Source organism: Polypterus senegalus, chromosome 3 (genome assembly GCF_016835505.1).
Source record: "Polypterus senegalus isolate Bchr_013 chromosome 3, ASM1683550v1, whole genome shotgun sequence".
In the NCBI taxonomy this organism is placed as follows: Eukaryota; Metazoa; Chordata; class Cladistia; order Polypteriformes; family Polypteridae; genus Polypterus; species Polypterus senegalus.
The window spans coordinates 155,310,294-155,367,384 of NC_053156.1; the positions used below are offsets into that span (position 1 = coordinate 155,310,294).

Consider the following 57,091-nt stretch of genomic DNA (forward strand, 5'->3'; position numbering starts at 1 on the left):
AGTGAGAGCAACAATGCTAAAGCAGCTATGGTATTTGGAATACTTTGGCTATTCCCTGGACCATTATATTGTTACAGGTTAATTACAATCAGATTCTTTAAACTAATAAAGAATATGCAGTTAGTTTCAGTGTATATGATAAAGCCGTGTCAGGGATGTGTATCTAAAAAACAAAGGGTAACCGCACAGGAATAGTAGCATTGTTTTCATGCTGGGTGCTGCCAGTTTGCAAAACCGAATGGAGAACTTGCGTACGGCAAGGTTGGAGCTACCATGAAAATGTGCGTGGCTTTACGCCAAGTTTAGGATTTATACATCACGATTTGAGCATGGAAACGCTCGTACGCAACATTTTTGTGTGAAAGTACCATTTATACATGAGGCCCCAGGTGAGGGTAACCCTTGTGGATCAGGTAGATAATTGCATCCTCCACAGCAATCTTTGTCCAACAGGCAAACTTCACTGGATTCAGGTAGTCTACCACAAGAGGACCCATATAGTCCTGGATCAGTCTCTGAAATGTCGTAACCGCCATTGTCCTGTAGTCATTAGGTGAATAGGCACCTGCCTTCTTTGGAACAGGAACACTGGAGAATGTTTTTCACAGCAGTGGCACTTTCTGAAGCCTTAGGGACACATTGAACAGGTGACAGATAACACCACAAAGTCATTCTTTTAGAAGGGTATGTGTGTTTATTACATATATGATATGGTTTCTCAAAATTGTTGTTATATTTTACTCAAGGGAAATAGATAAAAGAGTTTTCATTTTTGCATCACCATAGGAATATCTCTGCTTGTTATAGATACCTTGTGTGATTTACTAGACTCCTCAAAAAATTATTAAGCTGTATAGTTTGGAAGCAAGCACTTCCAATCTAACAAAATTCGGCATTATAAATCTATGATACAGCATGCAATGCCATTTAAATGTAATGTTATCTTGGATGAGATTGAAGTAAATATGCTTTAAGGAGAATAGGTTTTCTGAAATAACATATGGCTATGTTTGTGAATATGATTGACTTAGTTCATAGCTAACTGAGTGGAGTAACTGTGAGATGGAGAAATATTTTAAACAATCTGCAGCTGGCAAAAGAGTGCATTTAGCCTTGTATTCAATCAAAAAATGAATAACTGCAGATAAAAGGTACAATATCCATATAGTAAATATTGATTGATCTATTGAATGCATTAGGATAAACACAATCCTGTAAATGTTACAATATTACATGCTTTAGCACTTTTATTTATTTGTTATCACCAGAATACAGTATATTGGATATTTACTGGAGAATAATGTATTTATTCAGTCATGATAGCCGCTAGTAACGGCTAGTTTTTAACTTGTCCGATAAAAACAAACTGACCTTATTTATCATGTAACGTTGACCTGTTACGAAAAACAAGACAAATATTTAAGAGAAACTTTATACATTCTTGTTATTATATATATATCTGAAACTGTATAGTTCAAATATTTTACTTGCTTCTTCTGAATATTGTAAGCACAATAAACTAGAATTTTTTATTATGTGGAGAAAACTGGGAATGCCTGGAAAAAAACTCACAGGGACAATGTGCATTTGCGCAAACACTGTGATCGGGGCGAGATTCCTACCTAGTCTTCTGTAACTGTGAGGCAGCAATTCTATTCACTGTGCCATTCTAGTGCCAACAAAAACAATATGAAACAAAAAAATAACCTCTAGAGAAAAAAGAAATGTATTTAATAAAAGCAGTTTTCTTTTTTGTAATAACCTCATGTACCTAGAAGGTTGCATGCTGATGTGTTTGTGACAATCCGTTCTGGTAATTGAACAATTGAAAAAAGTCTCTGCAGGAGGCACACATCCCCTGCTGCTCAATTCTCAAAAACAAAACATGAAACAGATTATGTCATTGGAACAAGAACGGTATAAAAGCAGAAATGTTCCAGTGTTGTCTCATAAAATCTCTGTTGCCGTTGCAGTATTAATATTATTACTGTGCTCCTATTTAAATGGCAAACATATGTACCTCATCTCTCGAAAGGTTTTTCTCTCTTGCAAATATATCTTTAATAATAATAACAATACGTTTAAATGATATATCACAATTTATGCAATAAATACAGCTCAAAATGCTCTACAAAAATGTTACACTACCAATTACCTTAATAATATAAATATGCTGCACATAGACAAACTGACTGACTGACTTACTCATTCAGCAACAAACACACTGTTTCCCATTTAGTTAAAAATCGGAAATTTGGCAGGATGGTCCCTCTCGGCCAGTAGATCTCCACTAAGAAGACCATTTCAATATTTAGTAGTAAAATCTCCCCTACAATAGAAAAACGAAATACCCGAAAATCTCAAAAGCGCTTTGACGTGCTGCTCAGTGGTTGCAAAAGCCCAAAGAGAAAGAGTAGCAGCCCCTTCGCAGCCTGTTTGGGGCACGCCAGTGTGTGTAAATAAAGGTCTATAGCAGAGCCGAGAGTGGTGTAGATGAACAGCGCCACTGACCAATAGGGTGGATTGACAAATGAAGAAGAAGAAATGCCTTAGACAAGAAAAAGACATGGCATTGACATGAACCATGGAGATGGAGCCGGGAAGAGGAAGGAAGGAGGAAAGTTCCAAATGTATTTGAATTTTACAAAAATATATTTAATAAATTAGAAGTAAGTGCTTGGCCAGTTCAAAGATTGTGCTTCACGGAAGGTCATTTTGATGTTTTACAAACCTATTACCACTATCAGTCTTGCACAAACTGAAAATTGTTATAAGTGCAAGGCTTAATATACATGAAAACAGAGCTGTGGTAAAATTCTTAGGGCCACTCTTGCTAAATATACCTCAAAACATATTTATTTGAACAGAGAAACTTCTGTTTGGCATGCACATCAAAAAAGATCCATCCATCGTCTAACCCGCTGAATCCGAATACAGGGTCACGGGAGTCTGCTGGAGCCAATCCCAGCCAACACAGGGCACAAGGCAGGAACCAATCCAGGGCAGGGTGCCAACCCACCGCAGGACACACACAAACACACACTTGGTCCAATTTAGAATCGCCAATCCACCTAACCAGCATGTCTTTGGATTGTGGGAGGAAACCCACGCAGAGAACATGCAAACTCCACGCAGGGAGGACCCGGGAAGCGAACCCAGGTCTCCTTACTGCGAGGCAGCAGCGCTACCACTGCGCCACCGTGCCACCCATCAAAAAAGATATTTGCTTTAATTATAATTCATTCATTGATTATGAGTCTAAAAATGAAATTCTCATGGGGTCAATGAATGTTAAATGCTTATATTGTTGTGAATTGAAATGAATGGGTGAACCACCTGGAATATGTTGCAAAAGTGGAATAATCGAATTATAATCTTTTGTAGTGTACTATTTGGGTTACTTCTGGACTCAGAAAATATTCTTAGTGTTTATAAGACATCATTTGATGCAAAAATAATAATTTGATGTCAATTTTTAAAGTACAAGAACAGTGTGTATCACCATTGTGTTAGGTTCCTGGGTGAAGCTGGGTAACACAGCTAGTCTATACATATATACAGCTAGTTTATATACATATATGCATCAAGCTTTCTGCTACCCACATGCACGAGTTGGAGGAAATACACTGACAGCACATACTGCATGTTCAATATATGTAGGTAGTTACAAAAAAAACAGCTTGAGTACCTGTCATGCCCGTGTTAAGGTTTTAATTGATTCAAAAACCAAGATTTTAAAATCCAAGCCTGTAATTACTTTTTCATATTGCTAAGTTATGTTTTTATTTCTATCTTAAAGCCTTAAAAAGTCCATGTTACATAATAAGTAGCTTTCCTGGTATTGCATAAGAAGTCTACTTTTTATTATTTCATTGTTTTACATTAAGAGGATTTTTGTTGCCTTAGTTTTCTTATTGGATCTTTGACACATGATGCTAGAGTCAATGATGAGCTAAAAATAAACACAAAAAAAAAGTATGAAAATAAATACACAAAATACAATACAGTTAAATCAATTTTAAAGTGGTACAGATGATATTTGGTGTTTACAGGGAATATGATTTAAATATATTTATATCAAACATTTTTTAATGTACGGTAATTTTTTTTTCACAAGCTGTAAGGTGAATAGAAAGATTATATACAGTAATAAACTTAAGTGAGCACTGCTTAGTCTGCCTGGCAACAACAGTATTTATATAACTTACTTGGCTTTAAATATGAAAATAAGTTGAACACATTTCTTTGGAAAGCATAGATAGATTTTACTCATTGGAACTCAGAAATCCTTCATGTGTGTGGAAATGAAAGACTCACAAGGCAAGGGAAATCTTCCAGGTCAGCTTAACAAGAAACCTACGACAATAAAGACATTAGAGAGTCCACACCACCTTTATGGAGTCTAAAAGGATGATCTCCTGATTTCTGGCCTGACTAATTTGCTGGAATTATACTGTGTGCAGGACGATATTCCTGTGAAGGAATTAAACAGACAAGTGTTGGAGAGGATGCAATGGTTGTATAATAGCAGGATACTTTTGAGCAGGTAATTCAGGCTTTTCCTGCACATTACAGTAAAGTATTTCCCTGACTACTACTTTACATTATGACACTAAACCACGCTAGTTGGGGAAATATTGTCTCTAAGCTTATTTATTGGAATTTTGGGTTGCATGTGTAATCTCTTACCATTACACCTCCAGTGCTGCCTGACTGACGCTATGTCTCTGGTGAGTTTTGAAGTGCTGTTCTGCTAACCACCATTCATAACTCCACAGGCCAGTCTCATAACAAGCAGATTTAGTTACAGTGAAAGACATGCAAAAGTAACAGGGCAGATAACTTCCCACTCAGGATTGAACCTGAATGCTTCCCTGCCCAGGGCCAAGTCCTTAAAGCATTCTAGATGGAAGGACCACATTTTAAAAGAAGAGACTAAAATGAATGAAAGAATTTTTAAAGAATGTGAGGAAGCAAGCCTTTTTTCAAAGTGAAGGCAAAATGGAGAATTAGCAGAGGAATCAAGGCAGCTTCAAATAGAGCTAATGGGACTAGGCCAAGTGATGTAATTCCAAGTATGGAAGAGACAGTCCCCAACAAAGGTGTGTTGGATTAAGAGTAGCTGCCCCAGTTTGGGCCTCCCCACTCATCAAAAGTGTTTAGCTAACAACAGACAGCAATGACAAGAAAATGTTTAGGCTTTCTGCAAACAGAGTCTGATGAGGGACACCTCGGCGTTAAACAGTTGATCTCATATAGTAATCCAACAGGATATACAGTTAAAACTATTTTAAATGATTTGCACAATAGTGTGTAGTTGTGTTTGCACATAAAATGTGCAAAAATTAGCTTTTCATACTATGCTGTCTTCAAGCCAGTTACATTTTACATATCATTGCCAGTAAAATCCTTGCGATTTTCCATCCATCCATTTTCCAACCCGCTGAATCCGATACAGGGTCACGGGGGTCTGTTGGAGCCAATCCCAGCCAACAGAGGAACCTATCCTGGGCAGGGTGCCAACCCACCGCAGGATACACACAAACACACCAGGGCCAATTTAGAATCACCAATCCACCTAACTTGCATGTCTTTGGACTGTGGGAGGAAACCCACGCAGACACGGGGAGAACATGCAAGCTCCACGCAGGGAGGACCTGAGAAGCGAACCCGGGTCTCCTAACTGCGAGGCAGCAGTGCTACAGCTGCGCCACTGTGCCACCCCCTCGTGATTTTTTACAATGTAATTGTTATAAATATTGTCCACTTGGTGGAGCACCTATTTCATCCTGCACTATCATCTTTGGGGCTATTATATGATTCAACTGCCTCACTTTCAGATCAGACATGAGGACTTTTCGTCTTTTAATCTGGGTTATTTGTTAAAATCTCTGGATATTGAGGTTTCCATTGAAGTGTTTATGTTACTCTAAAGCAAATAACAACCAAACTGTACATGTATAACGTTTGTAATTTTGCCCATTGTACAAACTAATTGAGTCACTTTAAAGTCAATTTCCAAAGGATTCGCCTATTGGCTTTCCATGCCAAGGGTAATTACTAAGATGAGGGCCTTTTTGAATCTTTTGAGGGAAAATTTCCTAACTCATTTTGTTGGACAAAAGTAGGCTATCAGCAAAAAGGCACAAATATTAGATTATCGTTTTCATCCACTTTCTTTTTATTTCAATTAGATTTTGATTGTGCAGTTTTAATTTTAGCTTAGTTTTTGTTTTCCAGTCAGCTTTTTGTTTTGTTTTTATTTTGAAAAAACAAAATGCTTTTTTATTCATTTCTGTTAGAGTTTAGTTTACAAAATGACATTGAGTCCATCAAATTCATATGTTTAGCTAATAAGTAAGTTGTCCCAATATCTCATCAGATGCATTTTAAACGTTGTCAAAGTTTCTGCTTCAGGAACATAGCTAAATAGTTTGTTCCAGATTGACACAAGTCTTGCGTGAAGAAATGCTATTGCATACCATCTCAAATATGCTTTCATTTCCAACAGTGTCCTTGAGTATTTGATTTATTCTAAAACAGATAAGGTGCTACTTATGAGTTTCATCACTAGTAATACAGTAAATATCAATAGTTCAAAATACCTGCTTAAATTTATAGTTACATAGTAAAACAGCAAGGTCAGTTCCATGATAGACTTATTGAATTGGGAGATGCCCAAAAATCACCGGTCCACACATTCAGATGGTTCAATACGGTTAACACACATGGTGCTTTAGTGGTACTCGGACAATTTCTTTTTGTCATGAATGCTACAAAAGACTAAAAGTACATACAGAGAAACACATTTATTAGTTTCAGTGAGTCTCTGGTCAATGTGTTCATGGAAAATAATAATGTCAGCATAGATAGATAGATAGATAGATAGATAGATAGATAGATAGATAGATAGATAGATAGATAGATAGATAGATAGATATACCATTATTTCACCCCAAGGTAAAATGTGACTTTTTACAGTAGACCAAATGAGAAGTCAAGCAAATATTACATATTGCATACTGTAATCTTTTTAGTTAGCCAATAAAACATGTCATTTTGCTTGACTTCTCATTTCATCCGTAATGGCTAACACGGTACAGCACCCCACTACTACAGAAGACCAATTAAATAAATACCTATTATTACATTATGTCAAATACCAAAATGACTAAAAAGAAAGAAAACGTATGAATTGGCTAAAGATTAAAAGAGCAGTCACTGTATGGTATTATAAAGCCATATTGATATAAAGAAGCTCCAGCAGTGTTTCTTCACGCTCTTCTGCTGATTAATTCATTGGCTGAAATTACTAGGACAGAGAGAAGATGTTCATCTTCAGTAAATAAAAAAATATTTCTAGAATTTGAAAACCCTATCACTGGCTCACATTCACATATTTCAACAATGTGAGCAAAAGTAGGTCAAATATTTCATTCTCTGTAACACCAACGGTATGTTAGACTGAATAACAAAGTTGCCTCTCAGAGTCCCAACCCTAATGCTTTTCTTCACAAGACAAACAATGCATCAGCACAATGCATACACCTTGTATTTTTTATTCCATCTTCAATACATTGTCAAGAAATTTACATTTTTTTTAACAAAAAGCATTGCTTTCTTGCTTTTCTGTTATTTATTCACAAAACATAATTTTCCTAAATCTGTCTAATCCAATTTGGTATTATGGAGGCCAGAGCCTATCCTGGAAGCAATCAGTTACAAAGTACGAAAACAGCCTTGGACAGGGGGCAGGTCCATCACAGGGTCCGTTTACGCACAACCTCACACCAAAAAGACAAAAATTCAACTTGGATTCTGCCAAATTAAACAAAAGGTACAGACTTTGCTATTTTGGGGCTTTTATAATATTTAATATTTGTTACAAATTCTCTTTTAAAAGCACTGCATTTTTAAGAGGTACACCTTATTCCTCTTTTTGCTTCCTTTAAAAATCTAAAAGAAATTAAATAGTATCCTATTTTTATTTGTCATTTATAATTAGTAAAAATCACCTTTACATTAATACATTTAAAAATACCTCTAGATGTCTATAAGAGTGATCTAGTAATCTATGCCAAATTAATTTCTTTCTGTAGCCCCGTGGCAATCTGCGGCACCGCTACAACCGGGAGATGTCATCTAGATCTCCAGGGAGGCAGTGCCCTGTGCATATCTGTTCCCCAGGTCCTTCCATTAAGAAGGTGTCTTGGCCAGGTAAGGGCCCTGGCCATCCATCACAGTGCTTAATCTAGCAGTTATTGTCGCCTCTCCATTTTCTGGTGTCCCTTTTCTCGCCACATCTCTGCCAGCTCGAGTTCTCTCACAGCATTACAAAGGACAGCCCATTCTTTACCATGTAGCACAGTTGGCTAAAATTCACACTCTTCTTTCCAAATTTGGAAGTAAGGCTTCATGCTACTCCCTGTCATTGCAGCATGTTTCCTACTGGATAATTGAGTCAAAAACTTTGAATGGATGACCTGAGATTTGTTCAAAAAGTAAATTGTTATTTGCTTTGTGATAGTACTTATAGTGAAGGGTGGTTTTCAAATACAAATTGACCAAAGGTCTGATGTGTGTTATTAATGGGTAGCAGCATCAGCCAAAATATTGTCCTGCACTGTCCTGTGATTAATAAAAATAAATGAAAGCTCATATTCATTTACATTCATTTCACACTAATGTAACAAAACAGTGGATAATAAAATAATAATAACAATAATAAAGGCTGCAAACTCATTGCTTCAATGCAAACTTTGATGAATGACAAAAATACATCTTTTCTTATTTATATACATGTTTATTTTTATTTGAACGCAAAAATGAGATTGGTGGGATCTGTCAATTGTTCTCTTCTCACTGGAGGTTTAACAGCACAGGATGACCCTCCTAAATTCTATGGCAAAGCACTATGATACTGTCACACAGCCAAAAGACATTAGAATGGTTTAAAAGGCGTGGCAGTCACAAAGACAAAGAGAAGAGTATCATGGGAAAAAATCAAAATGCTTTTACAAGTTAAATCACAGACAAAGGACACTTTGAAACATTGACAGAAAAGTCAATGACCATTCTGCACGTTGCTCTAGCTTTGGTCAGTGTGACACCACATATTTGCCTACGCCATACCGGTTTTATCTCTTGTTTTGATTTATGTGTAACCTTTTTAGACTTGACTGACTATAACCTTCCCATTGTATGCTTGATCTTCTGATAGTCATGCATACGTTTGCCTTTATTTATCTTAATCAGTGATGAGGAGAGAGATTAGAGTACGCTGATACAGTGCATTGCGCACCCACCATATGACAAACCAACTCAGGATCCCAGATTAGGACCCGAGTGCAGCCATGCAGTGGTGACACCTCAGCACCACACAAGTTCAGATGGAGTGGAACAGTGTGAGGTTTTTATGGTGGCTGGAGTGCCAATTCTACCACCAACCCCAGGTTTTTCCTGCAGGTTAGACGGCCTACATGCAGGACTGGATGCAGATTAACGCCATACCCAGGATGGAACAATTGCAGGTTAAGGGCCTTGCTCAAGGGCCCAGCGAAGTGGAGTCACTTTTGGTGTTTACGGATTTGAACCAACAACCTTCCTAGGCTAAGAAGCACCACTTAGTCCTATATAATCAGTGAAGACCTACAGCAATATATGGAACATGGTAATAACACAAAACTGACTGCTTAATTACATTTTTATAGGGTTATATTTGTGTTACTTCTGCCTAAAACATTATTTATTGGCTCCAAACTGTGCCTTTTAATGTAACATGATAATCAAATGCCTTAAGTGACAACAGGTCAGTACAGCAGTACAAGATAAATTTATATTGTACTTATTTTCCAATCTGTACTTATTTTCTAATTTTAAAACACCAGAATAGCCCTATAATATGTATCCAGTCATAAATAACATCATACCTTGCAATATACTGTAGTCCCTATTCTGAAGCATCATGAAGAATTTAGAAATTGTAATATTCCAAAGATAAAACTATAATGAACTAATGCAGACATGAACATATTTAAATGATACTTATACTTTGACATCTGATCACCAAGTAGCAGGGAGTCAAGTTTACAGCCTGCAAACTTTAGCACAACTGACTTATTTTATGCCCTTCTGGAAAATTATAAAATCTTTGCAAGCAGCAATAAAAACAAAAATTAAAAACTTAATCCTGAATTTAACTTTAAAAAAAAATGTACATCTTAATAAGGGTTTAAACACAAAAAATATAGCTTAGAAAAGACGCAACTCAAATATTATGGGTAATACAGTAGATTGTATTTTTGAATCAGCTTTGAAAAAGTATTTTGAAAACACCTGTAAGATTTTCAGACAAAATTTTTGTTGACAGGGGTATTAAAACGTTTACAGTACAGTGAATAGAGCTGCTGCTCTACCCCTGTATGACACTCAATCATTCATATCTCATTCCATGTTATGTTCTCGCCTTGTCTTTTGGGCTTATCCCCAGTATTTCAGAATTCTCCTATTGCACATCCTAAAGTTGAACACATTAGGCTAATCCTCCCAAATGAGTAAATATGGGTGTGGCATGAGAGGGTGGCAAAAGGGACTAGCATGCTATCCTTCATTGAGAAAAGTTTTTGGAAGAACCCTCTAGTGATCCTGAAACTGGATTAACTGAGTTTAACTGGGCTTGTTTGGATGGATGGATTTATATTTAGATTGGGTAAAATAAGAAGTGAACAATATTACTGATCAACACTACACAATACAATCTCTTATAATTTTAATTTAAACACCATGAAATATCAAAGCAACCCACAGCATAAATGTCCCAGTAGCATCAAAAAGAAATTTAACAAAAGAAACAAATAACAGCAGTGTACACTAAATACAAAAAGAGGATAGAAAATAAAGCATAAAAATATCCCTGAACAAGCTTCTATCCTTATGTCTTGATCTGTGCTTGATATTTTTGCCATGTCCACTCTACATGTGCCCATACAACACAGGGACACGATGTAGTGTTCACCATGATTATAACATTGGGTTGTCCTGGCAGCATAGGAAATATTTAAAAGTGGACAAACATGTGATGAAAATCACAACTATCAATCAGGATAATTGAAATATGTATTCAGTTGTTTATGGTCATGGAAATTTGTTCAATAGGTTAAATTAAATGAAAACTAACAGATGATATTAGAGCTTCAGCAACATTAAAAACTAGATATCATCATTTTAATGTTTTGTAATGAATGGGAACATACTTAGAAATGTAAAATGCTAATATATTAAATAAGTCATACCTTCATTTACAGGCTCCTTATAAAGTAAATCAGAGGGCAATTAATCTTAATTTTTTATATCATTGTTCAAGAAGGTTTTGGAAACAAGCGAAAAACAACCCTTAATTGTCCTAATTTGGTTATAAATATTAATCTTCATTTGTTTTCTGTCATTCATGATTCATTTAACATATTATCTTTGATCTTTCTTATTGTTTATTTTGTTTAACATTTTAAAAGAAATGTAATGATGTTACCATTTTGGGATGAGTTATCACCAGAGCAACTTTTACTTCACTTCCCAACTGTGATAATTTTGCATACAGCAAAGGGACCTCTTGCTACCATGTGACCACTGAACTTATGAGCCATAAGTCTATCTTTTAGATTAATCAGTTTTTAAATCCAATGTATAGGTTTATGTATATTTTCAAAACGAACAATACTTTGGTGTTGGATGTATGCAGACTTTCTGAACATTCAGTAAAGCTTGGATGTGAATGACCTGAGCAGTATTTTTTTCTGGAAAAAGGCAAAAGTACATTTTGTTAAAAAAACAGATATTATTCATGGGTTTGTAGGAGAAAGGCACCAGCATTGTCAAAAGACAGACATGTTTGCTGACTCAGAAAATAAAGCATATAAAGAATAAAAATGACCAGGAGATGCATGTAATCAGGAAATCAGCTCACGTTAAAACCAAACGTTAAACTGATCTGTTTTCAAAACTGAATATGTTAATCAGTATTCAAAGACTAAAATTTAGTCATAGGATTCTTAAACCTGGAAGTCAATCACAATAATATTTTAATTTGCACACAACACTAGGAGTTGTCCATAATTTCAGATATCCTGGAAATGCCAGTACTGATCTTTATACAATTGCTCCAATGATGTCACATTCCAGGGACTTCTGGGTAGGATTACAATGTAAATGACTGACATATTTGTCCTGAAATTGCTGCTATAAAAAAAAAAAAAGCAAGATGGTATTGTGGCATAACACTAAAATTTTAACTCTTTCTTCTTCTTCTTTCGGCTGCTCCTGTTAGGGGTCGTCACAGCGGATCATCTTCTTCCATATCTTTCTGTCTTCTGCATCTTGCTCTATTACACCCATCACCTGCATGTCCTCTCTCACCACAACTATAAACCTCCTCTTAGGCCTTCATCTTTTCCTCTTCCCTGGCAGCTCTATCCTTAGCATCCTTCTCCCAATATACTCAGTATCTCTCCTCTGCACATGTCCAAACCAATGCAACCTCGTCTCTCTGACTTTGTCTCCCAACATTCCAACTTGAGCTGACCCTCTAATGTACTAATTTCTAATCCTATCCATCCCTCCGCCCAGTGCAAATCTTAGCATCTTTAACTCTGCCACTTCCAGCTCTGTCTCCTGCTTTCTGGTCAATGCCACCGTCTGCAACCCATATAACATAGCTGGTCTCACTACCGTCCTGTAGTCCTTCCCGTTTCACTCTTGCTGATAGCCGTCTGTCACAAATTACTCTTGACACTCTTCTCTACCCACTCCACCTGCCTGCTCTCTCTTTTTCACCTCTCTTCCACAATCACCGTTACTCTGATTCACTATAAAACCAAACGGTAATGTTAAATTCAGAATCCTTTGGTCCCAAAAAAACCCTAATTACATAACGTTGTTACTTTTAATTCACAAAAACTTACAACAAATTAATAAAATCAGCTGATCATCATTTCAGATAGATAGATAGATAGATAGATAGATAGATAGATAGATAGATAGATAGATAGATAGATAGATAGATAGATTGTAGCTAATATACTTTAACATTTTCAACCTACTTAATGCAATTCAGAGTCACGAGTCACAGTGGGTGAAGCCTAACCCAGCAGCATCAGCAGCAAGACAGGAAGCAACCCATGACAGTGTGTGAGACCAAAGTGCTTTGAGCAGTGAAGAAAAGTGCTATATAAATGCAAAGAATCAGACTATTAGTATTAGGGCTCATTGACACACACCCACCCAAACTCCTACTCAGAAACATTTAAAATAACCAAAAAATCAGACAAGAAAGTCTTTAGTATGGGATGTGGAAGGAAAACCAGAATACCCAGTGGAAAACCCACAAAGACACAGGCACAGTGTAAAGGCTCCATACAGAAAAGGAATAGGTACTGGATATATAATACTGCCCCAGCATGATTTATTATTATTCTGTTAAACTTAATATTTATTTATATTGTGGGAAATGTTACTGAAATTAAAGGGAATTGATTTCTTATTTGCTGTAAAACTTAGTTTTAAAAACAAGGGTACTCAAAGAATATAAATCTGTAATTCTGTAAATCACAGAATTTCCTTATTTGAACTTTTAACAAAGCAATCATTTTGCTGAATAATAGCACTGGGCATAAAATTTACTTTTTGTCAAATGAATGAATACAGAAGAATTTTACAGTGTTTTCAACCGTATTCACTATTATGCAAGTATTTTAAGTGACAAGTGATTAAATGTTCTAATTAATGCATATTTACTCTCTGTATACACACTGGGATTGTCTCACCTAAAACATAAAAGTGTAGAAATGTCTTAATGAAACAATTTGCCACACTCTTTGCTGACCACTTCAACACTTCCATGGAAAAAGTTCAGATGAAAATCCAAGAAATTATTTTTTTTTAAGATCTAAGGCATAGATGTTTACACTTTGACATCTGATCACCAAGTAGCAGGGAGCTCATGTGTTACAGCCTGCAAACTTTAGCACAACTGACTTATTTTATGCCCTTCTGGAAAATTATAAAATCTTTGCAAGCAGCAATAAAAACAAAAATTAAAAACTTAATCCTGAATTTAACTTTAAAAAAAAATGTACATCTTAATAAGGGTTTAAACACAAAAAATATAGCTTAGAAAAGACGCAACTCAAATATTATGGGTAATACAGTAGATTGTATTTTTGAATCAGCTTGAAAAAGTATTTTGAAAACACCTGTAAGATTTTCTGTGACAAAATTTTTGTTGACAGGGGTATTAAAACGTTCTAGCAGTACAGTGAATAGAGCTGCTGCTCTCACCCTGTATGACACTCAATCATTCATATCTCATTCCATGTTATGTTCTCGCCTTGTCTTTTTGGGCTTTATCCCCAGCTATTTCAGAATTCCTCCTATTGCACATCCTAAAGTTGAACACATTAGGCTAATCCTCCCATAATGAGTAAATATGGGTGTGTGCATGAGAGGGTGCCGCAAAGGGCTAGCATGCTATCCTTCATTGAGCCAAAAGTTTTTGGAAGAACCCTCTAGTGATCCTGAACTGGATTAACTGAGTTTAACTGGGCTTGTTTGGATGGAAGGATTTCATATTTAGATTGGGTAAAATAAGAAGTGAAATAATTAACTGATCAACACTAACACAATACAATCTCTTATAATTTTAATTTAAACACCATGAAATATCAAAGCAACCCACAGCATAAATGTCCCAGTAGCATCAAAAAGAAATTTAACAAAAGAAACAAATAACAGCAGTGTACACTAAATACAAAAAGAGGATAGAAAATAAAGCATAAAAAATATCCGCTGAACAAGCTTCTATCCTTATGTCTTGATCTGTGCTTGATATTTCTTGCCATGTCCACTCTACATGTGCCCATACAACACAGGGACACGATGTAGTGTTCACCATGTATTATAACATGTGGGTTGTCCTGTGCAGCATAGGGAAATATTTAAAAGTGGACAAACATGTGATGAAAATCACAACTATCCAATCAGGATAATTGAAATATGTATTCAGTTGTGTTATGGTCAATGTGAAATTTGTTCAATAGGTTAAATTAAATGAAAACTAACAGATGATATTAGAGCTTCAGCAACATTAAAAAAACTAGAATATCATCATTTTAATGTTTTGTAATGAATAGAACATACTTCAGAAATGTAAAAATGCTAATATATTAAATAAGTCATACCTTCATTTACAGGCTCCTTATAAAGTAAATCAGAGGGCGAATTAATCTTAATTTTTTTATCTCATTGTTGCAAGAAGGTTTTGGAAACAAGCGAAAAACAACCCTTAATTGTCCTAATTTGGTTATAAATATTAATCTTCATTTGTTTTCTGTCATTCATGATTCATTTAACATATTATCTTTGATCTTTCTTATTGTTTATTTTGTTTAACATTTTAAAAGAAATGTAATGATGTTACCATTTTGGGATGAGTTATCACCAGAGCAACTTTTACTTCACTTCCCAACTGTGATAATTTTGCATACAGCAAAGGGACCTCTTGCTACCATGTGACCACTGAACTTATGAGCCATAAGTCTATCTTTTAGATTAATCAGTTTTTAAATCCAATGTATAGGTTTATGTATATTTTCAAAACGAACAATACTTTGGTGTTGGATGTATGCAGACTTTCTGAACATTCAGTAAAGCTTGGATGTGAATGACCTGAGCAGTATTTTTTTCTGGAAAAAGGCAAAAGTACATTTTGTTAAAAAAACAGATATTATTCATGGGTTTGTAGGAGAAAGGCACCAGCATTGTCAAAAGACAGACATGTTTGCTGACTCAGAAAATAAAGCATATAAAGAATAAAAATGACCAGGAGATGCATGTAATCAGGAAATCAGCTCACGTTAAAACCAAACGTTAAACTGATCTGTTTTCAAAACTGAATATGTTAATCAGTATTCAAAGACTAAAATTTAGTCATAGGATTCTTAAACCTGGAAGTCAATCACAATAATATTTTAATTTGCAGACAACACTAGGAGTTGTCCATAATTTCAGATATCCTGGAAATGCCAGTACTGATCTTTATACAATTGCTCCAATGATGTCACATTCCAGGGACTTCTGGGTAGGATTACAATGTAAATGACTGACATATTTGTCCTGAAATTGCTGCTATAAAAAAAAAAAAAGCAAGATGGTATTGTGGCATAACACTAAAAATTTTAACTCTTTCTTCTTCTTCTTTCGGCTGCTCCTGTTAGGGGTCGTCACAGCGGATCATCTTCTTCCATATCTTTCTGTCTTCTGCATCTTGCTCTATTACACCCATCACCTGCATGTCCTCTCTCACCACAACTATAAACCTCCTCTTAGGCCTTCATCTTTTCCTCTTCCCTGGCAGCTCTATCCTTAGCATCCTTCTCCCAATATACTCAGTATCTCTCCTCTGCACATGTCCAAACCAATGCAACCTCGTCTCTCTGACTTTGTCTCCCAACATTCCAACTTGAGCTGACCCTCTAATGTACTAATTTCTAATCCTATCCATCCTCGTCACGCCCAGTGCAAATCTTAGCATCTTTAACTCTGCCACTTCCAGCTCTGTCTCCTGCTTTCTGGTCAATGCCACCGTCTGCAACCCATATAACATAGCTGGTCTCACTACCGTCCTGTAGTCCTTCCCGTTTCACTCTTGCTGATAGCCGTCTGTCACAAATTACTCTTGACACTCTTCTCTACCCACTCCACCTGCCTGCTCTCTCTTTTTCACCTCTCTTCCACAATCACCGTTACTCTGATTCACTATAAAACCAAACGGTAATGTTAAATTCAGAATCCTTTGGTCCCAAAAAAACCCTAATTACATAACGTTGTTACTTTTAATTCACAAAAACTTACAACAAATTAATAAAATCAGCTGATCATCATTTCAGATAGATAGATAGATAGATAGATAGATAGATAGATAGATAGATAGATAGATAGATAGATAGATAGATAGATAGATAGATAGATAGATAGATAGATAGATAGATAGATACTTTATTAATCCCAAGGGGAAATTCACATACTCCAGTAGCAGCATACTGATTAAGAACAATATTAAATTAAAGAGTGATAAAAACAAAGGTATAACAGACAGACAATAATTTTGCATAATATTAATGTTTACTGCCCCCCCGGGTGGAACTGAAGAGTCACATAGTGTGGGGGAGGAACGATCTCCTCAGTCTGTCAGTGGAGCAGGACAGTGACAGCAGTCTGTCGCTGAAGCTGCTCGTCTGTCTGGAGATGATACTGTTTAGTGGATGCAGTGGATTCTCCATGACTGACAGGAGCCTGCTCAGTGCCTCTCGCTCTGCCACGGATGAAAAACTGTCCAGCTACGTGACTACAATAAACCCTGCCTTCCTCACCAGTTTGTCCAGGCGTGAGGCATCCCTCTTCTTTATGCTGCCTCCCCAGCACACCACCACGTAGAAGAGGGCGCTCGCCACAACTGTCTGATAGAACATCTGCAGCATCTTATTACAGATGTTGAGGGATGCCAGCCTTCTAAGAAAGTATAGTCGGCTCTGTCCTTTCTTACACAGAGCATCAGTATTGGCAGTTCAGCCCAAATTATCATCCACCTGCACTCCCAGGTATTTATAGGTCTGTACCCTCTGCACACAGTCACCTCTGATGATCACGGGGTCCATGATGGACCTGAGCCTCCTAAAATCCACCACCAGCTCCTTGGTTTTGCTGATTTTCAGTTGTAGGTGGTTTGAGTCGCACCATTTAACAAAGTCCTTGATTAGTTTCCTATACTTCTCCTCCTGCCCACTCCTGATGCAGCCCACGATAGCAGTGTCGTCTGCAAACTTTTGCATGTGGCAGGACTCCGAGTTGTATTGGACGTCTGATGTACTGTATTTTGGCTGAACAGGACAGGAGAAAGTACAGTCCTCTGCGGAGCTTCTGTGCTGCTGACCACAATGTCAGACCTGCAGTTCCCGAGACGCACATACTGAGGTCTGTCTGTAAGATAGTCCACGATCCATGCCACCAGGTATGAATCTACTCCCATCTCTGTCAGCTTGTCCCTAAGGAGCAGAGGTTGGATGGTGTTGAAGGCGCTAGAAAAGTCCAGAAACATAATTCTTACAGCACCACTCCCTCTGTCCAAGTGGGAGAGGGATCAGTGTAGCATATAGATGATGGCATCCTCTGCTCCCACTCTCTCCTGGTATGCGAACTGCAGAGGGTCGAGGGCGTGGTGGACCTGTGGCCTCAGGTGCTGAAGCAGCAGCCGCTCCATGATCATTTTATAATTTTGATATTTATAATTTCTTCTTCATTTTAGGGGTGAAGGAGTCTTGGGATCCTACTAAATAACATTCTCCAGTGACAGCATGAACCAATTGCCGTAGTGCAACATCAGAGGCTTCACCTCAGGCGCTAACCTCCAAGGCTCGATTCCCATAAGAGAAAACAAAGATGTGTACACCTGCTGAGCTCCAATTAAGGTGAAACATGTGTTGTGTGTTTTTTCTTATGGACAGCATCATTTTGAGAGTAATTTGTTGTTGCCAGGTAAGATGCCACTAAATGCAGTCACTACAAGAGGCTGAGATGAAACACCAAAAAGGAGAAGAGAGAAACTGATTGCCGAACCCAAAATATTATCTGAAATTGTAGTCAAAAACAAGTCCATATACTTTGTCCTTCACCTACATAGTGTAACATTTTTTTTTTAATCCACAGAAAGTCTGGGATGCACTCAATCATCTCATATAACAGTGATACAATGAAATTATGTGTAACACCACTAATCACCACATTGTAGCAAGAGGGCAATATGGTTACAGTCAGGACATAATAATACAGGGTGGTCCAGATCTAATTATGCAGATCCAGATTGTCTGGATGACTTTCATTTATGCAGGGACAATTCCAGTTCGGCGCGAAAAAGATTCTTCATGTCATCAGTTTGCACACTTCTCAATGGTCTGGGATTTTTGGGTGATTTTCTATGTAATAAACTTAATAAGTTTGAAAATTGCATAATTAGATCTGGACCACACTATACAATAAGGCAATGCTCATTAAGAAAACCACACACAAAATGGTACAGTGATGATATCATCAAACTTAGGAAAAATTAATAACAAAGTTGGAACTTAAATAAAAATGCAAGAATCCTACGTGACTAGTTGCAATATACAAATATAATGAAATATATAACAAACAGTAAGGAGACTATAGAAGACTTTGAACTGCCTTTCCCAAGGTTTCTTCCATTTTTCCCTACAAGGTTTTTACTGGGAGTTTTTCCTTGTCTTCTCAGAGAGTCAAGGCTGGGGGGCTGTCAAGAGGCAGGGCCTGTTAAAGCCCATTGCGGCACTTCCTGTGTGATTTGGGGCTATACAAAAATAAACTGTATTGTATTGTATAGCCTTCTATGAGGAAAACTGCGGTAAGAGTGGTCATATTAATCTTATATTAATATGTTTTTTCTTTGTTTTTGATTTTTTCCTGATTTTATTTTTTTAACAATGTAAAACATTATGATTGAAATCAGATATTGGGGGCATTCAGAAAAACATGCAAATGAAAGGCTGCTCTTTATGGTACTAAATAAGTGAAATTGACCTGCTTGAATCAAAATATTATCTTCACAGTATTTTAGATATGAATATTTGTATCTGGAGGGCTATCTTTTGAATGTACTTGTTAGCTAAAAATTCTTTGTGAATCCCAAAAGGGAATATAAACATCATTCCACATATCCATAGATGAGGTTTTAAATGTTATGCATAATTGCAATTAAACCACTCTCTTTTATGTATTTGTACATCTAAACCTTTACATCTTGGTTGCAAGGTTACATAAACCTCAGAAGAGGAGAATTTAAGTTCTGGCCTCTAGGCCATTTTTATACAGGGCATTCTGAATTAATATTTTCTTTAATTATCATACTACTGTAAAGAATTCATTAATTAGTAGAACTACACCTAAGCCAGTTTTCTTGCCATATCTCTGTTTGTCATCTCAGGTCAACTCAGGTAGTTTTCCTGTTAGTAGTCATTGTATTCTAGCCAGCAAAGTACTGTAAATCAGCTAAATATCTATTGAAAAGAAGGAGCAGGAGCCAGTCTGTTTCATAGTTCTCAAGGCAGCGCTTAAAAGCACACAAAGAGCCAATGGTGGAGTGCACATGACAGAGCATCAAGCCTTCTGCTACCCACTTCCGTGAGTGTGAAGAAATATACAGACAAAACATACTGCAGGTTTAATGTGTATAGATACAGAGAAACAACTGAGTCTGTGTTAATGCTTTTATTAATTAAAAATACAGGATTTTAAATGCAAGTATGAATTTAAAGTGTCTCCTTTAAAATCTTAGAATGTCAACATTATATAATAAAAAATTGTAATGGTGGTTACATAAGGCATCTGCTCTGATTATATTAATTGTATTAAGATAAAAAGACTTTTGTTGCTTTACGTTTCTAATTGGATGTTAGGAAGCATGTTTCATTTGGCAGACTCAATCGTGAGCTAAAAAAAAAAACAAACAAAAAAAAATAAGTATGAAAATAAACACAAAAATTGTACACAGTACAAGTCAGCTTTAAAGTAGTTCAGATGAGATTTGGAATTTACAGAGCAAATGATTTTAAAGTTTTTAATGTGAAATACTCTTCCCAGGCTTTAAAGTGAAAAGAAAAATTAGATACAGCAATAATCTTAAGAGCGGAGCCTTCCGTCACGGGTGTAATGCTTAAGCTGCTTGCCTCAAACAATGCTAACGTAACTTATTTGAGTTTAAATATTTCAGCATGAAAATAGGTTTAATGCATTACATTTGCAAGGAAGGATAGATCAAAAGATTGTCAAAACTCTAATATAAGAGAGGTTCAGAATCCTGAATGTATTAGGAAAAAAAAGACTCACAAAGTAATATTAAATGTTCAGAGTCAGGTCAGCAATAACTCAAAGACAGTAAAGCTGCTAAGAAAGTCCACTCCACCTTAATGCAGCGTAAAAAGTTGGTCTCTCAGTTTCTGATTTGCTGCTTAAGGATGATACTGCTATGGTGTAGTGAAGATCTACTGTTGAATGTTAATGTTTACAAAGTCCAAAATCTAAATGCTTTGTTTTAAATCATTTTGATTAAAACTACAATTGAATCAAGATATAATACTTACTGCAGAGATTTTTTTCACATGCTTTTGGGCATGAACTGCATGGAGCACCTGACGTATACAAGTCGGTATTTATATTTCCTCTGTTAAATTTAAAATAAATAATAGAAGTCCAGGTTAATATTTTAGTTTTTCTTTCCATGTTACATACTATAACTCTTAGTAAAGACTGGCAGTATTTTTGTTGGTAATTATGAATTTATATTTTTAGTTAGTGAATTTATTTCTGATTTAAAACTCATTATTTTCCTAATAATTTAATTTTTGTCTTTTAATTGCATTTTGTTTGACAAAATGTTTGAAATATTACATGAATACATGAAATAATACAAATAATAAGTATAATATATAACTATAAAACATAATAAAGAATACATAATGTCCTCTTTAAAACAGTCAGTAAATGAAAGGCTCTAAAGAGATTACACAAATAGTGTGCAGTTTTGCCAATACCTTAAACAACAGTTTTCATTATAGTCATCATTTTCATCTAAGAATTTCAAACATTAATAGACAACATTTTAAAAATTAGGAAAATACCACTTTTTTTCAAAAGCTTAAAAACCTTACTGACATATACGTTCAAAAAGTTTCCACACTTGTATATTTTTGTAGGAAACAGTGAAGGCAGGAGGAGAAGAAATTGGGCATTAAAAAGCTGGTATGTTACTGGGAAAATTGCATCGCCAATGAAGGTGACTATCTAGAAAAGTGATGTAATTGGTTTTTGAAATTCTTAATAAATACAGTGTAAAAAAATGTGCGGAAACATTTTCAATGCCCCTCATAGAATGCAACACATTGGTTTTTTACAGTTTCTGTTAACAGAACATGTGACACAAGTAAACCCATCCATCCATCCATTTTCCAACCCGCTGAATCCAAACACAGGGTCTGCTGGAGCCAATCCCAGCCAACACAGGGCACAAGGCAGGAACCAATCCTGGGCAGGGTGCCAACCCACCGCAGAACACACAAATAAACCAGGAGGTTCAAGTCAACTAAATCTTTGCATTCATAGTCCTTTCAAACTTCTTAAGCAGGAAGTTAGAAAGTTCTGCTGGCAAAGTCTGGGCATCATAATTCACCACAGGTTAAGTAACATTTGAGCTATGTATCATCTTTATGATGTCCTGAGCAGAAAACTTGGCCAGTCACAAAGTACTCTGGCCATTTTGTAAAACATCTAAAAAACTTCAAGCACTGTTTCTACCGAATCTTTAGTACAGACAAAAATGTGAGTGTACACTGTTTTACTAAAATGTGTTTTCTAAAGCTTTTTTGCTTTATTTTAAGATATTTGTACATCTAAAACTAACTTTTCGTTTCCAAATTTAAATATAATTTCTCCAAACCATGAGAGATGACCTTCCTTATTTGAGACCTATTTTTACAGTCCACAGCTTGTTTGATGTCAAGCACAGGAAACAATGGACATCCTTTGGTATAGCTTGGGAATTCTAGTCAAATCTTCTCAGCTTTCTGCTGATGCAACCTTTATGAGGACAAGTGCTTTAAAATACATAAGGTTTATATTTTTTTCATTTAATTAATTTTTCAAATATGTTAATGTAAAGCATTCTCTACACGATTAAATACTTACACAGGACAGTAATGGCAGACATAAAAATATTTATATGGGGAATTTGGGTAGTAAGCACCAGCACAGCCAACAAATCCGGAACTTGCCCATATCATCTTAAACAAAAAACATTTACTTTTAATACACACACATATTTTAAAGAAGGTGATTACAAAATACTTTTAAATATAAACATATCAATGTGTTCTGGTGCAGTTTTCATGTATATGTGGCTTTTGTATTGTTAGAATTTGCTTTTTCATCATCAACAGAGTGGCTAAAGAACCACACACAAGCATGATCATGCATTTTATTAATGGAGTGCATATTGGCAAGATATTAATGGTTGAATTACAACAAAAACAAACGTATTTTTTTAATTAGAGTACCTCAGAACTTATACTTTTCTATTTTAATTTTTTTATCAAAGTTTAGCCTTGATAAAAGTTCATATTTATTTTATTCCAGATTGACCAACACCAGATAAGTGTGCGTATCATAACACTTACATAACTTACTTCTTCAAAAAAGGAGACCCCTAAAAAATCCTACACTTCATAGCAAAGAATTATTTATTGTCACCATTTGTTTGCCACAAAACAATATTTGATGAAAAACAAGAAATGAGAAAAACTTGTTGATTATTGTGCATTTTTGACTGTCATTAAGTATTTGCACTTTAAGGAACTGCAGTAGTACTTAATCACTAATTGTGGTGTGATACAAAGAAATGGTGTGTTAAGATCTTTTTACACAGCAGCAACTGACTAAAAGATGCAGTATAGGTAGTGTGATAGACGGCTGCACAGTTGGGATGCCTGGGATGTGGAAGAACCGGGAGAGTGCCAATACCTCCCCAGGACACGAGAGGGCTACCGCCCTGGGATGCAGGGGAGCCGCAAGATCACAGCTGGGAGGCTCCACCCTGTTGGGGCACGTGGCCACCGCCAGGAGATGCCCAAACATTCCAGGCAACATGGACTGCAGTACTTCCGCCACAACAGGAAGTGCTGCTAAACCCGAAGACAGGTACACCTGGTGTGCCTTCCGGATGCTCATGCAGCACTTACGCCACACCTGGAAGTACTGCAGGAAGCTCGTCAGGAAGCCCCTGGAGCACATCCGGGTTCTGGATAAAAAGGGCCACCTCACTCCATTCCGGAGCCGGAGTTGGGAGGTAGCGTGACGGAGCTTGACGAGAGAGGAGTGGAGGCAGCGGAGAAAAAAAATAATAAGAACTGCGAAAGATTTGTGCTGTACTGGAAGGAGAAAACACAATAAAAGAGTGTGTTTTGGAAATAGTTGTCTTGGTGTCTGTTTGTGGTCGAGGCCGCTTTTCACAGTAGAACCTATTCTGGCATTGTCGATGGTGCTTTAAACATATTTTAAGACTAAAAATTTCCTGTGTGTTTGTGTAGCAGTGACTGACTAATAGATGAATCTAAGTAGCTCCTATTTTGACATGGTTCCTATTTATCATAGATGGAATCATCATAAACTTCTGATTACTTAATGCAGCCTCCTTGGAAATATGTTTTGGTGTGTGTAGAGCTAAATTAAGTGTAATGTATTCCCCAAGATTTGCACTCATGTTCATTTGTAACACACCATTACATAACATGAAAGTATCTTGAATATTCAGCTAACATTTCTTTCGTTACAAATTTCTAATTTGTGTCCTTTCAATATAAATTTATCCATTAATCTGATGAACCAACTTAATTTAATTCCAGGTTGTAGGGACTGGAGCCCACCAGGCAAAAGATAGGAGCCAACCCAGAAGTGGATGTCGGTCCATGACAGGGTGCAGTCATGTACACCACCACATTGACAATATAGATTTGTCAAGTAACCTAACACAAGTATCTTTGGAATATGGGCACAAAGCCAGAGTATACAGAGAAAAATCTGTGGCAAGCTACACAGATTGCAGCTCAGCCAGGATTTAAACTTGCAATTCTAGAATTGTGAGGCAGAAGGTCTAACCACCATGCCTAAATCACCTAACTGAAATGATCTATTACTGGATTGAAAAGTTTCTTGAATTCTAATCTTCTGACTCGAGAATGATAGATGATATGTACCTGAGTGTAATGCCCAACAAGTTTATCATTTTTTGGGGCTTTCCTGAATTGCACTTTCCCATTGTCTCTCATTTGAAGACGTGAACATATTTTCTCCACAGCTGCCCTCTAATAGGTGAAGAGACAGGATTAGAGAGGAAGATGAGGAAAAACTGTCAAGCTGAAGAATACATAAATTATATTATTAAGCTTATGTTAATAAATATATTTACTTACTGACAATTACAATGCATGAACAAAATAGAAACTTGAAAATAACTTTGTTTTTGGGGCCGGGCAAAAATTTGAAATAGCTAACCTACTGTATATAAAAAAAATGTAATTTATAAAAAGATCTCACATAAAAGTAAAAAACTATCAGTATGGAATTTTGTCCATACAGTACCTCCATGCAAATAGCAGTTTAAGTCATATCGCAGAAAATCACTCAATGGAAGATTTTTCTATACAAAGCAACTGACTGTACTGTACAATAGTGTGGAATCAAGAACATTAACTTTTATAATATTTATTATGTTTTCAAATAAATATAGATTAAAATGAACAGGAAAATGAACAACATAAATAATATTTAATGCAAATTTAAACACATTGGGCGAAATGAAGTAAGAAAGTTACATAGATAAATAGATTTGTATGAGGTGGCTTAATGTCCACGTTGACCTTTACAGATACATAACATTTTACTTGTCCCCAGGGGAAATTAGATCTATCTTGTGTATGTGTGTATATGTGTGTGTTCATTTGTTTCTCCTCATCATCATAAATATGCTCTCGTAAAGCAAAAAAGCTGTCTGCTATCGTCACTTGTAAATTTGCTTGAGTATGTGATTGTGCACTTGTGAGTGCCACCGGATTGTTGTGTACATGTATATTTAACAGAATTATGCATCTTCAAAATTACCTGTGCAAAAATTTTGCCAATCATTAGATTTGGTTCCATGACATGGAGACTGCAAAAATCCTAGTTAAATTAAACAATGTCTGCAGGACAATTTTGATTTCCCATAGACACACACATACAGGCACTTTTCTAAAATCATCTTTTCTCAAAGACTGAACTTGCCATGTCACCCTTCAGAGTCTAATACAGCACCAGGAAGATGCCTTTATACCCTGCAGCGAATACACTGTTGTTTGTCACGTGAAAATGCAGACATTCTGGCTTCTCTATTATATATTGATGAATAATAATATTTTCAAACCTTAATCTCCTTGAAGGTTGTGAAGGCCTAAGCTTGCCCCAGCAGTCCTGGCTACAAAGTAGGAAACATCTTTGAACAAGCTGCAAGTCCATTACAGGGCCCACTGACACACACACACATCCACACTTAAAAAGACATACACTCTTTATGGTTAGAAATGCAAACAAGATAAATTGCTTTGCTGTAAAACATACCCCTGATTGTGCTTTCATTTTGGAGACTAGGAATCCCAAAGCAGTCCGTGGCCTGTTTTTCATGCATTGGCAGCTGCCTCTGTATTCCACTTCTTCAATTATGGAGACAAAAACAATAGAAAAGTCGGGACATAATGGTTGTAGTCTTGTACAATGAATAATTATTACTGTGACCAAACATCAACTTAAAAATTGGAAAAAAAGTCATTCATAAAATACTCTAATGAAAAATATTCAAAATGAAAAAATGTTCCTTATCCATAAGGCAGAATATAATGTTTAATATAATGTTTCATAAAATATAACACAGGCATATAACTTACCATTTCTAGCATGTCTGCTGCATTCGGAAGCACCGATCCTCTCACAGCATTATGCTTGTCAACAATGATCTTCTGCACATTAGGATTTAAAGTCAAAATTTCTGGTGAAAAAAGACACATATTTCTTATAAAAGAATCAATGTAAAATCATTTTAAATTTAATTTTCATTTAGTGCATTGGCTGGAAAAAATACATTTTTAAAGACACATATCAAGAGTGTGATCATGCTACTGCCCTTAGAGGGACTAACTTAAGAGATTCAAGGAAGGTGCATGAACATTTTGGACAAAAATCAGGCAGCCATTGTGTCACAATCACTCCTAACCCATTAACAGCTGTGCTTGGTGTACTACCAGATGGGCTGAAAGTGGAGAAGGACAAACAAACTGTAGTTGCCTTTACTGCACTTCTAGCACATACTGTAGATTTATCTTGATCAGCTGGAAGAATCCCACCCCATCATTCTAAAGTCAGTGGGTAACCAATGTTTTATATTATTTAAAATTGGAAAAAATCTAATTTTCACTAAGAGGATCTCTTCCAAACTTTTTTAAAATAAGGTAGGATCTAATCAATAACATTTTAGAATAAGCTTCCATTTCAGGAAAAAGGATACCCACTTTTCTCACTCCTTTTATAGAGTTTCTGGCTCCTCTCTCTTTCTCTTAGGTGGGTTTGAATGTTGCTTTGATTTGTTAAATTTCACTTGACTGTATGGAATGTTATCTGTTTCCATTTAAAATCAATAAACAAAAAAAGTGTCCATTTGTTTCCTTCATCACTGAGATGTTTTCAATCTTGAAATGGAACTGTGAGTCCGTCCTGAGTCTGCCCACTGGTGTCATGATAAATAGGGTCCCATGACTATAACCTTATATTTTTTTGACCAAGGAGAGTGAATATACCAGTTCACTGAAGAATTAAAAGACTGATATGTCACAGTGGTTGTCAGAAAGAATGTCACTTATGTCCAGAATTACAGTTGTAAGGAAAAATAATATTACAGTAACTATGGACACCAACCCTTTATTTCAACTGTAAAAAGATCAGACTCAACACACTTAAAAAGGTCTGGGGCAGCCACCTGTATATAATCCTTGGCTGCAAAAGATTTTGAAAGGAACAGAGATGTTCACAAGACTGAGTCCAACACAGAACTGAAGCTGAGTTGCAAAGATGGTGGTTTTAAATAGTCAGACCGGAAGTGACATATGGGAACCGGAAGTGACCATCTTCTGACATCAGTGGAGGAGCTGGAACTGGAAGTGATGTCAGTCGAGGCGCTGCAACCAGAAGTGACATCTTCAAGGGTGTGTCAGATAGGTTTATCCCCGGCTGGTCTGGAGATAACAGGAGAAGGTTTAGTGCATTCTGCCACCCCCTGGCCTAGCGTGGAATTACCTTCACTTGGCCCATACAATGTCCTCCTATTTGCATGTGCGTGATACAACATACATATAAAGTGCTATGGTGCATGAAAACATCATACTTACTTGACTGTAATTTCAGAAAGCGTAAAAAACAACATAAAAACACCATCCAACCTCTGCTCCTTAGAGACAAGCAGACTGAGATGGGAGTAGACTCACACCTGGTGGCATGGATTGTGGACTATCTTACAGACAGACCTCAATATGTGCGTCTTGGGAACTGCAGGTCTGACATTGTGTGCAGCAATACAGGGGCGCCGCAGGGGACTGTACTTTCTCCGGTCCTGTTCAATCTATATACATCAGACTTCCAATATGACTTGAAGTCCTGTCACGTGCAAAAGTTCCCTGATGACACTGCTATTGTGGGCTGCATCAGGAGTGGGCAGGAGGAGGAGTACAGGAACCTAATCAAAGACTTTGTTAAATGGTGCGACTCAAACCACTTACATCTTAACACCAGCAAAACCAAGGAACTGGTGTTGGATTTTAGGAGGCCCAGGCCCCTCATGGACCCTGTGATCATCAGAGGTGACTGTGTGCAGAGGGTGCAGACCTATAAATATCTGGGAGTGCAGCTGGATGACAAATTGGACTGCACTGCCAATACTGATGCTCTATGTAAGAAAGGTCAGAGCAGACTATACTTTCTGAGAAGGTTGGCATCCTTCAACATCTGCAGTAAGATGCTGCAGATGTTCTACCAGACGGTTGTGGCGAGTGCCCTCTTCTACGCGGTGGTGTGCTGGGGTGGCAGCATAAAGATGAAAGACGCCTCACGCCTGGACAAACTTGTTAAGAAGGCAGGCTCTATTGTAGGAGTAAAGTTGGACAGTTTAACATCTGTAGCAGAGCGACGGGCACTAAGCAAACTCCTGTCAATCATGAAGAATCCACTACATCCACTGAGCAGTGTCATCTCCAGGCAGAGGAGTAGCTTCAGTGACAGACTTTTGTCACTGTCCTGCTCCACTGACAGACTGAGGAGATCGTTCCTCCCCCACACTATGCGACTCTTCAATTCCACCCGGGGGAGTAAATGCTAACATCATTTTTTTATTTATTTATTTATTACTATTTAATTTAATATTGTTTCTTTGTATCAGTATACTGCTGCTGGATTATGTGAATTTCCCCTTGGGATTATTAAAGTATCTATCTATCTAAAAATGAAAAGAAGAAAATAACAATTAGAATGTTTGATATGAAAAATTGATGAAATAGTATTCATTTGAAGGCAATATTATTTACTGGACTCATTCATATTGAAACAAACTTAAAAAATCAAGACAATGATCTTCTTTGGGGTTTGTTTTGAAGACTTCAGCCTACAAGGAAAAAATTAATTTGTCCAGCTATTTTTCCTAAAATTTGAAGATTAGTTCAGAGATTACTCTAGCAGTATCTGCACAAGCAAAAAAATGAATTTGGACATGATGCTGGTAGTCCCAGGACACATTCATACCCACCCATTTGTGTTTAGGATTGTTGTAGTATAAAAATTCATGTTCATTAAACAAAAGAAATTAACTCAGTTCTGTAGTGCTGCAAATCAGCTGTACTGACCACTATAAAACTGACTGTTCAGTGCCCAAAACGTTCCTCTTCATGGCATTTGTAATTTCAATATGATGTGCACCTTAGTAATTACATTTTCTTTCAACTGATAATCTATGACAAATTTTAAAAGTTATAATATTATTATTTATCAGGTGCCCTTATCCAAGGCAACTTATAACATTTGAGAGATATAACTGATTACATTTCATTTATGATTTTTTAAGTTGGAGCACATGCAGGTGAAGTAACTTGCTCATGGTCACATTGTGTTAGTACCAGGGTTTGAAGTTCAAAGTCTTAACTGCTATGTTACACTGGCCTCATGGTTATGTGCCCCATGCTATTAGACAACAAAATAAACTTGTGTAATACTCTAAGTGTCATTTGTTTTTTGTTTTAAAAAGGCTAAACATTAATTTAAAATGATGTGAATACCTAAATCAAAGTTTGCAAAACAGAGCAAATTCTAGGGAAAAGAGTTTAGAATAAACCAAAATTTCATGGTGTAGTTTTTACTGAAAAGAAATTATAAAGCAGGGTTGCCAAGCCTGGACCATTTCTGGAATTATCATTAAAATATTGGAGGGTGGTTTAGAACCCCTAGTTAATCTAATCTGCATGTAGAAAGTAGAAAGCAGTAGAAAAAAGAAATGTAAACTACCCATGGCGAAAGTTAGGGTAATAGTAACCGGATCGGAATGGAACACTAAAACATGGGTGGGTGACTTACCTGAGACAGATGAGTGCTCAGATAAAGAGTGGGAATGTGAGTGTGAGGAAAAGGAGAGGGGTGAAAGGAAACGAAAACAGCAAGGGTGTTTCCTTCCATTATTCTCCACTGCACCACAATCTCCAGGTAATTCTGAGGTCTGTCCAGTATTTAAAGAACATGCTACACCGATAGATATTTCACCACTGTTAGGAAAGGTAACCAGTGCTGCACTGAAGTCTGATTTTGAACAAAGAGATCAGATAGAAGGCAGAGAAGCTGGTGAGTGTGAATGGCAATTGTTGACTAGAGGACATAAACTGGATAACGGCTTAAGGATACTGAGTAAAGAAAGTGTGGAATTAAAACAAAAAACAATGGAAATTAAGGGAATTCAAGTGTTTGTGTGTGAAAAGTCCGAAAGTACTAGTGCAAGAATGACTGAGTTGGAAAAAAAAGTGCACCAGTTTAGGATTTGGCTGAAATGAACCAAGACAAGCCAAAGAACAAAGGATTGGGAGTGGTGCAGCAGGAAGGTTTACAAGCTCAGCCAGCAAGCCAGGAATGCACAGGGGTGTGAAAGTCCTAACAGCTGTGCTGCGGCCAGCAGTAATTAAAAAGCACACACATTTAGGTTCAGTGATTCAAAACCTGACTGACCAGTTGTTTAAAAAGACAGCCTATGAATCTCCATGCATTAAAATGGAGAAAAGTGAGCTGGTCTTTAGCAAAGATCACAGGTCAGTTTTAGGAGAGATGCTGGATCTGGCACTTGGATTCTAGAGAGGTTTTAGCCCACACTTTCAGGTAGCAGTTACCATACAATAAAAAAGGACACACAGGCAATGAAAAAAAATAGAAGGGTAGTACAAGAAGACAGGAAAGGGAAAATAGTTATTTCTGTTTCAATTTTCTGGCCTTTTGCAATAGTGCTACTTCTATTGTAAGGTTTTAATGGACTTTGGGTTGGTGCAGTTAATAAAAAGTGAAGGCAATTAGCAGAGTAAAATTCAAGCTGGAGATCGGGTTACAATTAGCACATTGGAGCAAAGTGGCACTCGTGCCAAGCTGTTCCTATGAATGCCTGGAAGCAAAGTTTGGATGTTGGCACCAGGTCGACAACCACGAAAATGAAATGGACAGAAACTGCTTTGTCACCTTCCATTTTGCAGACCTGCCTAAGTAGCGGAATGAAAAAAAGAAAGAGGAAAAGACGACAAAGACAACAAGCAAAGACTAAAGACAAAGACATGAAGAAGAACTGAAGAGACAGCTAGAAAAAGACACTTACTGGGGTTTAAGTGAGTAACAAGTCCACAAGTCCTGCAATAGGACTAGTCACAATAGCTATAGTTTAAAAGGAAAGGTTTGTTCATTACTGCAGCAAATTTATATTCCAAGGGGTGGAAACTGAACAAACCAAATGCCAAAATAAGGGGATTAATTTTGTGCTCATAAAGTATACATTCTGGGTATTAATTAATTAAGTGGGATAATTAATATAAGGTATACTGAGCAAACTGGTGAACTTTTCAGGAAAGCAGGTGCAGCTGATACATTTGCAAGACATATGGGTTCCGATGTTTAGGTATAGTCTAACTGGGAAAATACGGAAGCCCTGCTGAGATTGTCAGCTGTGGTACAAGCTCAGGACTAGTGGGCCAATTCTCAACCGAGGTGTTTAGCACAACGAGTGTGCATATGGTGAGCAAACAACTCTAGGGGTGACCTACAGGGGGAATGATGAGAGTTGCATAGCTTTGATGTCTCATGGTGGTGATGCCAGCATATGTAAAGCCTGGCATATATAAAGCCTGTCTGATATGACAACATCACCTTTTCAGTTTAAAACTGTTTTGCAGTTCCTGGGAGAAGTAGCCCATCACTTTTAATTTTTTCCTTCATTTGAACCTGCATGACAGTACAACACATAGTAATAACTGACTTCATGAATTTTAACATTTACTTTATTTTATCAAAATAGTAAAAAGATTAGTTCCCTCTCTTTTAACTGTTGCTTTGTTTTCTTTTAAAATTGCCATACATTTGTTTCTTGCTATTGTAACATTTCAGAGCCTGGGAACAATCATACTATTGTATACTAAGCTATAATGCATTTTGAGAGCATTTATTTATTAACTATTATTCTTTATGTGCTGTAATGGATGGCACACATGGGCTGGCAACCCTGCCTGGTTTGAAATGGCATACCTACCTGACTGGGAGGCCACTGTAATGGAAGGACTGGAGGAGATGTTGTCTGGTAAATATTTTCTCCCCCAGTACACTAAATGGCAGTATCTCTGGGCTTCAGTACCCATTCAGAGGGAATGTTGGCAACTATACTCCTGGAGTACAGCCCTGTTGGGGTTCTATGGGTGCTGCCAGGCAGTACTGCAGGGGTTTACAATTCCGAATGTGTGGGACTTCCCCATGACCTAGAATTACTTCCAATGGACCATATCCTAGCATCAGAAATACCACTGGGTCTGAGATAAAAAGAGCCGCTCTGCCTCACCTTGATGAGTCAGAGTTGGGAGGCGGAAGGTGACACATATTACCGTAGTAGGATGGAAGGAAGAAAAGAATCTTTGATTTTACTTGTGTGTTGTTGCTGGTGCTCATTTGAAAAAGTGTTGGTTACAAATAAAAACCTTTCATTTGAACCTGCTTTTACAAAATATATGTATAGACATATATTTATTTTTCCCAAGCATTTTAATTCCAATGCATTATTGGGGGTAGCTTGAGCCTATCTCAGCACTGTTGGTATAAAACAATACTGGACTTGATATCAACCCATTAAAGGTCATTTAAGTTGTTCAGTTGCATATGTAAATTAATATTGTTGATAAAGATGAAAATGTTCTATTTATAGCCAGACTTCCACATTTCTGCTATGATTATAGGGAGACTCATATTATAAACACAGTCATCAGAGGCACAAAGTGAGCGCAGTATCATTGTGTAGATCATGAGTACACCCTTAAAGACTTAAATATTTCCTCCCCCTGAGTACCTTGCTTGTGTCGTCTATGGAATAAATGATGATATTTTCAGATTTCTGGTATTATATTGTACAGAACACTGGTGAGCACTCATTTTGTTTGTGGCTCCAGCTGTGGAGTCCATTTATTGAGCCTCCACAATTAAAACATATGAAAGGCTAAAATAGGCTCCAGCCTCCCACTGACCTGTTTTGGATTAAGCAGGTTTGAAAATGTTTCTGTGATTTTCTGTGTTGTCTTGCATTTTATTGTCAAAATATGCTTTTTCCATCCCAAAATGTGGGGGAGTGCCAACCTAATGTGATTAATGCAGATGGAAGGCAGGAATCAACCATTAATGACAAGTCAGTTCATTGCAGTTAATATTGCTATACTGAGGCAAAGTACACAGTAAATCAAGGATGATGAAATTGCTACTTACTTAAAATTTGCAGTTTATCATGTGAACTATGGTGCAGTTTACAACTGTTAGCCATTTTGTACGGATTTAAGGCAATCTCTGGACTCCACATCTGTGTGAAATAGAAGCATTCGTGTCAGTATTGCAAAAACTGAACGTCTGGTTACTACTGTTGGTGTGGACGTCACGAAAAAACGGGTAACTGTTTTCATGAATTTTCAGTTTGTTTCCTTTAGTTTCTTTGAATTTTGATTTGATTTTTCCTCTTCCAAAGAGAACATAATAGGCAGCAATGTATTAAGTCTACATTATACCTTCTATTAGGCACTCAGGAGTCAGAAGTGCCATTGCTAGAAAGATGTTTATTACAAAATTAAATAGTCACCATTGCATAATACATGCAAAATCTGCATTTAACAAAATATATTCAAAGTTTAACTTAATTAAATCTATCAAAGCATCTTTGTTTAGATTATTTTTAGTCATCTTTTGTTTGTGTTTAATATAGATGCGCTTTTCTTTTACTGCTTAGCCTTTTCTTCTTCTTCTAGTTTCTTAAGTTAAATAGACAAACAAACTGCAGTCAAAGAACCAAATTTAAATGTCCTTCTGAACTAAACTGAGATAATGGATACACAGTTATACACATTTGAAAAAATGTTTTTAAGCCTATGTTTAGTTAACATTGTACAGATTTTATTTGCTTGACCTCAGCCTGTACCCATATGAAAATTAAACATATTGTGGGATATTGGTAATCAACTAACATATTTTAAAATGCACATTGCACATTAGGATCCACCTCTCCCCCTCATTCATTGGTGAAGGGTCCTGTCTTCATTTCAAAAGCTCAATAACTTTTGAACACATTTCTTGTTTATATATTACTCTTGATTTTCCAGATATTTTTGATATTGTTTGCTATTGTGCAGGATTGGTCTCCATAGACACCCCTTCTATCAGAAACTATTCTCCTTGGAAATATGAGATTAAAAGTTTTTCTTGGCCATTACTGCAAACCACATGGAGTGAGTAACATAAACTATCATGTTTTAATTATTTTAAGATGTTAAACTCAATTGTAAGATCCTTTATGTGGAATTCAGTTTCACTACTGGACTGCAAATATTTGTACAATATAATTTTTTAAACTGGCAGAAATCCACAAATCTGCATGTATGCTCAGCTTTGTGCTCCAGTCAATGCTAATTATTGTCAGTTTACCAGTAACAAAGTTCTCCTCCAATTACAAAAAATATTGATTCAATGCAAGACTCATTTTAAGGCAGAGAAGCTTGTATCTGTTTCTCCCATACATGATAATAACTTTTTCTGAACTTCTCAAACATACTCAGTATTTAACCAATGGAAAACACTCAGGGTTGAGATCTCTGTGTTGAGGTATTTGAATCTCATGAATAATTTACACTTCAAATTTAATCTTCCAGCTACACACATGTTTACATTATACAAAACAGAAACTTTTTAAAAGCTATTTTCTCTGTTTTTCATACCTTACACCCATGTGAAACTATGTAGTCTAGATGAAGATTCAGAACATATCTCTACAATACATAAAAATATTTCAAAGAATTTACCCTTTAATGATACTATAGGACAATGGGAAAGAGATATTTCAATTAAAATCTTAGAAAACGAGTTGAACTTAGTCATTCATGGACTACTTTCTTATTCAATATGTACCAAGCATTCCATAATTCAAATAAAAATATTTGATCAGTCACAAATACTTTGTTTGAAACGGTCTAAAATGAATCCAGGTTGTATATTACAAGGTAAAATATTTTTTCAAGTTCACATAAACATATATTATTTGTAAAAAAAAAAAAAAAAAACATTTAAAAGTGCATGTTAATATGTATTTAGTTATATATCTATACTAATAAACGGCAAAGCCCTCACTGACTCACTCACTCACTCACTAAATGACTGACTGACTGACTCATCACTAATTCTCCAATTTCCCGTGTAGGTAGAAGGCTGAAATTTGGTAGGGTTATTCCTTACAGCTTCCTTACAAAAGTTGGGCAGGTTTCATATCGAAATTCTACACGTAATGGTCATAAATGGAAGCTGTTTTTCTCCATTTACTGTAATGGAGATGAGCTTGAAACCCGTGGGGGCGGAGTTTCGTGTGACATCATCACGCCTTCCACGTAAATACGCAGTACGTAGAAAACCAGGAAGATGCCCAAAAAGCGCTGAAAAAATCATGCATTATATAATTGAGAAGGCAGCGAAACAATAAGAAGCGAGCGAGTGACATATACAACCATATTCATGAGTTCTGCTACTTCGGAAACAAAGCACGATGTAAACCTAAACTTTAAATTAAGTTCATACACAGGTTGCCGCTGGCGTTTGTAATTTAGTGCCTACCCATATAAGGCCGTCCGTCAGCGGCAATCCAATAGCAAACTGCCACGGGTAAATATTCACGGGTGAAGGACTGTGCTTATGCAGAGGAAGATGAGATGGTCAGGGTGGTGTTTGGCACAAACTCAGCGAAACTGCGAGAGAAAGTTTTAAGTGCCGGGACTTCGGTAACATTAGATATAGCCATGGACATAGCATGACATGGCACCAGCACAGCTGGGAAACTTCGATGCATGTACACCGAGCGGCTCACGTGAACTGGCGCAGTGCACAGATAAAAAGCAACAGTTCCAAAGAGCGCTGAACAAAATCCGAATTACACAATTGAAAAGGCAGCAAAAAAATATGAAGCGTCTGATACATACAAGCATATTCATAAATGCAGCTACTGTGCACACGGTGGAAAAAGTCAATGTCCCGCTAAAGGAAGACAGTTTAAAAAAAAAAAACCCGTGCATGCAATGTGTCGGGTCTCAGATAAAGAAGAAGACGAGCTGTTTATTGATGCAGTAAGAAACGAATCGATAAATGAAACCTGTCATCTTTACAACGATTGACAAACACGGAATGTAACTTGAACACAACACATCCTACAAATACGAACCTGATTGAAAGAAATAATGATAATCAAATCCTTGATGACAGCAACACTCAGTAAAACTCACAAAACAATTACTGTATATTGACAGTCATGTTACGTTATTTTTAAAATAACGTGTCGGTACAGGTAGGTACACAAGAATATCGCCTAATATTACAAACAACTACTTCACATGCTGCATAAGACTGTTAAAGATAAATGGCAATGTCTTTCTGTACCTTTCGCTGCTACTCGTCATCCAAATCCGCAATGACGGCTTCGTTGTTGTCCAGTTTACTATCGTCTTCCTCTTCTTCCAGGTTTGCCACAACGCTTTGAATTCTTGCCGCTGACAATTTCTCTCTTCCTTCAAAAGACGACTGATTTTCTTTGAGGCAATGAATTAATGAATCCTCACTGCCGTCAGTAGAATTGGTGATGCCACAATTTTTCAAAGATTCCCGAATCATTTCATTTGAGATTTCCTCCCATGCATCCATGTCACCAGCAGACGTTGTGAAGGTGCACAAATGTCCACCTCGTGGTCAACCCGGCACGAAAATGAAGCAGTTTTAGAAACTGGTATATCCGTATTTCTTATATATGCAATGTGCTGACATGCACATGCATTACACACGTCTATAAAGATACTGACGCCTACAACGTATGCTAGTAGGCAAATATCAAAGACCCGGCTACTGTTAGAGACTGGCTACTATTTGGCTGTGTCCCCTCTGAAGCCTGGCGACAATAAGAGACTCTGCGTTCATTAGAGCATATACGGTATACAATATTTGTTCATAATAAATACATTTTTCTTATGTTGAAAATATTTAACAAAAAATTGGGGTGGTTTATTGGGGGCTGGCACGAATTAATCTCATTTCAATTAATTTCAATGGGGAAAATTTATTTGAGATACGAGCATTTTGACTTACGAGCTTGGTCACGGAATGAATGAAACTTGTATCTCAAGGTACCACTGTACTGTCTATCAGTGCAAATTTTTCAGTGCATAGTTATACATATATTGCAGATGGTATGATGGGGCGGTTGGGTTGGTGGTCCCCATGGAGGTTTGATTGTTCTAAGAATCAATCTCCTATCTGTCTATGGAAAATATCAAAAATTGTTTGTGTGTGTGTCTGGGGGTCCCTTTTCTCTTTACAGTTTTGACCAAAGGGAAAGTGGGAAGGGTTCAAACCATGAAGTGTTGGTACGCAACCACTGACTGTTAGTACTCAAAGGCCTCTTTAACAAAAAGCTGCCAGTATGTCAGGTTTTTACGTTTGATTCTTATACAGATAACATGAGGCTAAAAAAGAGGACATGTTCTTATTTTGCCGGTTTTCTGAAAGAACTAATCCTGTATCACGACTCCTCAGGTTAATATGACTCCTTTGGAGAATAACATACTTTTGCATTACTGCTTCTTGTACATTTCAGTTCTGATTAGAATTTTTCTTTTTTGGCAACTGGTTAGTTTTATTCATTAGGCTTTTTGGGAGTTTTCATTCACTTTTTCTTTGAATCCTGGTAATACTGTATTAGTATCTGAAATTCTTCCTCTGTTAGCTCTTAAAGAAAAATCTGAATTATTTTAATTCAGTTCTTCTCTTGGTGGTGATTTTATAATAACTATATTTAGTTAAATTTATACTGATTATTACTTTGTCTGCTTTCATTAATTAATGTAACTTATTTTCTTATTTGAGCATTTCTATTCATTGATAATTATTGGAATTCATAATTACAATTTTAAAAACACCTTGTTTAAAGATTTTTGGAATTCACTGTCCGTTTACTTCTGACAAAATATAAATCGTAACACAGGGATTTGAATACTAACAAACCTGACATTGAGGCTTATTATGGACTAATAAGTAAATATATACTGTATATATAAGTAAATATATATATCTATATATATATATATATATATATATATATATATATATATATATACATACAGTTGAACCTCGGTTTGCGAGCATAATTCGTTCCGGAAACGTGCTCGCAATCCAAAGCACTCGTATATCAAAGCGAATTTCCCCATAAGAAATAATAGAAACTCAGATGATTCGTTCCACAACCCAAAACTATTCATATAAAAATGATTAATACAAAATATAAAGTAAAATACATAATACAAATTAACCTGCACTTTACCTTTATAAAGAATCATGGCTGGTGTGAGTTTCTAGACTCATGTGGGATTCCACCCAACGGGACAACACGCGGAAGAGCGTCCCAAAGCAATCGCAGTCATACTGCGCTGTAGCAGTTCGCCGTATAAGCGCATCAAAAAAGATCGCAGACATGCTATAAGCGCCTGTCGTCAATGGGTCATACAAGGAATTTTATAAAGATCCCGCTACAATAAATAACAGCGCTGTTGCTGTTTCAAGCTGAATAAAGCTGGTGTTAAACTACTGAGACTCAGCTTCGTGTTTTGGGGAGCAAGATGGGGACTCGCACTTCACAGCGCACACACACAGACGGAGAATAGGAGACGATTGCCAGAGAGGTAGAGACGCGCTGGGCGGGCGAGCGAGATAGATAAGGAGAGAGAGACGCGCTGGGCGAGCAAGATAAGGAGAGAGAGACGTGCTGGGCGAGCGAGCGAGCGAGATAAGGAGAGAGAGAGAGAGACGTGCTGGGCGAGGGAGATGAGAGAGAGAGAGAGAGAGACGCGCTGGGCGGGTGAGCGAGCGAGATAAGGAGAGAGAGAGAAGAACCATCATCTCAGTTGTGATCACATAACGCTCAGCAGACAAAGTATATCCATACTACTCGTATTGCAAGACAGCGCTCGTTTATCAAGTCAAAATTTATTAAAAATTTTTGCTCGTCTTGCAAAACACTCGTAAACCGAGATTCCACTGTATATATATATATATATATATATATATATATATATATATATATACCATATATATTTTTATTTACATATAGCACATGATTGTCCTTATTGTCACTTTTTCTATATGGTGGTTTTATGCCTTCAGTTGGATCAGCCCATCTGTGTTTATATGTTTATGGGTTTAATAGAATTTATTGTCAACAGCACATTTTATTATTGTCATGATTATTCTGTATAATTTCTGGATGGGTTTGTGTTATTGTATTAATTGTTATTCACTTTTATCAATTTTTGATGTTATTGTATTGCCATTTTTCTACAGCTGTCACTATTTTTTGAGTTAGTTTCAGGGTACCAACATGTTGTTTGTTGCAAAACCCTGTTGCTAAACATATGGTTTATAACTTCTAATATGATGATACTTCCCATAGAAAAAATGGTGGAAGATTTGCTAATTTGTCTGAACTTTTGAATCAACAACAATAAGTAACAGAGCTTGTTTTTTCAGTCCACTTTAAAGAATTACCCAAGTTTATCGAGAAGGGAACTTTTGTCGTTTTCTTATTGATCACAGTTGTCATTAACGTATTTCTGGGGAAGCAGTAATTCCTTCCAATTATTCTTTGAACCGTTAACTGTACACATACAAATTTTTTCCAAATCTTTGTTCACTTGTTGAGTTTGCTCTTTACATGGGTGTAATACCCTGATGGTAAATTTAACTGAACACCAACCTTTAAACAAAAATATCTCCAAAATTCCACAAACAAACTGGGATCAGTAATTGGAAACTACAGATCTGTGGAATCCTTTTTACCTAAAATATTCCTTCATAAAAAAAATTAACTAATTCCTGAAATGTGTGGAATTTGTTTGTTGCTGCTTTCAAAAAGTGGTGCACTTTTACTAGAATTTTAGTAGAACTCCTTGAAGGTAAAAGATTAAACTCCTTAGAGCTATCAGTGCATGCTCCCAACCTCTCTCTCTTAGAGATTTCCTTTTAGGATTGGGGCAGGTTGAAAAAAACAAGAAGATAGTTTGAGTGGATCTTAGCAATTAGGCTATTAACTCAAAGATCTTTATCAATAAGGGATGAAAAGTACACAAAAGAACCTTTAGACAAAACTATCTAAAAATCAATAAGCCATCTTAAAGATAATTACATCTGGTTAAACATTTTTCTCCTCTGATTACCTAATTAAAGTTGGGAATTCTGTCCTTGGAAGTTGTGCTACGGACTGGAATAAAGGTTGGGTTGGTTTTCTGCTTGTTGAATTTATGAGAAAGAACTTTAGCCTTAATATTTTTACCTCAAGAATAGCATAAGATTAAAAAAATACAATAACTAAAAAAGAGACCATCACGTCTCATAAGCATTTGACTATATTGCATATTTTAAATATGTGAGAGTACTGTGATCAGCAAAAGTCACAAAAGGATATGTTGCAACCTCTGGAAAATGATGTGACTTCTATAGTGCCAATTGTATGACTAGCATTTCACTATTTCCCACATCATATTTGTGCTCGGTCATCAAGAGGTTCTTTGAAAGGAAGGTACAAGGGTGGTGTTTGTCAGTATAAATAGACAATATAATCTCAACATTAGGACAATCACCAACAAGTCCAAATAATAAAGTAGTGTTTGGATACAGTAAAATGGGTCATAAATAAATTGGGAGATAAATAATTCTTCTAACTGGTTAAATGTTACTTGTGTCTCAGGGGTCTAAACAAATTTTTGTAGGTTTTCTTTGGTAGAGTGGAGATAGGATCAACAAGAGAGGTGGAATTTTTATGAACTATTCATAGTAAACAGAAAACACTGCAAACATTCATACTTATTTTACAGAATTTGACTATTTCCACTCTTAGGTTGCTCATAGTTTTTCCTGATCTATCTCTAAGAAGGACTGACAAGTTTAATGAACCAAGAAAATGACAGAAGTTCCTAAAAAATGCAGTCATGCTGTTTTATAAAATGTGAAATATTTCTATAAATTTAGGCTTCTGAAGTCCAAATACAGTATGTCAAATGGCACTTTAATAGATATGTCTTCCAGGGTCATTGATTGCTGTTTCAGAGTGACTAGGCATTGCTTTTCATTGCATTTCCCTTCAATTTGTCTCCTTGCTTCACAATAAATGCCACAAAGAATACCTCAAGCACCTCGCAACACTATAATGTAAACTAGACCGGCATATGGTGGGTAACATTGGTGACTAAAAACCTCGTTTGGTTCTGTATATTTACTAACTTAAGAATAATAAAACCACCAGAACTTTAGCTTCATATGTTACAAAAAACATAAATACTTGGAGACGAAGTACTTATTTGTCCCAAGTCATGAAAAAATATAAACAGTCTCGTGCTGATTAAAGCAGGTTCAGTAAACTACTCATATTAAAAAAAAAACTGTATGATTTCAACAATGAGGTGAAATAAATGATACCTTTTCTGTTGTTGCAGTTTGTGTCCAGAGTACTACAAAGAAGTAATTAAAAGTTAAAGTCCATATCCTGCAGGTTAAAAAATACAAGTTAGAAATAGTAATGTCTTTATAGGAATATAATGAAAACAAATTAGGTTCATATATGTATAAAATATGTTCTGTGATTTAAAAATAATATTTTCTATTCTATACAAAGCAAAGACAATTTTTTGGCAAGTCTGACACCTGAGCAATTTTTGAAAATATATTGTACATATTGCCACCGTTCCTTCTTATGAACGTATGGATTATTATATAAGGATGTGTAAACGCATATTGGTGTAACATCTATTTACCTAAATTAAACATTTTTTTGATTTATTATAAATCAATAGTAAATTAGTCATCTGCTTTCCTTATAATTTGTACACTTACCAAGCCATTTTAACACTCTTGGCAAAAAAAAGTCTTGATTACGAACTCTGAAGCATCTGGCTCACCAGTGGTGCTTAACAGTATAACACTTTGAAAAACTGTTGTGGGAATTACTACCCCTCATTAAGTAAAAAAAAAATTTAAAGTTCTTTTTTAATTCCAGGAAGAAGGATGTGGGCCACCATCCAGCAATCTTTATTTACCTCTTTTGGGAATCATTGTGTTTTTTATTACCTCAAAAAATGAAATTACTCATTTGAACATGATCAAATAAATTTTATGGGTCATTTTGACCCATTTTGTACAGGTTATTCCTTTCCCCAATAATTTAATCTTATATTTAGACAAAGAGTTGTTCATTCATGCTGCATTTAAGAACACATGCAAGATAAAGTGATCATTTTAAAGCATTCGGCTGTGCTTTACCCTACTCCTACTTTTTCAGCTAGATCTCACATAATTTGTTACATTTCTTTTATGGAGGAAAATTTATCTAATTTGGCAAATTGTGATACTTCATTGTGGCAGTAGCTAGCATGACATGTCACAGTTCTTGGTTTCAGATCTACCTGTGCAAAATCTTCCTTCCTTTGCATATTTTTTTTCTTTTTCTTCCCAGGACTCCAGTGTTACTCCTTTTTTCCACTGGCCATCTTACTGTAACACTGGCATCAGGGGCGCCTGATGTTTCTGATGCCTATGCATGTTTCTCTATTACTATGATATAGTATATACTATATTTGTTTACTGATTTGTGATGGTGCTAGTACAGACCCCAAAGTCCTGTGACCGGTCACTGTTTTCTGCTGGCCGAGCAAACACTTACTTCCATATATAACAATGAACAAATCCCTTTTACCTGAATTACTAAATGTACAACCAAATGAGTAAATGTCTAAAGTTTAAATTTTGAATGAAATGTTAATTAGAGTGCCTATAAAAAAGTATTGACCCCCTTGGAAGTTTTCACATTTTATTGTTATACAACATTGAATCACAGTGAATTTAGTTTGCCTCTTTTGACACTGATCAACAGAAAAAGAGTCTTTAATCTTAAAGTGAAAACAGATCACTTCAAAGTGGTCTATATTAATGACAAGTATACTGTACAACACAGAATAATGAATTGTGTAAGTTTTCACCCTTTCAAATACGTAACTATTAAGTAGATGCACCCTTGGCAGCCATGACAACCTTGAGTCTGTGTGGAGAACTCTCTGTCTACTTTGCATATCCGGACATAACAATATTTTCCCTTTGCTCCTTGCAAATCTGTTCAAATTCTATCAGAATGTGTGGTGATCGTGAGTGAGATGTCTTTATTAAGTCCAGAAACAAATTCTTAGTTGGACTGGGTATTGGATTCTGACAAAGCTACGTATTTCAGGACATTAACATTGTTGGTTAAAAGTCATTCCTCTGTAGCTTTGGCTTTATGATTGTGGTTATTGTCTTGTTGGAATACAAATCTCCTCCCAGTCGCAGGTTTTTTGCAGACTGCATTAAGTTTTTATCCTAGATTTGCCTGTGTTTTACTGCATTCATTTTAACCTCTCCCCTTACATGCCTTCCAGGGCCTACTGCAGAGAACCATCGCCAAAGCATGATGCTGTCACCACTATGCTTCACGACAGGGTGTGTTTTTGGTTAATACCAAATATGGGGTTTTGTCTGATGAACATAAAGCTGAATTTCGGTCTCATAATACCATAGACCTCTCTTCCAGTTGACTTCAGAGACTTCCTTGTGCCTTTTAGACGAGATGTCATGTGCAGTTTTTTCTCTTTGCCACTCTCCCATAAAGCTGTGTCTGATGAAGCACCCAGGCAACAGTTGTTGTATCCGCAGCCTCTCCAGTCTCAGTGAATGTAGCTCTTAACTCTTTCAGATGTGTGGTTTAGGTGGTTGCACATTCTCAACACCAGAGGACTTCTACGGGAAGCTTTATTTTGAGGTTTTTGACAACACACTAATGGCTGTACAGGATAGATTTTCAACAGAAGACATAGAGCTCTTGGAGGGAGAGTATGGTACGCTCTATTGTATTGATTTATTTCCATTAAAAAATGAGAAAGAACTCATAAGGTGATGTTGCATATACATTGTAAATGTAGGGGAGCTCTTACAGCAACAAGTAATTACTCACCTAAAATATTTAATGCAAAATAAACCAGAATATGCAAAAAATATGTTTATTAAAAAATACAAGTGAAGATGACTAAATGGAAAAGGAGAGTACAAAGTATAAGCAGTAAACTGGAGAAAGACACATTTTGTTGTCTTTCTGTGCCAAGCTAAGGTTTGCACCCTGTCAGAATGTCTAGTCTTGCCTACATCCCAGTGTCACACCAAGTACTCCTTTTTCCACCTACCATCTCTCTCTCTTGTTCTCATCTCCATGTATCTGTATTTATCTTGACATGTGTTCCTAAAACTAGTGATCCCTTGACTTATCCACCATCTTCATTTAGGATCTATTAAGCTCTGGCCACATCATGGCTTTGAACCTCATCACAAGGTCCCTTTACACCATGTTCAGGCTTGATTCTGTTATTAGATGTATGTCTAGAAACTCTATAGTGGCCCATGAGACCACTGTGCTGCTGTACTTTAAGTAGGCCTTGAAAAAACAGATCTTCTTGTCATCCGACTGCTTGTCTTAACATGGTCAGTCATTCTGCCCTAGATCTGTGTTTGTGAGAAGGAAATAACTAGCTTCCAGCCAGTCCTTTAAAATTGGAAACACAGTCTCCTTTCTCATGTCCTAGGACTATATACTACCCTTTATCAGCTAGGTGTGGGTTCCATCCTTATATTAACTCTTCCAAGACACTTTTTCATCTACTGGGTGGGCAACAGTAATCTTATAACATCAACCTTCAGTGTTCTTGGTACATAAGAAGGAGGCAATCCAGTCCACCAATCTCATTGTGTTAGCCTGTAACTAGATGCCTAAATATCTCAACCAGATACTTTGTTTAATTGTTGGATCAACTAACCTCTAGCATTCTGTTGCCATTTTCTTAATGCCTCAATTAAATTTTATTTCTCTTGCTTTATGTCTGAGCTTTCCTTGGCCTGTCTCTAGTTCTCTGCTACTCTTTTCTTCCTGGCAATAACCCCTTGCCTGTGGGGCGACTCATCACAATACAGAAGACATTAAACATTAGCGGCACATAATTACATTCTTACCAATACAGTAGATTAAGAAAATGGCTTTTTTCTTATTGCTGTGTCTTCTGTACACTTTTAACTTGTGCAGTACACCAGTTTCTTCTAGCTTCTTTAATATTTGTCTAAACACCGTGCTTCATAATTTATCAAAGTCATCAGGGGCCTCATGTATAACGCCGTGCGTAGAACTCGCACTATAACATGGCATAAGCACAAAAGCTGAAATGTGCTTACGCACAGAAAAATCCAGATGCAGGAATCTGTGCGTACTCCAACTTCCACTTCCTTCCGTTACATAAATCCCGATCAGCGTGAAAACTAACGCCGTGCACGCCGATTATGTAACGCCCCAAATCCTCCCAGAATTACGCCTATTTGAATATGCAAATCAATATAAATCGCCCTTATGCGCAGCATTCTGTGAAAAGACAATGGGAAAAGCACGGGGAAAATATAAGAATTTCAGCGAATACCAAGTGGAGGCAAAGGAAAAAACATACTATTTGTTCAAATAAACCGTGGTATATCGAGTGACTGTTTCCGATGGGAGTGTTAGCTCCGTGGAAATATGTTCTTTTATATTGCGGCGGTTTTAATAACCCTTTAATTAAATATGTATAATAACGGCGATATCCCTCTTTTCGGCGATAGGCGGCGACAAAGTCACAGAAAAGACAGAATATACTTAGCTTGTTTAATGCGGCTTACGTTGCTATAATCAGGGAAGACCAGACACATTGCATTATGACCCACGGAGACTTGGTCATGTAGAAATGGCTTTTTGCTGTCACAACGGAGGCGGTTATTGGAGTCGATGCTTTCACTCCCGCAGGTCTTCAAAGCTTGGACTGTTTCCAGCGTTCCTTATATTGTATTCCCATGACCAAAGCCTCCTGGTCTCATGCCAAACAAGGTAGACAAACTGAGCTAAGAATCAGACCATCAGATCATATAACACTAGGCCTTTTAGGGTGACCACAGCTGTTCCTGTCTGTCTCATGCTTTGGCCAGCGCAGCACTTCTGAAAGGTGACACCCTGTGCTAAAGCTGGCTCAGCTCTGCATGGCATGTTACACAGAAAAAATGAATGAAAAATACATTGAAAGAAATGAATAACAGGTACAGTGACACAATTATTAATATTATAACAACCTTAGTATAACAGACCACCCTTTGTCACTGGATCTGTGACAAAACAATCCCTGAGAATCTTATTCACAAAGCAAAAGGTACTCAATCCCCCTTCACAATGTATACAGCTCCTCAAGAATGCTTGTAACGTCGTGGGGTGTGGTGTCGGTCTAGCTCCTGCTTTACCCGTCTAATACGCAAATGTAAGTAAATATTGGTAATGGTAAAAATGAAAATAATAATAATTAACAGCACAATTGGATGAACAAGTACATTTACCATAGTATTACTTGATGGTGACCACTTAGTGAAAAAGTCCCACCAGTGATGTGTAGATATTTCTTCAATTTCTTCTGCAGAGGTAATTACTTTTGTTTCATCTGTTTTCAATCTTACTAGTAGGTCCCTTGCTTTATGTAACGTTACATTAAAAAGATGTTCATATTGTTTAGCATGCTCTAAAATCGCTTTATATTTAGGTAGTTCTATTTCGTAGGCAAATTGTAAATCAGAGATGGGTTAGCTTCTGCTTCCCAATGTATATCCTCCCATGTAGTTAACATGTAGGTTCTTCCATAATAGTCATCTCGTATATTACTCACATTGGTGCGACAGGATACCCTGGGCCCTCGTAGTAGGTACCATCACTCCAAGTGATGTTATTTACTGTCACTGCACATGCAGAAGTGGTATCAGTTTGAAACACTTCAGTGGAGTTTACTGCTATTTGGCGCCAATAACAGTCCCCAGCTAAAGGATGCAAACAGGGGTGTGGCAATGTACCCACCCTTTGACATACGAACCCTTCTTGCCAGTTATAACAAAAGGCAGGTTCAACAGTATTATTATTTAATCTATCCATTGTCTATCTACTATGGGTGTCCACCATGTTCCTCCTAGTAAAACAGGTAAAACATGAAACGGACACCAAACATTGTCTTCTTCAGCAGTGGTTGCTACCTGAAATACAGCTTGGCATATTGATTCCTCACACATGAAGGACTTAGGCTGCAACCACCAGTCTGCTGGTAATTTTAATTCTTTTCCAATGTTGGGGTTTTAATCCCCAATCTGTCTTAAAATTTAAATACTGCTGTATGGCAATAATCTGTTTTAAATAGCAAGCTGATTCTTCATCTATGGCCCATTGACTTTGTAAACCAGTCCATAAGGACTCATTTAACCACCCATGGTGGGCCTTCCATACTAGCAACTCCTGTATATGCCTGTCTGCCAACTCAGGCCCCCAATGAGCCAAAGTTTGCAAACTATTGGCTTGTTTCACACCAATAGATGATATTTTGTGATATATTGCTGCTATATCAGCAGTATTAAGAGATCCTAAACCTAAACCTCCTATACCTAATCCAGTTCCTATAGCTCCCCACATGTCTCGTTTTGGCCTTCGTTTTATTTCTACCTTATGAGGAGGCCATAGGATTGTATATTTCTACAATTATATGTTGCACCTGTACTGCGTGGTAATATGTGTTTTTTCTTGGAAACTCGTGACGTTTTATATCAAACCCACTAACATTAATGTTAAGTGCTACAGTAATTATTTTATGAGCTATCCTAGCTTTTTTACAACCTTTCATTTGTCTCAGTAATGTTGCATCAAATGGATAACCATTCCCTCTCCTAGTCTTATGAATTTCCCATAACATTACTGGTACTTTACATTTGTTGTTGCTTCCTGTTTAAACACATATAATATTACATCATTTTCAGGTGTTGCTATTGCAGTCATTTGTTGCCCCCCTTCAATTGTCCAACATGATAGTCCATTAGAATCCGGTTTACAGTTCATCATAGCCAGCCAGACAGATGCGTTATTATGCACAGTCACAGTTATTTCAGTGTCTTCATAGGTCCTCACAGGTAAAGGTAACAGGTCAGGATATTCCAGTTTCATGTGAAATGGAGGCGTAGATGTCTTGTCTCGTAGCTGCCAGGTACAGTTCTTGGTAAGGGTGAAATTCAAGGTTACATGCCTTTCCATTTCTGGCGTAGCAGCAGCCCAAATGACTTTGTTATAGGGGGTGCATCGGCTCCATCCGTCCAGAAACCATCTATCCCGATTATTCCACACGTGAGGATAATCTGTGTAAGGGAAAGCAGAGGGGCGACTGAGAGCCCGTTAAAAGAACCATTCTAGTGTCTCCTGGTCCTGCAGCTATTATTTCTCCTGCCCTGGCTTTTGCCCTGGGTTAAAACCCATACCTTCCCTCCAATTTCTCCTTTAAACTGCGCAATACTGACTGAAACAGGTGTGACTTTTCTATGTGCAATTTACATATGGCCTGTCCTTCAGCTATGTGTATGTCTTTACTGCCTTGATTTTCTAAAGCTAAATACCATTCATTTACACAGATCTCTAATGTCCTGTTAAACATGCATCTGTTACAAGCATTTCAACATTTATTCTCACCTCCTATTCCTTTGGCCACTGACCTGTTATACCCAAGCTGAGTCTTTCTGAGGAGTTTAATTTGATTGTAAGTGATTTAGGTGCCCTAACCAATAACCCTGTGGGAGTTAATTCATTGTTTGCCAGTGGACTAATTGTTGTCAGGCGGAGGGCACACACAGGTGGCTCTCCTCCGACATTTTGATGTCTCATAAAAGGTGTGGACCCAGCCAACGGACGATTATTGAGATTAAATAAGGCTTGCTTTAACACTTTAGTCCAGCCTTTAAGATGATTATGCCCAGTAAGTTTTTTAACTTGTTCTTTCAACAGGCCATTCATTCTCTCAATAAGTCCTGCAGCCTGTGGGTGATACGGGATATGCAGGGTCCATTGAATGCCAGCTCCTTGAGCCCACTCTTGTACGTCTCTTCCAGCAAAGTGGCTTCCCTGATCACTTTGGATTTCTTCAGGCACTCCATATGCTTGGATTAACTGGCTCAGTCCATTAAGTGTAGCTTTCTGGTCAGCTCTTGTTGATGGATAAGCTTGTAACAGTCCAGAATAGGTATCTACTGCAGTTAAAGCATATAATAGTCTATTTTCTCGTGGCAGTGGCCCAATGTAATCCACCTGCCAAATTTGTCCTGGTCCCATTCCTCTCTTCAGTTTACCAGTTGCCTTCTTCTGTAGGGGCCATTGTTTTACTTCTGTACATGTGGAGCAATTGTTCACTATTTGTTTAACAATATCAATAGTGACTGGAATACATCGCTGATGACACCATTGATATGTTTTTCTGTTCCCATGTGTCCTGATGTTTCATGAGCCCACCTTGCTAATGATATTAAGGAAGGCTTGATTACATTTACTTCAGCATAAGTGCACAGGTCTTCATTTGCTACAAAGGCTTCTTCCAGGTTGATTTCTCGAACAGCAGCTATTAGATCAGCTTGTTGGTTATAAAGCCTTCAGGGATATCAGAGGGCATGGGCATCTACATGACCAATGAGAGTTTCCCTCTTGTGCCCATTGTCCAAAGCTGCTCCCACAGTTCTGTGCCACCCCACAGTTCTCTCCCATGAATAGTCCAAGCAGTCCTTTCCACATTGTGATCCACACTGTTAGTCCTGAAAACTGCCCAGCTGTCAGTATAAACAACAACAGGGAAGCTTTGATTTTCTGTTAATGCCATAGCGACAGCAATAAGTTCAGCCCATTGGCTTGATTTCCCTTCCCCCTGTTGCTTCAGGATGGTCTCAGTGTGAGGTTGATAAGCCACTGCTCTCCAAAGCCTTTTTCCTCCTTCCATAGTTGCTGACCCGTCTGTGAACCAGCTGTTCTCCTGTTGCGCTGGTGTCAAATGACTGTATGCTGGGGCTTCTTTAAAGGGCGACTCCACTACAGGCACAACAGGTGGTATGTCCTCTGGATCCTCATAAATCACAGCTCCGGCCATAGCCCCTGCAAGGCACTCGTGTCTTTGCCTGCAAAGTGAGCTCTGGCTTGTAAATACCATTTCCACTTGCATAAAGTCTGATTTTGGGCAGCGCCTGCTCTCGCTCCCAGGCCATTATCTCTAACCCACCCAGCAATGGGCAAGTGAGTGCGTAGCTTTACCGGAGCAGGACCTGTCTGTCTTCAGTGTGTAAAAGAGCCCAGTATGCTGTAGAAGCTGTTTTTCAAGTGGTGTATATTTAGTCTGTGAGCCTGTCAGTTGTCGACTCCAGAAGCCGATGGGCACACGTTTTTGATTATGTTTTTGCCAAAGGCTCCACGTGGCAATATTATTCTGTTCTGTGGCTTCCAGTTCAAAAGGCAAATTAGCTTTTAAAGGTCCCAGTCCTTGGTGTTGGACTAAAGCTTCTAGCTGCCTCAAAAGCAGCTTGTTGTTTTTCTGTCCATTCAAACTGTGCCTTTTTCTTGACAACATCATGTATAGGTCTTAAAATTAGTCCCAAATGTGGCACAAATGCTCTCCAAAAGCCCATTAAACCCACAAAGGATTGAGCTTCTTTTTGTTAGTTGGTGCCTTTAATTTCTGCAAAGAGTCAATTACTTTTGGGGCACTCGTTTTCTGGTCCAAACCACATCATGCCCAGAATTTAACTTCTCTGGCGGGTCCTTGGATTTTTGTCTTTATTGATAGCCCAGCCTCTGTTCTCCATGTGGGATATTAAAACTGGCAATGCCTTTGTTACTGATGCTTCATCCCCAGTTAACATTATATCATCCACATAATGGAAACATCGTACCTTTTCCAAATCTGAGCAGGTAGCCAGATCTCTTGCTACAAGTCCATGGCACAAAGTAGGGCTGTGTAGGTATCCCTGTGGCAGTACTTGAAAGGTGTACTGTCTGTCCTTCCATGTAAATGCAAACTGATCTTGACTGTGGGTTGCAATTGGAATAGAGAAAAATGCATTAGCCAGGTCTATGACAGCATGCCACTCTCCTGCATTAGCCATGATGTCTTCTATGATGGTCACAATATCAGGAACTGCAGCAGTCAATTGCGGTGCTTTAGCATTTAGACCTCTGTAATCGATTGTCATTCTCCATGAACCGTCCGGTTTTCTGACTGGCCACACTGGAGAATTGAAAGGGCTAACTGCAGGTCGAATAATTCCTACCCGCAATAACTCTTCCACTGTTTCTCCTATTTCTTGCAAACCTCCTGGCAAACGATACTGTTTTAAATTTACAGGTGTGTCAGGGACTGGAATTTCTAAAGGGGTCCATTTGCCTTTCCTCTTACTATTGCTTTTACTATTCTACACATGACATTACGAATCCCAAAAGAAAATGTTCCCCGTTTTGTTTGGAATGCCTTTCCTGTAAGAATATCTATCCCCAGTATATATTCAGGCAATTCTGAGACAAGCACCTTAGCCTTAAAAGAGGGTGACTTTCCTATTGCTAAGTGTACTGTGATTAGTTTCGCCTGGATATCTGCGCCTCCGTATCCGTTTACATTAACAATTGGTCCGGAATAGTTATGTGGATTCCCGTGAATTAAAGTAACTTCTGCCCCCGTATCCATAAGTGCCATAACCTGATGTGGTTTTTTCCGTTTACCCCAGTAAATAGTTAGCGGGACGTACGGGCGTCGGTCTCCTGCATGAATGAGCCGTACCTCCCCGCCTGCAGGAGACCTGCCGTCTCCTCAATATGTCGGACGCGTGTCGCCACTCATTCGAAAGTTAAAAAGCGTTTGGTTTATGTTCGAGTATTTTGTTTCCTCCTCACTAGGCGGTGCGGTTGGAGGGATCCTGCCTTCGTCTTTTTTAGACTTTCGCATAGCTTGCCATTTCTGAAAAATTTCCCCTGTTGGTTTACCATCGATTTCTATTTTCTTTATTCCTGCTTCTATCAGATCACGCACCATTTTTGAACGGCTTACTCTTTGTATTGTATGCCCTGCTATAGCTCTAACTGGTTTTTGCCCAGCCGATACCGTTGCTCCCAATTCATCTAACTGGCCCAATAATGCAGCCACATCCCATACTGTCTGTTGATTAACTCCGGCGAGCATAGATAATAGAGCCCCTTTTAAATGATGCGGTGCATTTTTTATTAAACGGTTTCGCATGCCAGCAGTGAAGGCTTCATTATCTGGGCCAGTAAACGCACCTCCTGGTGCAACTTTATAAATAGCTGCCTGCACACCCATTTCTCGCAGCTGCTGAATTGCTTCAGAAGCTGTACGCCACGATCTATCAATATCTTCCGCGTCTCGCTCTGGATATGCGTGTTTCACGGCATTTACAACCCATTCCACTATTGATACAACGCTTGATGCTGTCCCCCTCGTAAAACATTTCTTAACTTCGGATTCGTGGTTATAGAGCCTAAATGTTTGATCTCTGTATCTGTCAATTGACAACTATCACCCCCTTCATCCCACATACGTAAAATCCACTGCATTAAGTTCTCGCCTGGCTTCTGTCTATATTGTTTGCCGAGGTCTAGAAACTCTGATTGTGTAAAATCGCGTACGGTTCGTGTTACCCTGTGCTGTCCACCAGGGTGCCCTTTTGCTTTATTTTGCACGACCGGTCTCGCGTCTATAATTGAACGAGTGTCATTATTATCCGTTAGCGCTTCTCCGTCCCCTTCGTCATCTTCCCAGATGTCGTCATCACTATCTGAGTTATATATATTGCCATCCCACGTTTCTGGATTCCAATCGCCTTGCATTATGGCTCGTACTTTAAAAGAGGAAACGGGGTGTGTTTTGCCTTTTTTACGGCGCTTAGCCTGCACTAAACGGACAGCTAGTGTAGTACATTTAGCTTCCCACTCGTTCGCCCGAGACGTTGCATTTTCCATGCATTCTCGAGTTATCAGTTGTTTGTCTTGTAAGTTTTCTATGTCTTGTCTAAGTTCTCCGCATTCGATGATCACCTCCTGCAGTTTATGATCCAACTCACGTACTGCAGTTAATAAAATCCAGCCGATCTCACCAGCTGCCTGTTGTTCCTTTTTCCCCGCGCTCCAGCCTGAGCGCTGTTACCGCCTGTTGGACATTGGAAGCAGTCACTGCTCCCTCTAACTCAGGCCATGCAATTGGGGATGTATAATTATTAAATAACTCAGCCACGGGTGTCCAAGACTGTGCGCGACCACCCAGGAAGGCTAAGCCCGCCCTTCCGCTATTAATCAAAGCGTATGTTTTCGATTGATTCGGCATCATAAAATTATGATTTATGAATATTAATATTGGTTATTAAATATCGCTACAACCCTGCTCGCAGCGCCATTTATGTTTCCGATGGGAGTGTTAGCTCCGTGGAAATATGTTCTTTTATATTGCGGCGGTTTTAATAACCCTTTAATTAAATATGTATAATAACGGCGATATCCCTCTTTTCGGCGATAGGCGGCGACAAAGTCACAGAAAAGACAGAATATACTTAGCTTGTTTAATGCGGCTTACGTTGCTATAGATCAGGGAAGACCAGACACATTGCATTATGACCCACGGAGACTTGGTCATGTAGAAATGGCTTTTTTGCTGTCACAACGGAGGCGGTTATTGGAGTCGATGCTTTCACTCCCGCAGGTCTTCAAAGCTTGGACTGTTTCCAGCGTTCCTTATATTGTATTCCCATGACCAAAGCCTCCTGGTCTCATGCCAAACAAGGTAGACAAACTGAGCTAAGAATCAGACCATCAGATCATATAACACTAGGCCTTTTAGGGTGACCACAGCTGTTCCTGTCTGTCTCATGCTTTGGCCAGCGCAGCACTTCTGAAAGGTGACACCCTGTGCTAAAGCTGGCTCAGCTCTGCATGGCATGTTACACAGAAAAAATGAATGAAAAATACATTGAAAGAAATGAATAACAGGTACAGTGACACAATTATTAATATTATAACAACCTTAGTATAACAGTGACATAGCGTGTTGGAGAAACTTGAACGCTCACATTCACAAAATCGCACAGTACCGGAAATAAAAAAGAAGTCACATATCAAAGTTGCCGTGAAAAGAAGAGTTGTAAGCCCACTGTCTGAGTGTCATATGAAAGTTTATTAGGGTACAGAGAAAAAAGGCACACGGTGGGGAAAAGGCACGAAATGTCAACTTTAATCTCGAATTTTCCACTTTAATCACGTAGTTTATTTTGTCATTTAGTAGAACATCATAAACTTCATCTTAAAATCATTTAATTAACCAGTTTCTCAAAATTACATCGTAATTAAAGTAGCACGTTAAATGCTTTGTTTTGTATTTGATCTTCTACTCGTATGTGATCTATGTGTGTGAATCACTACTTGCTTCTTAAACTGGCTCTCTTCCTCCAACTGGACACAGAGTCCATTACATTCATGATATTACAGCTCTCTGAATAACTAAAATACTGAGATGTATATGTGATGTCATTTTCATGATGATAGGAGCTAAAGCACATTATTAAACATGTGTTTCATGAGCCTCGTGCTCATGACAAGCATTTATCTTTTGTCGAACTTTGTCGCTGCGTTTTTAGCTGTGTTGTTATTTTCTCTTTCTGTTTTATATTCAATATATATTGGCGTACGCCCAAGAGTCCTTGCTTTTCTTTCCCCAAGTAACCGATCGCCATACAAACAGCTCTGTAATAGACGTTAAGCCATCTGTAAGCTTAGCCCGATTCTTCAAAACGCTTTAAGAACATTGAAATATCTTCGTAGTACATGTTTAATTATTCTATCCTTCACGACACTCCCAGTGAAGAATATAGATTATTTAAATGAAGTTAAAGTTTTATGTGTATAATTTAACAAACATATTTTGCTTCATTTCACCTTAAAAATGATATCGTCATCATATGTAAATACGCGCTTTATAAAGTGGCCCAGGTTGTGTAATATTATAACTGTAGTGCAAGTTTACAGTGCGGTGATTGTACTTGTAAGTACAAACCGTTCTACAAGGAGCAATTGATTGAGTGCATTTAAAGTTCTTGGGATTAAACTGTTTCTGAACCGCGAAGTCCGTACAGGAAAGGCTTCAAAACATTTTGCAGTGGCAGAGACAGCTTGTGCTTAATGCCGTATACCGATAATTCTCTTTCCGATCAGCTGCTGCTGTGATTCACACTCAGATACAGTGATATAAATACTCCGAGTCGTGCAGTGTGAGAAATATGGAAAAAGATGATCCGCTGTGGCAACTCCTAACGGGAGGAGATGAAAGAAGAAGAAGAAATAGAAGTGAGAGTAACAACGCTAAAGCAGTTATGGTATTTGGAATACTATGGCTGTTCCCTGGACCATTATATTGTTACGAGTTAATTACAATCAGATGCATTACACTAATAAACAATATGCGGTTAGTTTCTGTGTATTTATAAAGCCGCGTCATGAAAATAATGAGTAATCACACAAGAACAGTACCATTGCTTTGACGCTGGGTGCCGCCAGTTTGCAAAACCGAGCGGAGAACTTGCGTACGACAAGGCATGAGGTACCGTGGAAAAGTGCGTGGCTTTACGCCAAGTGTAGGTTTTATACATCGCGATTTGAACGTGGAAAAGTTCTTACGCAACATTTCTGTGCGTACGCACCGTTTATACATGAGGCCCCAGGTCATTAAATTTATGTGCTTGCACTTTGTCTATAGATTGCTACACCTTTCAGTTTGCAGAAAAAAGTATAATTGAAATAAGTTTTTAAAAAACGCATGAAAGCAAAAAGCTTCATGCACAGCCTTATGATCCATTAGTTAAGCACTGGCTGGACAATTTGACAGAAATGGTAGTGCCTGAAGCACAGCTTCCAAGTACCAACAACCCCAGAAGAATATATGAGCTACATAGCTATACTGTACTTCCCAGAAAGTGTGACCAGCTGCTTGCATCTAAAGTAGAATGGAGATCAGACCAGTCAACAATGAGACAGGCATGAAGAGGTCTAAACTGTAGGTGTGTGTGTGTGTGTGTTGGGGGGCATCTCTGTCTCACCTTCTATCCAGAAATAGAAAAAGATTTATATGATGTATGAAGTAGATTCATAAATTGGCAAAAATCTACTTTAAATAACTCACTTTCTCTGTGGTTCAGATGTGGTTATAGACAATTTTTTAATGGATAATGCAAACATGCTCACTGCAATAAGCAAAATGATGTAACTTATTTATAAGGATAATAAAAGATGGGTATATGCAAGTAAATATAAATTTATGTATATAGGAGGTCAGGTCAGGTTGGGGAGCATGCACTGGTACTATGTGTTGCCGCACGCACCACATGACGAAACAGCTAGGGATCCTGGTTGGCAGCCCCCCAGGCAGACACATGGTCCAGTCCCACCCTCCGGAAATGACCCTCTATCTGGCCTACACAGGTGTTATATGGGTGTCCCTTTGGACTGGTCCAGCCACTCGGGTCCTCGAAAATGAGGATCCTGCAAGCTGGATCACCCTGGTGAAACCGTGCCACATGACTATTGTGTCGTAAATGACACTTCCTCACAATAATGTGCTTTATT

General features: G+C 37.6%; 1 protein-coding gene across 5 annotated transcripts; it reads right to left on the bottom strand.

Moving 5' to 3' along the window:
• Positions 1-20,075: 20,075 nt before the first annotated feature.
• LOC120525647 (cysteine-rich venom protein Cau1-like) lies at positions 20,076-46,684 on the bottom strand. Of its 5 annotated transcripts, none has more exons than XR_005632992.1 (8): positions 41,986-42,077; positions 33,715-33,805; positions 26,586-26,686; positions 26,263-26,354; positions 24,864-25,023; positions 22,801-22,895; positions 21,201-21,280; positions 20,076-20,550 (listed from the first exon to the last, which is right to left on the bottom strand). XR_005632992.1 is itself a non-coding variant. In XM_039748115.1 (8 exons), exons 4-8 carry the CDS (start codon positions 26,323-26,325, stop codon positions 20,540-20,542), a joined length of 357 nt encoding a protein of 118 aa, XP_039604049.1. In that variant the 5' UTR covers positions 26,326-26,354; positions 26,586-26,686; positions 33,715-33,805; positions 41,986-42,077; the 3' UTR covers positions 20,076-20,539. The 5 variants fall into 5 exon arrangements, 3 of the variants coding, with proteins under 3 accessions (XP_039604049.1, XP_039604050.1, XP_039604051.1); XM_039748115.1 differs by having other exon boundaries at positions 24,864-24,971; XM_039748116.1 differs by lacking the exons at positions 33,715-33,805; positions 41,986-42,077 and adding an exon at positions 46,282-46,684 and having other exon boundaries at positions 24,864-24,971.
• Between the last annotated feature and the right edge of the window lie 10,407 nt (positions 46,685-57,091).

Coding starts and splice junctions, on each gene's coding strand:
- LOC120525647 (XM_039748116.1), bottom strand. CDS start 26,325: ATGAAAAACAGGCCACGGACTGCTTTGGGATTCCTAGTCTCCAAAATG. Junction 24,972..26,262: donor AAATGAAAGCACAATCAGGG/GTATGTTTTACA, acceptor TTCACCTATTAG/AGGGCAGCTGTGGAGAAAAT. Junction 21,281..22,800: donor GTCTGCCATTACTGTCCTGT/GTAAGTATTTAA, acceptor TAAATTTAACAG/AGGAAATATAAATACCGACT.